Raw genomic sequence first — 72,089 nt, 5'->3', positions numbered from 1 at the left:
TTCCTGGAAAAAAAATAAACCAAAAAGGTTGTAAAAGATAAAAATTACAGTATCCCTCCCACTTCCAAATATTTTAAAAAATATTCCCAGTGCTAGGCATCTATATTATTAGTGTCTTGAGTATTTTTGACTTGTTGTCCATCTGTATATACTTAGTTTCACGCTACGATATTTCATTCAATAATTTGTAAATCTGGGGATAATGCAATACTAATTTGGGAATCAATTATCTGTACTTTTATCAGCTGCAGGGGAGGAAAGGGAATAGAAGAAAAAGGAAAAAGGAAAATGGGAAAAGGAAATTTGGGGACAATCTAAACCTACACTTTTAAAGGCAAGAACCTCCCTTCTTTTTCACCTTCTGAATGTGACATTCACACTGGTGGTGAAGATGTATGGCTTTCAGGTCATACAGTGTATATGCGAGGAAGCAGCATGGAATGGGTGATGCAGAGGTATTAGTGCTGGGATGCACTCAAATTCTCTGTCATCATAAAAGTCTCCAGACCTGCCTTGTTGTCGTGGTTTAACCCCAGCCAGCAACTAAGCACCACGCAGCCGCTCACTCACTTCCCCCCCATCCAGTGGGATGGGGGAGAAAATCAGGAAAAGAAGTAAAACTCCTGGGTTGAGATAAGAACGGTTTAATAGAACAGAAAAGAAGAAACTAATAATGATAATGATAACACTAATAAAATGACAACAGTAAGTAATAAAAGGATTGAAATGTACAAATGATGCACAGGGCAATTGCTCACCACCCGCCGACCGACACCCAGCCAGTCCCCGAGCCGCCAAAAAAAAACTGCCTCCCCCCCCTTCCCAGTTCCTAAACTAGATGGGACGTCACATGGTATGGAATACACCGTTGGCCAGTTTGGGTCAGGTGCCCTGGCTGGGCATGAGAAGCTGAAAATCCTTGACTATAGTCTAAACACTACTGAGCAACAACTGAAAACATCAGTGTTATCAACATTCTTCACATACTGAACTCAAAACATAGCACTGTACCAGCTACTAGGAAGACAGTTAACTCCATCCCGGCTGAAACCAGGACACTTGTACAATCAGCATAAAAGCGTATGACATTATTTGCCCAATAAGATAGAGGAAAGCTTAACACTAGTGCTCAAAGTACTAATGGTTGAAAAGCTGCAATTCCTAAAACAGCATTTCTGAAGGGAAGAGGAAGTTAGAAATTGTCTCCATTCACTAGTGTTGAAAGACATATATTATTTCTTTAGAGATACCTTAAGAGAAATATACTATTTCCGAAGTCCTTCCACATTTCATCTACATAGAATCCTGTTACCAGTTTTTTCCTTCTAATGTAATACCCTTGTGGGTACTGGTGTCTTCTACCAAGTAACTAATGATAGGACAAGAGGAAATGGTCTCAAGTTGCACTGGGGAGGTTTAGATTAGATATTAGAAAAAATTTCTTTACTGAAAGGGTTGTCAGGCATTGGAACAGGCTGCCCAGGGAAGTGGTGGAGTCACCATCCCTGGAGGTGTTAAAAAAATGCATAGATGTGGCACTTCAGGACGTGATTTAGTAGACATGGTGGTGTTGGGTTGACAGTTGGACTCAATAATCTTAAAGATCTTTTCCAACCTAAACGATACTATGATTCTATATTTTCAGTTCATTCTTGCATTTAAGGTACATGCCTGAACACATTCGCAGAGTATCATTTGAACATTGGCATACCACTAGCAAAGCTTCATATTCAGTCTACACATTCAGCAGTTGCTCAGTGTTATGAAGCTAGCAGGAAAGGCACATATTTCACTGGAGATAGAATTTGGGATCATATTAATTAATTCATCACTATAAATCACTGGAAGAGAGTATATCTTGTTAGCTTCAATCACTCAGATATTAATCAGTGGCTCATTAGCTTTAAAAATATCAACCTGGTTGAGCTATCATTGCTCTGCACAGTAGACTGATGAGTTGCATTAGAGAGAATGCTACATGGCACATAGAAAAAATTGCTTTTATTCATTATTCAAGGTACATGCACAGAATCTTATGGGAAAATCAGTGGTAAAGACACTTACTTAGACAATAACCAAAAAAACACTGTAAATGACCTGGTTTTGTGCCTTATTTTGCTGATAAGTGCTACTTAGCCCCAGTCCAACATGCCTTGTATATGCAATGCTCTGATTTGTCCTAAACAAGGGAGTTCAGATTACCTCAGAAGAAAATAATTGGGCCCCATCGATCTTTGGTGTTACCAGGAGAAATTATTCACCCATTCCCAAAGGTTAGTTTTATGTTATAAGATATAGACAAATAGAATTAACCACAAATCCAATAGTAATACATCTTTATAATGCAACAATTTAAAAGTCTATGATACGTCAAAGAACATTTTTGAAGTGTGAATAATAATACTTTCAATATTAAATGCGTCTCCTGTTATTAATACAGTTACATTAGTGTAAATGTTAACTGGTTCAAGCTGCTTTTTGTGGTCCAAAAAGACTGCAATTTTACAGCGAAACAATGTTTATTCACAATCATTTCTGCAGAGCTTTCCAAGTACCTAAATGAATTAAATCAGAAGAGCACAAGCAGAGTTAAGTAGGGCCTCAGCATTCATAAAAAGTAGTCTGAAGCATCAGTATACTCAGCCAAATGCAATAGGTGTAGTTTTCTGAAAGACACAGTTATGCCAAGACTGTAAGTGTAGGTGTAAGAGCAACGAGCGTTCACTAGTTTCTCAGCACTGAACATCAAGTTGATTTTAACAGAGCAAACATGTAAAAGAAGCATACACTTCTAAATTCAGGGGGATTTGCAGAGTGGAAGAGGTAGTTAAACATCTATCTCTGTTCACACAATTTGCAGACTTGTCAAGTCACAGACTGAGGATGTTTGCTGGTCCTCTACCTCATGTTCCCTCACCTGGTACCTGAAATGAAATGCAGCCTGGAGGATGGCATTTGCAACAGCAGAAAAGGAGAGCAATCAGCAAAAAGAAAATCTCTGGCAGCAACCTAGTACTTTGTATGTGTATGCATGACCTGGGCTCATCCATCAGAAAGCTCTGTGTACAGTCCCATCCACCAATACTGATCTGCATAATGTCATTCAAGGCATGAATTTCTCACGTTAAGTTTCTGATAACTTAAAGGTCTGTATCTAATAATCAGTGTAATTTATACTGCTATCATTAAGCAGCTATAGAGAAATGTTTAATGTTCAAACAACTTTACCTGAGCTATTAAAAGTTTGAAAACATGCAGTGATTTAAGTACACACCATTGCAGTGAGGATCTTGGTGCCTTACCAGTGCTTCTGGTCTTAGCGAAACATTGCAGTTTTTCAAGGTAGTTATGGCATATTTTCTGATAGCTTAAACTACTTTTCAAATTGAATGTAAAGCCACCATCATCAAAATAGACATATCTGCTAACCTTTCTTGGTTAAGAAAAATTACAATAGTCAAGGAAATTAATGCATAGGTTAGTTGCCATGTCTTTGATTGTATTTAGAAATTTCTAAATGTGTTTTTTTCTTTGATGAGCTCAATTTGGTGGAGTGTTTCTTTGATCCCGAATGTTCAGCACTGAACTGTGAAACTGAATATAAAAAAATATCTGGGTTAACCTTCTCCAAGGCCAGAGTGCAGGCTGAGTGAAGAGTGCCAGACCTTCGGTTCAATGCTTCATGCAAAGGTTAACCTTTCCCTTTTGTAAATCTTTGCTTTTCTATTTCACTATCAGGCTACCAGGACTGGTCATTTTTCTCCTAGACTGTAATCTATATCTACCTGGAGTTAGATGAAGACACTTGCACGACATTCAGGCTCTTACTTCAGAAGATATGTCAACCTGTAATCCTGGCTTTGGATGTCACACGACTCTCAGTGATGCTGCTTCTACTGTTGTTAAATATTGCCCGTTTTGTAGTTCATAAAATGTCCTTCATCTGTGCTTAATACTATAATTTTTATGCAATGCAAACCCAGCCCTTGCAGGAAATGAGGTGAACGCAGTAATCATGCAAAGGGTCCCACACTGTTGCAACCATGTGAATCACAATGAGTGGTGGCACCTATCTCCTTAAGTACTTATGCCACCTTTCTTTGGGTGGCTGGAGTATCTTATATTTTGTTGTCATTTATACTTTGAAATGTTGCTCTTGACTTTTGTGTCCTTGCTATATCTGCCAACCACAGAAGAGATGATGAACAGAATAGAAGGAGAAATATAGATTAATCCTACACTGGCAGCTCTGGAATGTAGTTTCTATCTGAATTCATTTCAAAGATTCTGTATCTTACCCTGAGTTTAAAGGAAATATGAATAATGTTGTTAGGGCATGTAAAGCTCATCTTCCATGTACACAGAGGAGCGCAGAGGCAGAGGGCAGTGAGGGAGCCACAGTGCCCCAGTCAGAGACACAAGCCCCTGTGATGGTAAGCTCCCCACCCTCCTACCCCCCCAGACCTATATTTCCCATAACCCTGCTCAAGTGATAACCACCAGTGGCGGTTGTAATGGATGTGTCAGGTTGGGATGGCTGTATCCAGCTCAAAGTGGATTTGGGGGAGACAGGTAAAAACACAGTAGGCGAGTACTAGTTGCGCATGCACCAAACAAAATAAGGTTGGGATGCAAATATGACTATAAGTCAATCATCTTACTCCATAAATAGTGGACAGCCCAGGGCCTGTTGAGCTCTCCTGCACAGCAGTGGGCTGCACGCCAGGATCTCCCCTTCAGTAGGGACGCCTCTCAAGGTTACTCCTCGAGGTTGAGAGAATCCTTATCGCATCCGATACTCAGTAAGTGAATTGGCAATAAGTGCACTGAAACTTTTAAATCTTAGCTAAGTGGTATAAAGGATTGATTGTGCATATATAATCTGTTAGATATAAACCATTGACTAAGTCTGGATCCAGCTGCACCTACACTGCCCTCTGAGAAGGAGTTTAGAAGGTAAAAGTGTCCTTTCTGAACTTCATGACTCAACAGGAGGGTCTCCCTTACGGTTTTGTCTAACCCTGTCCTCTATGCAGTAAATACTCAAGTGTACCTCGCTGTCAAATCGTGTTAAACCACTGTTGCATTTACCATTGAACTTTGTTAACTCACTGTCTTATATCAATAAAATATATTGTTGCTTCTCTCTTGCTAGTGAAGTGCATCACTCTTTCAGCAACAGCCCCTGCCCTGGTCCTCTCCAGGGCTGTCCTGGAGAGCATCAGCTTCACAGGCCCTGCGGGATGGGGCTCATTATAAGATGCAGGTGAAGAGCATTGTGGGATTGTGCAAGACTTATTATGGGATGCCTAAGGGAGAAACCAAAGGTGGGGAAAGGGAGGGGTTAAAATAAAATGGTGGCAGAGAAAGAATGAGAGAACAGAGCAATAAGGGGATAAAAGGTATCAGCTGCCTGTAAACAGCTTGCTGGTCAGCATGCTGGCCTCGCCATGCCCTGTGCCTGGTCAGCATGAACTGTCCTGTCCTGTCTTCTCATTAAACTCCATTTCTAACTCTTCTCCTGGGTGAGGTACTCTCTATTCTGCGTGCATGTGTGTGTTTGGGGTCTGAGCACAGCAAACTGGAGTCTGTATGTGAATATCAAGCAGGACTAGCCAGTGAGTAGAGTAAGAGCTTTGGAGCCAGATGTCAAAGCTGGATCCTGGAGAAATCAGAGGGTCTGTGAGCTGGCTACTGGGGGGGGGCAGGAGGTCTCAACCAGCTCCCAGAGAGCCTGTGGGGTCTGGGGATTGATTGAGAGACTGTTTGTGCGTGTGTGTGTTTGTGCATGAGGGGGGGGTGGCTCGGGCATCCCTGCTGGGGAAGCACCAGTGTCTGAGCCTAGCTGCTCGGGGGATCCGTGTGTGTCTGTGCCTGTGCTGCTCTGTGCAAAGGGGTCTGGTCTCTACAAGCAACCAGAGTGGGGCTGCAGCCTCGGGGGCTTCTATGGGCAGGTGTCAGCAACTGGGGAGACTGGGATCCAGGGACTGATGCCGGGCAGCCTGGGCGTCTAAGTCCAGCTCCTGGAGGCATCCATCTTGTACATGTGTATACATATTTTCCCAGTAATGGACCTCCATCTTACTCAGCCAGAGAGGGAAGCAGGATCAGTCCATTGGCACTGTAGGTGTTCATGTGAGAGCTGCATTTTCTGTCTATGTTGGTCTCTGCTGCCAGCTGTGTCTATATGTATGTATGTACTGTGTACATGTGTGCCTATTGGGAACACATGCTCAGCCCTGCTGCTGGGTGGACCTGGGGACAAGGAACAGATGCCTCACCTCTGACAGGCTATGGGATTTTGCAGCTATTAACAAACATTAAATAAATCTGACATATGCGGTGAAAAAAGATGAATGTGTCAGTGGGAAAATTTCAGGCTCTTCTCCTTCCTGTACCAATGGTTTAGATACATGCAATAAATGTGACATCCTCCACCTCGAAGACTAAGAGTATCACCTTTGTGAAATCTCTAGGTCTTAATCAGTGGATATGACTCATGATTGCTTGCCACAGCACAGGGTACACCTCTAGCAAGCCCAGTGACAGAGTCTGGATCTGTATGTGTCCTGGTTTCAGCTGGGATAGAATTAACTGTCTTCCTAGTAGCTGGTGCAGTGCTATGTTTTGAGTTCAGTATGTGAAGAATGTTGATAACACTGATGTTTTCAGTTGTTGCTCAGTAGTGTTTAGACTATAGTCAAGGATATTTCAGCTTCTCATGCCCAGCCAGGGCACCTGACCCAAACTGGCCAACGGTGTATTCCATACCATGTGACGTCCCATCTAGTTCAGGAACTGGGAAGGGGTGGGGGGGCAGGGATTCGCCGCTCGGGGACTGGCTGGGTGTCGGTCGGCGGGTGGTGAGCAATTGTACTGCGCATCATTTGTACATTCCAATCCTTTTATTACTACTGTTGTCATTTTATTAGTGTTATCATTATCATTATTAGTTTCTTCTTTTCTGTTCTATTAAACCGTTCTTATCTCAACCCAGGAGTTTTACTTCTTTTCCCGATTTTCTCCCCCATCCCACTGGGTGGGGGGGGAGTGAGTGAACGGCTGCGTGGTGCTTAGTTGCTGGCTGGGGTTAAACCATGACAGTATGCCATCAGGCAATAGTACCAGAGGCTCACAGGAACCCACATCTTGGCCTCTTCACCACTGTTAAAATGTGCAAACTCATAAGAGAGAGTGTCATCCTCTGGACTTACTGCCACACTGAGAGTAAATGAAAAAAAACTACTGTAGTATCAGGTTCTATTGCTACCCTTTGGTTGTGTAAGTTGTTCTGTTTTGCAGTGGAATTATTTGAAATTATAACGATGCAGGAGGTATACATTTGTCAATAGGATTATGCACAATCATGCTCAGGTGAATGTGTTTAGCCAGGGTGTTAGAAAGATGGTCTCCTAATGAGATGTTCATGTATCTGCTGCTTTTTCTGTCTGTTCACATGTATTATACTACAGAATCATGATCAGTGTTGTAGGTTTTTTATTCCTTCATATAAGATACAGAATTTGTTTCCTGCCTACATAAACACACTCAGTCTACAGGAATCTGGCAGGTTGAAAGAAGAGGATTCAGGGGCTTGTATATTCAGGTAAATGAAGATTGCTGTAAAATATATCTGTTAGTCCTAGGAGATCAAAAGTGCAGTGACACATTATTGTGCCATAAACTTATGCTGTATCGTGCAAAAAGTTTTAAGAGATGCAGGTTCTAACTGCAGTCACATCCCTTTCTCCAAGCTACATTTGGCAAAGAGAAGCAAAAAAGACCTACGTGAACATTATCTCAAATATTTTATTACAAGAATGATACTCCCTGGGCCAGTTATACCCTCCACATATTTACACAATTCTCATGGAGATTTTGTGCAAATTATGCTCATCATATTAGAATTTCTGTAATGCTGCGGCATGTTCTGTAATTTATAAAGAAATATCAAAAATAAAAATAAACCTAAATATGTAAAAGATGAGTAAATCAAAGACAACCACTGAAAGCAAAACCAAAATTTAAAAAATGCAGTACTGGGTAGACTTTTAAGTATATGCAATGTATTGCATTAATTAAGCTTTTTAAGTCAAAAAATATTTCAGCATGGTAGTTAAAAACAGAAAATAAATGCTGTAGCAGAAAGAGAACAGAACCATCTGCCTGCTTACTGCTGTGAAATGGGCACTTAGACAGTTAAGTGGAAGATAAGGGTTTAAAATTTTTACTGGAACTTTAGCACTTTGAAATGGGTTGTTTTCCTGAGTTCCAGTGGGATTTAGTGTTACTTTCTAGTACTCTTTTAGATAAACTGAAAATAATGCTTAGGCAGATGTTTATATAGGGATGTCTATCATTCTTTAGATAGTGAATTTCTATTTACAGGAAAAATACAGTAGGAAAATCAAAGTATTTTAGTAGTACACCAAAGACTTGTGCCCCAGTTCCAGCTTTACTGAAAAATACATGGGCTTGAATCATATGAGTCATGGCAAACCAGCTGGAAAAAGAGAAAATCAAACAACTAAATATTACTTCCCCCAGATTTGGTGTCCAATACCCAATTAACTATTATTCCTTCAGATAGTAAATCCTGTGATGCCTCATGCATTCCATGTAGGAGAAATAATTATCATTCCAAGACCAAATAGTGCTGTTTCTTTAATCACGAGTGTTTACAGTTAAACTTCTCTCAAAAAGTACCTGTGAGAGCTAAGTATTTTTAAGATCCATAATCATTACTCCATGCCATTGCTTCCAGGTTAGGGACTCCACACTAATACTGACACAATTCAGATCAGGATTAGATGTGTAACATTCTGCCACATCACCTAACTCTAGACTTCTGCAACAGCAGAAACTGTATGTAAGATAGCTGTCCAAACTCCCTTTATAGTCAGAGGAGAGTAAGAGCCCTTCTAGATGGTGATTCGTCTGGCCTGTTTTAGATATCAGCCTTGGGAGGAGATGAATCACATTTTGGAAGTGCCTATTTCTTTCCTCTGACTATAAAGGGAGTTTACATAATTAGCTCAGATGTGGATGTCTCCACTGTAACTGCACAAAGTTTGGAGCAATGAATCCCACCTCTAGTCGGGTAACGAGTAGTATCTTCCTTCCAGAATTATCCCATTGAAATCAACGGTAAATAGCAAAACAAAAATACTAATATGCAGATCCTTTATTTCTGCAGAAATTACAGGAGCTATATAAACTTTGATTAAATGTACCAAAGCTCCAGGAAGTAGGGGAAAAAAACCCTATGTACGGTTTCAGGGAAACTGCAGGGAAATCATGGTAAACAAACAAATAGTTCTATTGAAAATAGAATTAACGAAGCTTAGGTTCCTATGGATTTGTGTTTCGTGGTTGATTTAGTTTGTAAGTGAATTTTAATAAGGTTGCTGTTGAAACTCACTTCCTATTAGACGTCAGAGATTCTGCAGAGGCAAGAATCATTATGACTACCTCAACCAGAGGAAACGCTCCAGTGAGAAGACATGCATTATTGACGCCGGAGCAACCAAGTAGGAAAAAACTCTTGCCTGGAAAGTTGATTCTCTGGTGTCTGGCAAGACACACATGCTTTTCCCTGTGCTTTGGTTTTGTTCAGGTGTTGATGGGATCTCTCTTCCTTACCTAGACACCTACTAACATGAAATGTATGGGGATTTTGAGACCTCTCCTTCTCTGTCAAATTTAACTAAAATTTGCCAGCAGGTATTAGTCAGAATTTATTGCGGTAAAATAACAAACAGATCCAGGGGTTTGCACAGATGCATCTGTGCATTTACATAGGAAAGCAAGGGAAAATATCAGGAAGGAATTTGTTTAGGCCGTTCTTAAGATCTTTTCAGAAATCTAATTTCTGAGGACTTCAATTTTACATCTTATTTGAAAGAGAGCACCTCCAGTCATTTTATGTTCCCTAATACCGTGCTGAGGACATTAGTTCAGCACTAACAAAGCAAAGTGCCACCTGCTGCTCTTTAGAGGTCTCATATCAAAGTTGTGAAATGACCTGGACCAAGATGTTTATCTAGGAAAGTATTTAACCACTTGATTTCACACAGCTCTGTGGAAAAATATATTTCTCTCAATATCACTTTGTTCTCACACTAGTTTTCCAGCCCAACCTCCATTGCTTCGGTTCATGAACATTCAGATATGTATTTGGGGTTTGGGGTTTTTTTTTAATGTTTACCAGCTATTTTCACAGCATTTCATTTCTTTAACTGCTAGAATACAGAAATGGATCCATTTTGTCATGGTTTATTCAATGTTTCTAGGAAAACAGGCTGAATGTATTTTTCTCTTCTCTTCACAGCTCCTTGTTCTCCTGTTTCTTAGTCAGGAAAATGACATGTGGTAGCTATGATAGTCTAATTACTGGAATAAATTCAGGATGAAGCTGTTACTCTGTGCTGCAACTCTCAGCCTTTGTCAGACTCTGTGACAGCCTACATGGTAGACTCCAAACCACAGGAATTTTCAGGCATCAATCTGTGTACCTAAGTATTTTCACTAGATGCTTCACTAAGGTAGCAGAGCACTTAGACCAAAGTAGCAGTGCAAGGAACAGCTTAGAGGTTCGTGCATTAAGCAGGCTGCTTTCTCATGATGCATGGAGAGGAAAAAATTTTCGAACAAGGAAGAAGCATGAGACCTGCAAAAGCAGGAAAGCTACTGGCAAAGTAAACAATTGCTCTTGAAGATGTACCATCATAAAATGTTACGAATACTGTATCTGCAGGTACTATATAAAAGTGGTATGCAGGAGTGCCACATTGTGACCTTCCAGGCTTATTCTTTGATCTGATGTAAAATAAGAGGAAGATCTATAACATTACGAGGAAAAGTCACTTTACACATATTGCTGTGGATAGTTAAATATATGTCTCTGGTGACATGTTCAAGGACTAAAATCAATTTCAACAAATCAAACTTGGTACTTCACAGTCTAAACCCTCTTAGCAGTAATGATCCATACTTATTCCACATCAATCAAAACATAAAAATAACAAATATAAAAATGAAAAGCAAGTGCATATAAGCTGAAAAGATTAATACCTTCTCTAAGTGCAACCTACAAGCTACCATTTCCCCTGTCTTTTCCTTCATGGGGACAATATTATTTTTATATCAGGGTAAAAATACTAAAGAATGATTAATCTTTTTCCTAGCTTTGTTATGGAGTATTATGTTTGTTCTGGAATTTGTTTTGTGTTCTACCTTCAGAGTTCATTAGCTGCCGCCTTCTTTGACACCAGAACTCTGTGCTTTTAGTTTCCACTGAAACCCTTGCAACAGAATTTACTGAAATGCAATTACTAGACTCTTGCTTTTATGGACCAAGACTGGCACCTTCTGGTGAATGAACTTCAATTCACCACAGAAATATAATCTCCTCAACCATACTGTAACAAACTGTGCTTTTAACAAGTTACTATTTAGAGATATTCCAGTATCCTAGATATGTTCTCCCCACTGACTTTAAACTTATAAAGTCATAGTATTTTGCAATACATGTACATGAGTAGATTTATACATAGATACATGAGGATTTACCTAAAAGTTTATCACTTTATTAATTAATGGTCCTCAAAATAAACAAATTATTATGTATAAATGGATTTTTTACTCTGACACTAGCAAGCTGGCTAATGTGCTAGACTGGTAAAAGGTAATGAAAGTTACCTGAGCTTATGGAACAGAAATAGGAATTAAGCTTGAAAAATACAGTTAATGAAAACATATGCTTTTATTTCAGGTATTTTTACCATTAAGATCTATGACAGTACAGATATGTTTACCAAAGCTGGATTGCTGGTTATTTTTATAAGCAGGGAATGACATAACAAAGCATATTTTACATACATTTGGGATTTGTTTGTTTGAATTGGTGCCACAATTAGAGACGCTTCTATCACAGGTTCTCAGCTACCAGCAGATCCTGAGATAAACCTTGGCATTTTGCTGTCCACACCAGAATAGCCCATTAAATCTTCAACACAGTGAACAGAAACTCTTCTTTGGAGTTATTTTTCTGGATTTTTTAATATATAAGTTATAACTATCACAACGAGAGAGAGAATAAACTTTCCTTGGTTTTGGGTCAGACAGTCTAGCTTTTCATGTTCGGTAGCTGTTGAAAATAGGAACAAGGCACAGATCCAGTCTCCTTGAAAACTTGCACTTGTTTTCTGACAGAAGCAGCTTTCTAACATTTCAGGCAGAGATTGATTTTTGCCCTCTAATCCACCCCTACTTCACTATACTATAGGCAGAAGACAGCTTGCATTAAAAATGGAAATGGTCTGGGGAATGTTTAAAGGATCCTGAAGCATGCTTGATTCCTCCCCTGATGGTTTTTCTTTTTTTGTGGGATGGATATTCCCACATGACCTAGCATGCTGGAAAAGATGTGTAGCTTACGTCCATTCATTAATTTGCTAATCAAGATTAAGATTTTTTTCTAATAGAGACTTAATTTAGTACTAGTAAATTTATGAAAGTCTAAATAATTTGGCTGTGTAAGGTAGCATTCACCAGACCTGGCTTATTGAGTTCCTTCTAATCTGATATTCTTAAACTGGTAGAAATTTAAGTTTTGTCCTCCTCCCAAGCACCAGCATCAGCCACTCACCTTAAAAGTGATTTGGATTAATCCAGTTCTGAAAATTAGGTCACTCTCCAAAACTATTTTATTTTTATCGTACTTTAGTGCCAGTTCCACCATTGTTTGTAAAGCTTCAGGTAGTTACTTGTGCAATGGAAAATGTTACCAAGTCTACCAGATTCTTTCACATAAGTCAAGGAACAGTCATCTCTTTGCAATTATCTTTGATGACTACAGACCCAATGAATCAGTCTAAATGGTTCCATGTCCCATTTTCTTATCCCTTGTGTCACCCAGTCCCATCAGATTTCTGCTGAGTCGCATCCCATGCTCACTCAGATGCTCACTCCTAGCATCTCTCATTCCTGCTGTGCCTGCTCTCCACATCTCTTCCTAACCAGGTCAGAATAGAGAGATAAAGAAAACAGTACATCAATTTGTAGTTTTTCAGCCTCTTTCAGACAGTACCTGGCTGGATGCCATTCACATCAACAATAAGGCAACGTGCTGTCCTTGAAATAATAGCGTAAAAGCTACCAACCAATTCTGCTTGATGGGACATTATCACTGGATAAATTGTTTTCCTACAGCAGCACAATTCACTTTTAGGATTTACTGCAGATAACTGTAATGGGAAGGTTGTGATAGTAGAAAGGAAGAAGAGTCTCATAGTTTTTATGTGAAATATTTCAATTTTATTAACATAAAAATGCTTGATAGAGATCTTACCCTGGGGTATGCAATGTATTTCAATGTCAAGAACTCCAGGAAAATAAAACCATGTCTCTAGAAGTGATTAGCTGGGAGATACAGTTTTGTCCGCTCTCTTCTGTACCATTGTCTACATTTTCTACTACTACTGTTACGAAAACTTACAAGCAACAACACTTATACTGTGGAATAGTACACAAAAATTATCATAATGTACCATCTTGACAGTAGTCAGTATTTGTGTTTCCTTTTCAATGATTATAGACCCATTATTCTAAAGAAGGCATCACTTTATTCTGAAAATATGACTTTGCACATCTTTTTATCTCTTATTAAGGGAGCCTCTAGGACTTAAAAATAAATGTCTCCAGCAAGATTTCATGTTGTTAGAAGGTAAAATAACAGTGAGTGATAAGCTTTATTTGCTACCTAGACATTGCTTAAGAACCTCATGCCATAATTGCTTGCAGCAAGAAAAGCAGGTTTGTCTCTTTCTTCAAGCAACAGTCAAAACCAGTCACAGACAAGTTGCTAAGTATTTTTCATAACCAATTAACATCTGCCTTCCTACTTAACACAGGTTTTAACATTCATAACAGGGAAAGTAGGATGTTTTCAAGAGGAATATCTGTTTTGAAGGTTTCAGCCAGTTAACAGACATACCATACCATTCTGGCTGTTGTGTGGTTCCACAATTATTTTTTTAAATACTAAAAGAAATAGAAGTTGTTCCAGGTGTTTCCTCCTTAATTCTGCAGCCACACAGGATATGTCATTGACACTGTGTCCATGCAACCATTCCAGATATCTAGAACTCGCAAAAAAAAAAATAGAACTGCCCTTCCAAGTGAAGGAGTAGTGAGGAGTGAAATGGCAGAAGAGGGAGCAGGAGGGACTTGCTGGTGTGAATGTTGATCTTATATAAGCATTGGCAGTCCTGAAGACTACAGTTCTCTGTCCGCAAAACAAACATAGCACAGGCATCGCTAGCATATGTTTTTTAGATGCTTCCTTAGAGACTATGCATACGGGAGAGAGTAGGAAAGCTGTCATTAAGTGAGACAACATGTGCTAGTGAACGGGGCATGGGACTGCGAGACCTGAAGCTGATCCTGCCTTGACATAAATTATTGCAACTCCATTACACCTCTTCTGTCTCTGTGGCACTACACAAATTTACAGTGGTTGAAAACTGATCCAAGAGACCTAATTTTGTTCTTGGCAATACTTCTGAACTGCTGCATGTGAATTTGGATATTTCAGCTTTCCATCTAAAGTGAAGATACGGCAGAGCTTTGCAAAATATGAAATATATGAAAGGAACTGTGAGAGAAAGAGATTAGCATTGCTAGTTAAAGTAAACACATTCCAGTCCTAACTGTGGATATCTGTCATTTTTGTTATCGAGGAAAACTTAGACCTGCAAAGTTAACTTACTTGTACTCTTCTCACATGAGTTTAATGGGAGCTCAGTTACAGCACTGGCCATGCCCTGCTGCTCTCTTCTCCATTCCTGCCACTTTCTTTTCCTATTCAGGCCAGAAGTCTATCACAGAGTTTTGGGAAGTATTTTGTGAGTGGTAAGTAGGGAGTCTGGAGAAGATGTTTTGTGCATTTTCCTGAACAAACTATCTTTTTTATAGTTATTTGCAATTGTGGGAAGTGGACTGCATTTGATGGCTCAGCTAGTCATTCTCCAAAACCATGTTTTTATTTTGCAAAGTACATGTATATGACTCACAATCAGATGCCTTGCACATGACAGCTCCGTGACTGTTGTGGAAAAGTGATGAAGAAAATTTCATTTAAATAGTCACAGTAAAGATTTTTGTAAACCCCAAGTTGATTTTCTCACAGATCAGACATTCTAACTCAAAAAAAATTTGTAAGGAATATCTGCCACAGTGGAAAGGTGAGGATATTCCATGTGAAGAAACAGTGAAATTTAGTGTGTTTTTCCATGTTTTTGCTGCAAGAATTTAGAGGTGGTTTTATGACAAAAAGAACACAGAAGGTAAAAGATAGCCATCAAAACCTTAGCAAAACCTCTTTAGTTTAAACAATAGATTCTGCAAATAGATTCTGATCAGCTTGTTTTACAGAGGTAATTTTGCAGACTGACACAGAACAGTCACTTATTTATGCCAGTGTAGTTCAGAATATAAACATGAATTATGTAACTCTTAAGCCATTCAAACTATTTCTTTGCCAGACTGTTCTCCATTGTATATACACTAGCATTTTGTCCACTTTCATTTAAATTTTCCTAGCTATAAAGCTTCTATTGCTTCTTTCATGAGATCATTCACAAGGTAAATAAATCTCTCTGTCAAGAACTCTTCCTTGATTACTCAGTCTAAATTTTTCCTTTCATAATTTCATCCCTCTGCTTCTTTTTACATGTCGTTTTATTATGTTGTAAAATTTGACTGTGCTCCTGGTTGACTGCATCCTTCAGTACCAGCCTGCTAGCATGTTTCCTGCGAGCTACTCTTTGCCAAGCTATAGTACTTAGCCTTTCTCATAAACTAGTCCCTCACTGCTACTATTGCCCATCACTGAACATTCTTGTGTCCATCTCTATTTTACGTTAATTAGGTGCCTTGAGATATGTCCAGTAATACAGATTTTGCACTATGTGTATTTATTACAATACATACCAAAAGTCCCAAAGAAAGGAAATTTTTAACATGTTCTGGTAATATTTCTCTGCCTATAAAGATCACTGTTCTTTGGACCTATACCTAACCTGATGGCTTTAATTGCTTCAGGAATTTTCCTGACACTACAGTTCCTAAGTGCCTCCCCTCTGTATCTTGGATTATATTACTTACCAAAGCTACTAATTTGAGCCTCCTTGCTTTTAATGCTTACTGATCCTTTGCATTTTCTGTTGCTATTGATGCTTACATTGTCAAGCACTATGGCAACATCTCTATACTTTGTCTTATCTTTATTTGTTGTCTTTGTATCATTAATGAGACAACTTCTACCACTCCCTCAGTGGTCCCTATGTTCCCTATCTGGGAAATTCTGTAGCATGATATTGCAGTATTTATCCCATAGGAGCCCACCTATATGTAACCAAAACTGAATTTTGTCTAAAATGGCAAACTCTACTAAATACATTATTTTAAGTATTTATTGTATCTATTACTTTTATACAAGTTTTTTTAATTTGGCACATTAAAAAGCAAAGTATAATTTGTCTCCAGATCTTTTTTTTAAATCCCATATTGCTTATTCAATGCAGACATGTTACTTTCCAGGAGCTAGAAAGTGTGTGACTTCTGTTGAGAGAGGGGCAACACTCTTCCCAGGATGCCAACAAGCAACCACATGTGCTATATCCAGATTGTCTTGGTACAAGGAATTAGGTGAGAGTATTCAGGGAGCTGAGGTGAAGTAAGTCTTTATCATTACGTAGTCATTCACCCTTAGGAACAATGAAAAAACAAGGTATAATTGTTAGCCAAGTAAACGTAACTAGAATATTTATTGATAATATGCTAAGAATTATTGTTTTTCTATAATTGATATACCATGGAATAATAAAATCATAATCTATAATTGTCTAATACATTGCAGAAGGAACAGCTTCAAGGAAAAATTGAATTGCACAGCAATTCCTGTAGATTAGATCATCTGCTTACTAACACAGTTATTCTGAATTTATGGATACATTTGGGTATTTTTATACAATTTAGATTTTGAGGCCTGTTCTGATGTAAAGAGGTTGTGAAAAGAATGTTCGCAGCATCTGAAATCTGGAACAGTTGAGCCAGAGAAAAGACTGGGAGCGTTTTGAATCACTAAGTACCAACATGTGATCTCATAGTTAATATTGTCGATATGAGGCCACCTGCTTACTGTCAGCTGCAGAATCTGTCCCTCATTCAGTGCCTATGAAAGTCGATGGGCACGTCCTCTGCCAGATGAGTCATCCTGACTTCAGGGAAGTCAGTGGAGCCATGGTAGTCGATACCAGATATATATCACTCCAGTGAAAATACTCCACTTCCTACTGCAATGGGCTTTGGATCAATACCAGAGTTAATAAGTGAGAACATTACACTTGAAGCCAAAATTAGAAAGAAATCTTATAATTAAAATCATGTATTTGATCATAGGTGCGTTAGAATTCATTGTCAATAATGGTAATAGACCTAATGAGCACATGTCTTACTTCACTTCACATTAATGGAGATGTAGGTTACTAGCTGTTATTTGTAAGCTGTTGCTCTCTGATCTCCAGGTCAAAAATGCAGGGGGGGGAAAGTGATTACCTGATTTAAATACTGAAACATTAAGAAATGTTACTCATTCGAGCAATTTCAGCTAGATAAACTGCAGTATCAAATGTAGCTGAAATTCAGATGTGCTCCTTCAACTTGCTTAAGAAAGAATGGCCCAAGTACAAATGAAAATCTAGCCACTGCTTTGCCAGTGTAATCAATCTGCTGCTTTGCCATAGTAGTACTCTACCTCTCAGTCCTTTAGTAGGAAGTAGAAATGCAGCCTACAGCTATCTGCAACAGAGTCAGTCACTTCAATTTAACTTTAAAAAAATCTGGCTGGCAGACAGGGAGCTGGTCTCCACAATGGTGATTTTATAACAAAACACAAGTGTCGGGTAAAATTATATATGGCAACTAGACTTCTACCACCTTATTCATCCAGTCAGCCAAATAGAAGTATTACCTACAGTCCCTTCATTAGAGGTTATTCATCTGCAATACGCAGTATTTTTTCATCTGTTTCATATAGTTTACAGCATTCTGCCACACGCTGTAATATTTCTGTGCTTTTAATTTCAAAAAGCCCATTAAGAAATGTTTTTTCTATGTTGTTTTTACTTCTTTGTTAAAGGGAATCTATTAAGATTATCGTTGCAATAATTCCAAACTACAAAAAAGCCATCTGACAGAACTGAAACCCTTGATCAGTTCCCTCATACCCTTAAAAACCTGTGCCTGCATGGTCAAGCTGTGCCTTATAAGCTCAGTCATAAACAGGCCCACAGCAGCTTCTAACAAATGACATGGTTGCTTCCTTTGCAGAGCACCAAAGGATTCCACCAGAGACAACAGGATGTACAAAATTAATGAAAGCAAATGGGTTTAGCAGATAATATGTACATTCTCAACCCACAGTGGGTTTCATCTAACCAAATTTAGAAATCTGAAATTGTACATTGAAATCTAAGATGGTGGTCTAGAGTCCCTTTATAGTCAATAAAGAGAAACAGGCTTCTCACTAAAGAGAAATAAGCATGTCTATCTCTAGTCATCTCATCCTAAGAGATTTCTGAAAATGCCAGATAATTGCCCACAATAGATGCTTTCTTATGGTTGGAGTAGAGAAACATTTGGTGTCTTTAGCAAGCGGAAGTCTGCAGTGACAGCTTAAGAGTAATCTGTTATTCAGGAATATGTTTGAGAAGAAATTATGAGGAGGGGTTTATAAAGTGTTACGGGAGGAAAAGCTAAGATACAGGAAATATCACTAGCAGGAACATCTAATGCTGGGGTAGAAATATAGAGCAAAAAAAGTCTATAAAGTACAGGATTGCATTAGTTCTGCTGCTCAGGGAACAACAAACATCAAAATGGTCTCAGCATAGATTCCCCCTACACTTTTGAATATTCAGCAGCATAATAGGTCCTATACAGACTTCACAGAATCAAATTCTTTCAGTAGTACAATATAATACATGAACCTTTCAATACTTGGCACTGACTTTTGCAAAAACGAGCTGTCTGAAGCCTTGCAGCAGAGCTGAATCAATGGCTTAGTGAACAAAACCGACACAGCTGCCCCTACTGACACTCTTAGCTTTTTCCACCACTATTTCAGTTCTCATTGTCCTCACAACATGCATGTTGGGTCATCTGCTGCTGGGTCACCTTCGCTGGGTTAACAAGCTCTCTTTACCTCTCTCTTGTCCGTATACACTCTCAAAAGAATGTGTCAGAGGAACTGACAGACCAGTGACTTGGTCAACAACTGAAAGAACCACAGTTTTCCCAACAGGAACTTTCTGAAGCAGCAATAAAGAAGAAACAGCAAAAAGATCTGTCACGGCCTAAATCCATATATGCTAGCAAGCACAGCTCAAATTAAAAATAAAAACTAAACGCCATCTATGTCTGGGGAACAGGAACTTGATCACAACCCCCATTACCCATCCCCCTGTGCTGCTCACGGGGGCAAGATAGAGAAGTTGAGAGTAAAGTTGAGCCCAGGAAGAAGGGAGGGGAGAGGTGAAGGTGTTTTGAGATTTGTTCTTATTTCTCATTATCCTACTCTGATTTGATTGGCAATAAATTAAATTCATTTCCCCGAGTTGAGTCTGTTTTGCCCATGATGGCAATTGCTAAGTGATCTGTCCTTATCTCGACCCATGAGCCTGTTGTCGTATTTTCTCTCCCCTGTACAGCTGAGGAGGGGAGTGATAGAGCGGCTTGGTAGGCACCTGGCATCCAACCAAGGTCAACCCACCACATTTACCATCTACCCCAAAGTGCTATTCATGACATACCTTATGGAAGCCCTCTCAGGACAGGTATTCTGGACAGCATCCCTGGGAACATCCTACAATGGTCATCTTTTGGATTAAGATGTGGGCAAAACAGTACAAAATAACTGCTCTGTAAATGAAAAATGCCCATCCACTTGTCAGAGGAATACTTCAAAAGCAAGTATTTGAACTACTTGAACCACTAACTGCTCAGAACAGGCTACAACAGCAGGAAAATGTTCTTCCTTTCACTTGATCCCCTACCAGCATTAGTAAGTTCCCCATTCTCCTGCTTTTTATCTTAAAATTCTCTGCAGAAGTTGGTTACAGAGCTTTACCATCTCATCTAAGCTCTCTGCCATTTTCTAGAAGCTACTGTGTCATACTGTCAAGGGGCCTCTCCAAACAGTCCTCAATGTCTTCACCAAGGAAATGACATACCATAAATGTCCCCAGAAAGATGTACATACCCGGAAACTAAGTCTGGATCTTGCTGAGTGTATGATTGCACTAGACACTCCAAAGACTGGCACAGTCATGATCCTGGCCAATATTCAAGAAGAAAAGTAGTAAGACACAATCTGAATAAGACAAACACACATGCCCTCAACATTAGGATAAGAAAGAAGCCTTTGATTCTAAGGTGCACCTAGTACGTCATGGTGTCTTTAACCCATAGCAAGTGAACAATCCTGTGGCAGCTATCCATAGCCCAGTCTTCTCCCAAGCATTAACAGATGATGCAACCATACATGTACGCAAAGGCAAGGAAGGACAAGTGGCAGTGCTGGACCTTAACCCCTGCCTACATACATAGTGTTCTTACCTACTCTTATATATATACTTCTCTGTTTGGGCCATAAAGTGTGCAACAGGAGAATGAGTTAGGGCAAGGCATGTACTAGGGAGGCTTATGTTGTTGAGATGCTAAGGGCTGTGGGATAGCTCTCCTTCCATGGTGTGCATCTACTGTTTTTCAATATGGACGTAGCATAAATACCCTGCCACGTGATCAGTTTGAGCATGAGCTTGTGGGTCCACTCGATCTGACAACTGCAGAACACTCTTCAGGATAATTACCAAACACTATTATCACAGAAGTAGCATCTGAGTACCACGGGAGCATTCCTCTTCCTATCAGTAGTGCATCACTTTTTTTATAGTTTTTACATTAAAAGTTATGTCCCTTGTTTAATTCACTGCTACTTCCCAGTCTTTCCAGAAATCTCTATCATTAACTTGTCAGATTAGCTTTATTTTTTTATTTATTGCCTTCTCTCCCATATTTCATGGTCAGTCTCTTCCTTCCTCTTTTTCTCCATCTAAAATATTTTCCTCTTATTTCCTCTTTTCACCCTTCCCTCAGCTAAATGCCTTGAGAAGCTAATATGATGTAGGTAAGATATTACTCAGTTTACAGCTTTGTTATGTTTTATATCTCTCTCCACCTTTGTATTTATTTCATTGTTTAGATCATAGAATCATAGATTCATGTAGGCTGGAAAAGGCTTTTCAGATTATTGAGTCCAACCATAAACCTAATACTGCCAAGTCCACCAACATTGTACACTCTTGGGACAGGGATTCCCCTAATTTTATCTGTGCTTACCTTATTGGAGCCCTGTTCTCTATTTGCCCTACATGGTAAAAGTTTATGAACACTAAATAACTTTATTGGGAAGTTTAGGTCTAAAGAAAACATAGAAAAGCCTACCAGCCAATGAAAAATATAGGCTTTGTTCTCTAATCTACCATGGACTGTGTGACCAAGCTACAAAGGCTGGATAAATACCCATTTCTAAACTGCGGCTGGCCACACACTGAGAAAACTGTTATTCTTAACACTGACAGCAGTGTCATTACAGAAAGCCAAAGGAGAACAGTGTCCCACAGTATGGCAGTTATTTGAATAACTTAGAAGAGTCAAGTGTGAGACTTTGAAAATGAGGAAAACAGGGTTTAAATTTACCCACTATTTAACAAGTTACTAGTGGAAGAAATAGATGCATTTTTTTTGTGGGGCTTTAGAAGGGCAGGTAGGCTGGTGAGTTCAGAAAAAAAGGGGAAGCATGTTGGTTGAATTAACATCAGCAGAGGTTTACTGACACACAGGAAATTACTTTGATCAAGACAGAAGTTACAAATACCAGTTAAAGGACAGATCTGACATGAGTTCATTAAGTCATTTGATTTCAAAAATGGTCTGCTTTGGTTTTGTCTCTTCCCCACTAGGTAATAAGAAGTGGCAAGGAATCAACAGTGCTGCTAGGGTTGCAGACTGTATTAATGATTTGTAGCCACATGTCTTCAGTGGAAGTAAGGAGGAAAATGACAAGTTCTCCCCTCATCACTTATGTTTAATCTAAAATTTTCATACAGCTACTGGTTGCATGCCAAAGAGATTTTTTTAGCCAGTAGATGCTACAAGGATCAAAACCCAGCCTACATAGTTCACTATAAATGTCAATAAACTACAGAATTTCATCCTCACAGTGTTACAGTGATTTTTTTTCCAAAGTTATGAACACAGCCCATTCAAAATCTAGAGCAAAATTATCATGCAAAGCTAGATTGTTCTGTCTGAACAAATGTCCTGGTTTCAGCTGGGATAGAGTTAACTGTCTTCCTGGTAGCTGGTACAGTGCTATGTTTTTGAGTTCAGTATGAGAAGAATGTTGATAACACACTGATGTTTTCAGTTGTTGCTAAGTAGTGTTAAGTCTAAAGTCAAGGATTTTTCAGCTTCTCATGCCCAGCCAGCAAGAAAGCTGGAGGGGCACAAGAAGTTGGCACAGGACACAGCCAGGGCAGCTGACCCAAACTGGCCAACAGCGTATTCCATACCATGGGATGTCACATCTAGTACATAAACTGGGGGGAGTGGGAGCGGGGGAATCGCTGCTCAGGGACTAACTGGGTGTTGATCGGCGGGTGGTGAGCAGTTGCACTGTGCATCATTTGTATATTCCAATCCTTTTCTTGTTACTGTTGTCATTTTATTAGTGTTATCTTTATCATTATTAGTTTCTTCTTTTCTGTTCTATTAAACCGTTCTTATCTCAACCCAGGAGTTTTACTTCTTTTTCCTGATTTTCTCCCCCATCCCACTGGATGGGGGAGGAGTGAGTGAGCGGCTGCGTGGTGCTTAGTTGCCGGCTGGGGTTAAACCACCACACACTGCTGGCTCATGTCCAGTTTTTCATCCACCAGTACACCCAAGTCCTTCTCCGCAGGGCTCCTCTCAATCCTTTCATCCACCAGCCTGTATTTATACTGGGGGATATGATTTCATATTTGAAATAACATAGCAGCACTGTGGATATGAGGACATGAGTAAATCCAAAATATCCCTCTGATTTAGCCCAGGAGATAGTTCAACAGAAGATGTTCTTGAAAGCTTTCTGATTTAACATGAGAGCAATGCCAGAATATGTTTTGTTTCTGTTGATGTGTATAAGCCATGGTCGGTAGTGTTGAAAGGAGTATGTGGAGTCAAAAAGTAGCACAGTTGTAATCACTGATGAATGCAAGATGCCTGAGGCGAGTAAGGGCTTTGGTGTGTGTTCTTTAGGTATACGCCAAGGCGGAGGTGTTAGAATGCCTGAAGGTGGACCTGAAGGAGGTGGGAAGCAGAAGAGGATGCTGAATATGTGGACTTGTAATGGAATACACGAAGAGTACCATCTATGAGGAAAAATGAACTAGTAAGTTATTTTTTGATGGCACTTAACAGTGAAATGTCTTTCTACACTAATTCAAACATGGGAAGGCTTGATTTATCAGTATCCTAACTAGACACAACGATACAGCCATTGAAATGCTACATGTGCCTACTTACAAAAGAAGAAAAAAAATCAGGCCTGCTAATGCCATTATAATTAGCACGTGTGAGAGCATGATTAAAGCGTGTGAGAGGAAGGCACCAATCAAAAATGAAAACCTGAGAGGCATACATTAGTAATGTCTGGTAAGGGTTTCAGACATCTGAAGATACCTGATAAAATCTCCTTATTTGAGTATCATACAATCTCAGTGCAATAGCCCTTCTCTGTATGAGATATACATCATATTCAGATTCTTCCAGTGGATCTGGAAAGAAAAATGGATAAGAAAATTTACAGTCATCAAAATGCTTACACAGATGCATGCTTTTCTTCGTCTTTATTTAGCAGCAAATCCTCATCTATGTGTGATTTCATGTTTGTTCTTCAGTAGGCCTGACCTAGAACAAGCATGACAAAAGACACAGAGGTTCTCTTTCAAGTCTGTGAGTTACAATCTTCTTGGCTCAAAATTATTGACCTGAAATGCAGCTTGCCCTTATGTGTACAAAAATAAAAGTGTTCTGCTATTATTTTTTCTACCCCTACTGTCACACAATCCCCAAAGTGGCACTGGCATCAATCATCTCCTTCTCTTCAATTCTCTAGAGGTCAAGACTTTTCTCTGCTATAAAATGTAATTATTTGAAAGGAAGTCCAAGTAAGAATATATTCACACTCATACAAATAATTTTCTCACCACAATTTTTGATCCATTCCTTGGCCACAAGAATCTTTAGTCTCCCCTCCAAGGAAAGTGTCATGGTTTAACTCCAGCCAGCAACTAAGCACTACACAGCCACTCACTCACTTCCCCCAAACACCCAGTGGGATGGGGAAGAAAATTGGGAAAAGAAATAAAACTCATGAGTTGAGATAAGATCGGTTTAATAGAACAGAAAAGAAGAAACTGATGATAAAGATAACACTAATAAAATGACAACAGTAACAAGAAAAGGATTGGAATATACAAATGATGCACAGTGCAACTGCTCACCACCTGCTGACCAACACCCAGTTAGTCCCTGAGCAGCGATTCCCCCGCTCCCACTCCCCCCGTTTATGTACTAGATGTGACGTCCCATGGTATGGAATACGCTGTTGGCCAGTTTGGGTCAGCTGCCCTGGCTGTGTCCTGTGCCAACTTCTTGTGCCCCTCCAGCTTTCTTGCTGGCTGGGCATGAGAAGCTGAAAAATCCTTGACTTTAGACTTAACACTACTTAGCAACAACTGAAAACATCAGTGTGTTATCAACATTCTTCTCATACTGAACTCAAAAACATAGCACTGTACCAACTACCAGGAAGACAATTAACTCTATCGCACCTGAAACCAGGACAGAAAGAAAGACGAATAAAACGAAAAAAAATGTAAGGCAAATTTAAAATTACATTTGAGTTAAGAAATTTTAAATTTCATCTCGGAGGATGAGAAACTGGACATGAGCAGGCAATGTGCACTTGCAGCCCAGAAAGCCAACCGTATCCTGGGCTGCATAAAAAAAAGTGTGGCCAGCAGGTCAAAGGAGGGGATTGTCCCCCTCTACTCCATTCTCATGAGACCCCACCTGGAGTACTGCCTCCAGCTCTGGGGCTCACAGTACAAGAAGGACATGGACCCGTTGGAGCAGGTCCAGAGGAGGGCCACAGAAAAGACCAGAAGGATGGAACACCTCTCCTATGAGGAAGGGCTGAGAGAGTTGGGACTGTTCAGCATGGAGAAGAGAAGGTTCCAGGGAGACCTTACTGCAGCCTTTCAATATATAAGTGAGACTTATAAGAAAGATGGAAAATGACTTTTTACCACAGCCTGTAGTGACAGGACAAGGTGTAAAGGTTTTAAACTGAAAGAGGGTAGATTTAGACTGGATATGAGGAAGAAATTTTTTACAATGAGGGTGGTGAGGCACTGGAACAGGTTGTCCAGAGAGGTTGTGGGTGCCCCATCCCTGGAAGTGTTCAAGGTCAGGTTGGATGAGGCTTTGAGTAACATGGTCTACTGAAAGATGTTCCTGCCCATGGCAGAGGTCTTGAACTAGATGATCTTAAAAGGTCCCTTCCAACCCATACTCTTCTACGATTCTATAATATTTGAAGTCACTTGGTCCAGCTGAAGATTATTTGTTTGCTTTTTTTTTCATCCCATGTAGTAAGTCATACTTTTATTTAGACAACAAAAAAACTGTAAATGGCATTCCACAACTCCACAGCAAATAAACATTTCAGCAAGAACCTAATCATGGTGTGTACGAAAGGGTTAAAAGATGGAATTTTGGTCCGTGGATGAACACTGAGTAAGAAGTAGATAACTAAAAAACGTAGTCAGCACAGGGAACAGATAGTCTATTGTCTATTGTTTGAAATGCTGACCATAGGGATAAGAAAGTAGAGCAATGTTAGGGGAGGTAGTATGTGCAATAATGGAGGAATACAAGGCACCACACATAATTTTTCTTACCTTGCAAAAGTCCTGCTATTGGTTAGAGCATAGTGAACGTGACTGATGGATTATGGTAATTTGCCGCGTGCACAGAGCCCATGAACCAACAGAAGGGATGGTTATGGCACGTGCAGCACGCCTGGCCAGCCGGCGCATGTGCCATAGGGTTCCTATGTTGCAATCGAGGCGTGTTTCCGCGCTCATTGGCCGTAAGTGTTGACACCCGTTCCTCCACAAATGTATCAAATACCGGGGTTTTCCAAAGAGCAGTGGGCTAGTGTACGGCAAGGTCACCGTTGCCTCCGTGGGGACACCCACATAAAGCTGGCACCTGCCGACTGCTGGACTGTGCTTGCGGTGCAAGACAGCACAAGGATGTACGGAATGTACGGATGGTGCATCTTCTTCACAGTCCTTGGGTCAGTATGTTAATAGAGGGGGTTTTTTGCTTTGTAAAATACCCTTACTATAACGCATGTGTGTAGTTAATAAAATGCTTGCTTTTTCCCTTATAGTCAGTGTGTGTGTGTTTACCTTCTCGGGAATCCTCGAAACCACCCTAAAACACATGGTGAGAAGGATTTTTTTTTCTGTTTAGAGTTACAGGAAAATGACAGTGTCAAATAATGATTAATAAACCTCACAGAAATGCAAAGAGATTTTGGTCAGCCTACAGAAGCAAATTAAAAATAAAAGGGGGGGGAGAAATCAAAAGGCTATGTGACAAATAATCCTTTCTTGGTTGTTTTTTTTTTTAATAAAAAAACATTTGTTCTTAAAGTTCTTATCTTCAAAGATTTACTAGGGCTAAAACTGCTTTCAATTTCAGGATTCTTACTGAGGGTCCATAAAAGCCTTTGTAGTGCTGATTTAAATGAAAAACTGTTTTAGAAAATATGTAAGCTGTATTTTATTAAAAGAAAACACCTATAAACTGACTATAGATATCATGACTGAATACAAGATGCAGTATTTTAACAGCAATAGTGATTAACCCTTGGAACAAACTGCTAAAAGATTGACAAATACTTGTAATCCAGATATTTTAATTATCCATTAAACGTGTGTTTAAATATACAGTCTCCAGCTCCCAGGCTTAGTAGTGTTGCTGCGCATGGTAGGGCAGAAGACTCTGCAAAGCATGAACACTGGTAGAATTCTCTGGTGTGTTTTGCCAAACTTTACTTTTTTGCTTTCACTCAGTGATTCCTGTTTGAGAACAGTGTATTCTGTTTGGAAAGAAGTCTTCAAATGTATTAGACATTTTCAAAGCATATTCCGTCTTAGTATGATAAATAAAAGGATTATGGTGATAAAAAAGCAACCAACCAACCAACCACCACCACCAACAACAACCAAACAAAAAAACCTACATTATTTTATTGCTTAATAAATCATAAATATAAAACTAAATAATTTACAAAAGTAAAGTGGCTTGGAATGGGCATATCCTGATTAAATTTGCCCAATAAAAGGGACAATAGAAAACATAGTCAATATAGATCAGGTTTAATGAGACACTAAAAATTAGATCATCTTAAAGAATGAAAAATAGAAATAAGATTAAATAAATCATTAGAAATTACAATATCACAAATGTAAACAGTGTTAAAAAGAGCTTTTGCTGTCACATAGAGATCATCACCTTAAAGCATGAGAGAAACACCTCATATATGCTAATCAGTCATACAATGACTGTGATCCACCAGTTTGATAGCCAGAGGAGGGAAAATTCAATCCAAAAAATGCATTAAGTGCAAAATCAAAGTATAAATAGGCATTTGTAAAAGAAAGACCATATCTGAAAATCTATGTACAGCTGTGGCTACCATCTTTCAAGAAAGATGAATTCCATTAAAACAGCAAAGAGCAGGACCACCAGGTTGATCAGAAGAGACTTCGTTGATGTTGCTAAGATGTTCCAGGCTACATGGGATTATTAAACACTAATTGAGCAATGAGTCTGGCTGCTCATTAGTAGTTAGGGTGGTCAGAGGTGCACTGGTTTTGACTGATTCATAGCAGCTAGTATAGGGCTATGTTTTGGATTTGTGCTGAAAACAGTGTTGATAACACAGGGATGTTTCGGTTACTGCTGAGCAGTGCTTGCACAGAGCCAAGGGCTTTTCTGCTCCTCACCCCACCCCACCAGCGAGGAGGCTGGGGGGGCACAAGGAATTGGGAGGGGACACAGCTGGGACAGCTGACCCCAACTGACCCAAGGGATATTCCAGACCATAAGACGTCATGCTCAGCATGTAAAGCTGGGGGAAGAAGGAGGAAGGGGGGATGTTCGGAGTGATGGCGTTTGTCTTCCCAAGTCACCGTTAGGTGTGATGGAGCCCTGCTTTCCTGGAGATGGCTGAACACCTGCCTGCCCATGGGAAGTGCTGAATGAATTCCTTGTTTTGCTTTGCTTGCACACTCAACTTTTGCTTTACCTATTAAACTGTCTTTATTCAAACCCATAAGTTTTCTTACTTTTACCCTTCTGATTCTCTCCCCCATCCTGCAGTGAGGGGAGTGAGTGATCAGCTGCGTGGGGCTGAGCTGCCTACCGGGGTTAAACTGCAACAAGATGGAAGGAGAGATAATCTAGAATTATGTCTGCACTCACAAGACTGCCTGCACATTTTATTTTGGAAAAAAAAAATAGACCAGAGAAAAGGAAAACAAAACAAAGAAATCAGAATAACTCAGGGAGCCTGTGACCTGCTTCCCTTTTAAGATGAGTGTTCTGATCATTGGATAACAAAATCAGTCCCCTGCTTGCCTGCTTTTCCTCTGGCTTAGGTTGATAGGGAAAGTCCTCTACTCTAATCCACTCCCAGTCTGTCCTCCCTCTACAATATTGTATGGTCTTTTGAGTAGGACATTGCAGGTTTGAATTGCCTGAGACTTAAGGAGAGAAATTAAGCAAGACCTCCAGATTCCTAGAGGGATACCATAACTTCTTTAAATAAATACAATTCAGATAAAACAGTGTTTTATCTAGAAAGAGAGAAGCAGAAGCAGCAGCTAGTGGACAGGCACATCTTAAATGTCCCTCTGCCTCCGCCGGCAATCTTACCATAGCTTAGGAGGGAAGCTGGCACTAGCTATTCAGGCTGAAATACTTCCTTTATGCATGCAGGTATCAAGGGAAATTTCACTCTGAAAGGAGAGTATTTAGTGCATAAGAGGTAGCTTTTCTCATCAGTTTCTTCAACATGGAAACATATCACATCAAGTCCCATTTTAAGTAATACAACGGACACCCTGAATCTCATCATGTGTCTTGTAAGGAGATACTGCATTATATTTTGTGAAAAGAAGTTCCAATTAGCCTTCATTCACAGCATAATTATGATTCAGTGATTTGGTATTTGTTTTCAACCTTTTGCCCATGGGAAAAAAAAAAAAAAGTTTAAATTAAGGGAAAAAGGAATCCAAATTCACAAATTCATAATGATATAATGCCATAGCTAACTGAAGACATGATTAATTTATTAATTTAGCAACTATTCCTAGGCAATGAGACTTCCCTGAAAGATATGAATGCCAGAATAGTACAATACCATGGATTACTAATTTCACATACAAAAGCTCAGATTATAATTGAAGTAGGTGGCTTGGAGCACAATCTCTTCTAACTCAAGCACAAAGCCATTTTCTTTAGTGCAAGCTGAAAGAAATTCCTGACTGTGAATATTAAGGGAAAGGATCTCTAATGCTAAATTATGATCTGCACTGAGCATGCTCTATGGCTTGGGTAGAAAAAAACAACTCTAAAATTGACCTAAATGGCTACTATGTGAATTCACTACTTGAAAGAGTTCAGCACTTCTAGAGTTCCTGCAGAGCAGCTGTGTTAATTACTCTGCTTTCCACTGTCCTCTAGATGCTAGAAGAGCTCCTGTAGGCCTGACAGGCACAAATTACAATAGCATTTAGACCACTCCATATTATACCAGGTACTAACAAGCCAGAATTGTATTGGAAAGCAGCATTATTCCCATTTTCATGAGCTCCATTAGCATTACAACAGTTGTGAGCTGTGGACCAAGAGGATTTCAAGCAGTTTGCCCCAAATAAGCATGTACTGAGTTAAAAATTTTACTGAAATTTCTATATGAGAGGGCAGCAAATAAATTCAGAAAATTAAGTACTATACATAAGAAATGTACTCTCTACGGTATGTGTAAAGTAACAGAAAATAATGCATATGCATACATCCTATGATTTTTTTTTAATCTTGCAGATTTTGAGAGATAAATCTAACCTGAACTTCTCACTAAACAGCACCTGAGAGTAGCAACCTCAGCATGAAGAGAATTTGAGCACCAGGGAAATAGCTTTCTCGGGAAAAGTGCTTTTACCATCTAATTGCTGATCTACAGCTGCATTAATACAAACATGGCAAGTTAATAACCATAATTATGTCACCTGTCTTTGGGCTGACTTGATTAAACTCAGGCTTTATTTTTCTCAGCTTCAGGTTGCCCAAATGAGGTTGAATTTGTAGCTAATGGTTAAAAAACAGAATCAAGCAGTGCAGGTGAAAACTTCATTGATTTTACACTAATTCTCTTCTATGAACACTTGCCTTGATTCTTCTTGTTTTGGATGCCTCTTTTCAGCATCTATATGCTAAAAGAATTCAACTTTTAAACCATAAACCTTCTAAAGCTTAAAACTTCCTCCTACAAGGCATGCAGGCAGCTATTACAATGACAATAGACATTCATAAGCATTGCAACATATACACTTGCAAGACTGTATATCATAGGAGCACCTCTTGCTCTTACTGTGCAGCAAACAGCACTGTCAATGCCAATGTCTATCACTAGGGCTCACAGGTGCTGCAACAGTGCAGATACGCAGAGAGCAGAATTGTTGGATCACACTGAACAGGAGATGGCTTGCTTATTAATATAAGAAGACTCAAGAAAGTAACGCAGACTAAGTTAACTTTACAGCAATTTAAGTCACCTTTTTTTTTAATCTCAGTCTATTCACAATAGATTAATGTCCATACATCTATTCCTATATATTTGGCTGTATTAATAACTTGAAGTTATTTGGTAAATGTCAGCCTGGGAGCTACTCTTGCACAGTGGTCTCTGGTGATAACATCTGTTCACTATCCTTCCTTTTAGCTGACAAATTCCGTTTGGGTAATTTATTACAAAAGACAGAAACTTTAGTCAAAACCAAACCCCCTTAATGTGAGAGGTTAGTCCTGCTCCTCCAAAGGTGAACAATTTTAATTCTAGCACTCCAAATTAGATGATGTGCAATAAAAAGGTATTTGGAGGGCATGATCAAGGAAACAAAGATAGATATTACTTGCTCATAATAGCTGTAGAAAGTCAGTTTTAGACTGGAAGTAATAATTAAAGTAAATGTAGAATACAAAATTATTAATCATGACTCTCTGCTACAAATATCTTATTTTCCCACTGAAAATAAATGTATTTATAATAAAAAATTGAGAGGATGACTAAGGTGTTAGATTTTTTATTCCCTTAACAAGAAGGCACTGAGCAGAGCTATGGCAGCATGGATAGAGAATGTTTATTGCCTATAAAGAGAATAAAGTTTTAAACTTCTCCTTTCCTACCAAACTGCATGGCCTTAGTCTGAGTGGTTAGTGTTAATGTTAGCACATAAATAAATAGAGCAATAATATCACAGACAGGGATCAGGTTTCAAATCCTTGTAAATATATCAGTGTCATATGGCAGTGCTAGCATCAGGACCTGAAGCTTCAGTTCTTACACTGAGTAAACTTTTAGCAAAGAATATAGTTATTTGTCATGTTCTGTGTTGCACCTTCATAGTTACAGGCGACTAACTGCAGTGAGATGCCCTTGTGAAGTTGTACTATGGAGAGCTGTGCTATCACCCCCACCCTAACCTCCACAAGAACCCTGAATCATTGTATCTTCTTACTTTTCACTCAGTGGCTTCTGGTCTTTATATGAAAGAAATTTCAAGTGATGCTACTACTGGTCTCTGTTCTTGTGTTTCAGTCCATTTCTAGTTGGTTTTCTGTTCAAATTGCCTGGTCCTAGCAAAATACTGGAGTTAGTCTAGGAGGACACTTACGTGTCTAAGCAGATTATTAAAAAAAAAAAACAAAGAACTCCCTACCAGTCACAGGCATCGTAGATACTTACCAGCAGTACAGAAACCTACTTTTTCAGTTGAACTCAATCCGATAATGTCTTCCTTAAGCTTCTCTGTAATTGCTTGTAGAAAGACATTATTTTCACCTCGATTACACCTGTGAAGACATCATTTTTATGTCCTGCAGCATGGATATTTACACAGGACAACAGTATACATTGTTATTCTTCAAAATATCACCATATACTTTATTTTATAACTTGAAGAATTAATCAGAAAATTATATTCTTATTACATAAAACAGTAGCAAATATTCAATTATCCTTTTTCTGAAAAATACTATACATTATTTTTCCACATAGTATTCTTATTATCCAAAATGACAATAAAACCAATGTTTCAAGAATCCTATTAATTCAATTCCACTTTGCTACTTAATAGAAACATGACAAGTAAATACTTCACCTGATAATGTTTATTAAACAGGAGAAAGAAAATAGTTTAACAAAGCCTAATAGGATATGTCTGGTCTCTTATATTAAACCATGTCAGGGAATGTTTCCAGGCACTGGAATCTGATCTGTACTCTTAAACTGCTGGAATGATTCCTGACACAGTTTGACCCAACTTAACCAGCAATCTTGCAAAGCACGATCTCAGGCAGGGCTTGGGAGTCAACATGAAGCAGGAACTGTTCTCAGTGGGCACGTTGTAGAAATTAGTATTAGGGAATTTAACACCACGTACTCAGCTGCTCCACACCACTTGGCCTCAGTGCCAGAGAACAGTTCCAGATACACTGGAACTACAACTTCAGTAGTAATTAAACACAGCTGGGACTTTTTCTAACCATATTGGACATAATATTCAAATAATTTTCTCAGTGAAATATTATGTGGTGCTTGTGTATGGACCTCATGGGGCAACTCTCACCTTCACTTGCTCTGTCTACTACAGGTCTACTTCAGACTTTAAATGAGAATTGGGAAGCCAGTGGGCAAGGTGCAGGTTACCTTTTTGTAGCTTGCAGGAGGGTCAGCAGAATAGGTGTCCCTGAGCTGAGGTGAATAACACTTTAAGGCATTAAAAGGGTAGGAGAGAGGAATGAAGATATTACTTCCCCTCTTCCAAAGACACATAAGTCAAAGACCGTAAAATCATATCCTTCCCTTTCTTTATTGTGTATAACATGGAACACTGTAGAAGTCAGTCAAGAAGAGTTAACTGAAAAACTTCTTACTTATATATATATTTAATTTAATATGGCTAATAAATAATACATATATACTTTTCTTTTTAAACCCAAGATTCTTTTTAAAAAGTGTAGGTTTTTTCCTTTTATCAGAAACTTTCAGCTTTTTTATTTCACTATTTTGAGGGAGAGAAAAAAAAATCCCCTAAATTCAATTCTTTAAGTCCCTTAGAAAATAATTGGCAGTCTTCTACCAAGTGAAGACTCAAGCTCTATTACTAAAGCAGCATTAGCACAACTAGAAAATTAGTATCCACGTTGACAGAGACTCCAATAGGTTAATAATTTTACCATATCACAGACAGAAGTGTCCTACTTCAAAGACTGGGGAAACTAGGGCTTGTTTTTTTCTCCTTTCACCAGTTCTGAACACCCATTAACCCTTAGGGGACACTCAGATAGATCCTTGCTTTAGCTGTACCCTTTTGTTTCCACGACATTTTTTAAATAGTTAAGCTATTTTTCAAGTGATTGCTTGTACAGGTAAGAGCTTGATTCAGATCTCTGTGAAACTCCTTGTAGAGAACACCTCCGAAGCTGAATTTTGAAATGAAGCAAAGAGCCTGCAATCACTCTCAGCAGACTTGAAATTGGACAAGGTTGAGAGCTATGGGAGGGAAAGACCTAATGGAAAGATCCTAGATGGTAATGAAACATTTTATCTGAATCAATTTTCTTAAGTGACTTCATTGTCTGCAATATTTTTTGGTTTTACAATTTACTATTCATGTGTTATTTAATGAAATTTTTGGTACAGCATGTTTATAATATTTTGCAGTAATTGCTCACACCTCACCGAAAAGAATCCAGGTTTAAGGCTGCTGGCATTTCAGGGTGGACCGTCTACAGAAGATCAGCTTCCTCCCATTAGCACCTTGATGTCACAGCAAGGATGAAATTTCCATGAAAATTTTATTAGAATTAAGTTCTTAGGGTGCTGTTTTCTGATTTCAGTGAGATATGAAATGTTCATACCAATTTATGGCTTGCTCCGCAAAGATACATTAGTGCCTAAATTTCTCCAACACCAATGTGAGTGGGACATCTACACGGTTTTGTGGGGATGGGCCTAAGTTTTCTGAGGACTAGGATGCAAAGATTTACCATTCCATGCAGAATCTTAGGAAAACAAGTAATTACAATCCCCAGGAGCCCAGACTGATGCACTATCTTGTCTTGAACAGCAGCTAGAACAAGGTAGTTCAGGAGGATAAAGGGATAATGGCAAGTACAGTTCTTGGGTGCCCAAACTGCACAGTATTTAGCATGGCACACTGAAATTATGGAGTCTGTGTGGTACCCCAAATAAAATGTGGCAAGCTTCAGACATTTGAGCAGGGGCATTGTCCCAGGGTCCAAAAAAAGTGTAGAAGGGTTGTCCTGGTTTCAGCTGGGATAGATAGACTTAACTGTCTTCCTAGTAGCTGGTACAGTGCTATGTTTCGAGTTCAGTATGCAAAGAATGTTGATAACACACTGATGTTTTCAGTTGTTGCGCAGTAGTGTTAAGTCTAAAGTCAAGGATTTTTCAGCTTCTCATGCCCAGCCAGCGAGAAAGCTGGAGGGGCACAAGAAGTTGGCACAGGACACAGCCAGGGCAGCTGACCCAAACTGGCCAACAGGGTATTCCATACCATGGGACATCACATCTAGTATAGGAACTGGGGGGTGTGGGGGCAGGGGATCGCCGCTCAGGGACTAACTGGGTGTCAATCAGTGGATGGCGAGCAATTGTACTGCGCATCATTTGTACATTCCAATCCTTTTATTACTACTGTTGTCATTTTATTAGTGTTATCATTATCATTATTAGTTTCTTCTTTTCTGTTCTATTAAACCGTTCTTATCTCAACCCATGAGTTTTACTTCTTTTCCCGATTTTCTCCCCCATCCAACTGGATTGGGGGGGGGAGGTGAGTGAGCGGCTGCATGGTGCTTAGTTGCTGGCTGGGGTTAAACCACAACAAGGAGCAAAATACACTTGTAGTTGGACTGAAATCCATTACCGGTGGTGCTTTACCACTATGAGTTCTGGCTGATGTGAGGGAAGAGGCAGTTGACATACGGGTCAGGAGCAGAGAGAGACATTCTATGCCTTACACACTTCGGCCAGATCACACCTCTTCTCTGGCCTGATCACTCACACTTCAATCCAGGACGCCATGGAGCATAACCTCCTCTTTAGATGCATAGGGCACAATCCTAACTGGTGGGCTGCCATCAGCACCCAACAGCCTTCTTACTTGGAAGGCAGCAGTCAGCAGCTCTGGAGCTGACCAAATATCCCTTGAAGTAAGTGCAACTCTTTCCACTGATTTCACTGAGTTTTGGATCAATGTCAGTCAACAAAAGTGTTGAGCGAGTCAAATCTGTGTACTGCTTGTGTGCCTGAAGTGCATGTTAGCATTTGCACTGCAGTGAAAATGAATGATGATTGGAAGGGAGGCCACAGTGCAGGTCAGATTATATTTGTTCGGAGCTTTGTAGTGAAGTTTCCTTATAGTTCTACACATTGAAACCTATAAAACTATGCACCTGGCCCCATAATTTCACAAACATTATACTCTCACACAAAAAAATTAAAATAAAATAAAGAACAAGTAGTATGAAAATGAAAAATAGATTTTGCTCTTACAATTTTGTTTTTATTATTGAGTAGCAAGGTGGCTTTGTAATGAAGAATACTTGCAAATTGAAAAATCCCATACAGCCTTCTTGTACCCCATTTATCTACAGGTTACTGCTTCACTAATCAAATGATTTCATTTAAAAATATCCATTTTCTTCATTACACACTGTATGTGATGGTAGGTCACTAACCTACCTCTGTGCTATTGAATTTCAGCATAATGCTTCATTACCTTAGACAACCCACGCACATACTCAAAAAGCTAGCTTATGCCCACTTTGTAGCACTACCCTTTGTTCACCAGGCTTTTATCCAGGAAGCAAACTAGTGCTACAAACTTTAATTTATCATTTCTTATGGTTCCTGGTGAGATAGAGTCCTTTGAGCAGATAACAATAGTTGAAGGTAATGATCTGGGGAGATGGAATTTCCTAGGGAGAATCAAAACACATGAGTATGAAACAAAGATGTGTCCATATTTTTTTATTTAGAAGCTTTCTTTTTCACATATTTTGCACAATTCCCCCAGCCCCACAGTTAAAGATGTAATAAACTTAAGGCCACCATATATTCACTTTAATTTGAATTTTTTTAAAGATAATATTTCAGCTCAGTCTTTTTAAAGCCTAAACTTTCTGTCCTTATTAACCCTCTTTGTAATAGAAGTGAGGGATAGAATTCTGGCCCTGGTGAAGCGACTGAAAGTCAGAAGGGCCAAATTTCACATCCCCAGATTTTCATTGAGGGTGATGCTAGAAAAATGGGACTTGAGAAAGATTATATAAAGTGCTCATGACTAACCATGAAAAAAATGTAATGCACTATAACTACCATAAATACCAATTTGTTCATAAATACCAATTTGTACATATATCCTGGCATTATGTTGGTATATTATTTGTAACCAATGTCCAAATTGTGCTTAAAAAATTGCAATAAAATGTCAAATAAATATTATAAGAATGAGTAATTCACAACAGTGGAAAGATGTATGCTATTCACAGCTATAAAAAGTGGGTTTAAGGAAGTCATTAAATGGCAATATTCAAAATCCTTTATCTGGTTCTAAATATACATCTCAAATTATTCTATACATTGGCAAAGATCCAAAGTGGAGTAGATGGCTGACCATCAAGAAATAATTAGTGACTCTTTCTCAGTTTGAACATAATTAATCTGGTTTTCTGATTCTTCCTCTCCCATGTCCTCAGATGCATGAAGTGATAGAACAACTTAACACTACGGTAAATGCTCTACCAAATCAAATAAATTTTATTTCTCCATCTTATTTATGTGAATTACCCATCTTTCATTTAGAATTTTTTGTTGATGGTAGAGCAGTCCTCATACAACTTTATTTCTTTCCTTTATTCATCACACATTATTTGCCACATAAAGCACCATTTTCTGCTTCAATTCACAGAGCAGGTTGTTTGGTGGTTTTTCTTCATAAAAAAGACTAGTCAAATCTCTTGATTTGCAAATCATAAGACCACATCTTTCTAACGGCACGTTTTTAATAGACTTCTGTATTGGGTGTCCATGACAATGTTTTGGTAATGGGGGGCTGCAGGGGTCACCTCTGTGAGAAGAAACCAGGGGCTGCCCCATGCCAGACACAGCCAGTTCCAGCTGGCTCTGCAATAGAGCCACCACAGGACACAGCTGTGCCTATCAGAAAAGCTGGTGGTGCCTCTGGGAAAACATATTTAAGAAATGGAGGAAAACACCATGGTGGGAGGAGGAGAGAGCAATAAGAGTGAGAAGCAACAGAGGGAACACCAAGGTCAGAGGAGAAAGAGGTGCTCCATGGTGGAGCAGGCACCCCTGGAGGAACTGCAGCCTGTGTAGAAGTTGATACTGGAGGAGATACTTCCCAGCAGCGACTGTGGCCCATGCTAAAGCATAGGAAAAGAGTGAGAAGTAAGGAGCAGCAGATAGAAACTGCTGGCCCCAACCTTCTGCACCACTGTTGCCTCTCTGAAGGGACTGAGTGTAACCTGCAACGATAACAAGGGAGGAGGAGAGGTGTCTGGAGTGAAGTTGAGGCCAGGAAAGGGGGAGGAAAGGTGTTTTTCCTTAAGTGTTTGTCCTGGTTTCAGCTGGGATAGAGTTAATTGTCTTCCTAGTAGCTGGTACAGTGCTATGTTTTTGAGTTAAGTATGAGAAGAAAGTTGATAACACTGATGTTTTCAATTGTTGCTAAGTAGCGTTTAGTCTAAAGTCAAGGATTTTTCAGCTTCTCATGCCCAGCCAGTGAGAAAGCTGGAGGGGCACAAGAAGTTGGGAGGGGACACAGCCAGGGCAGCTGACCCAAACTGGCCAATGGGGTATTCCATACCATGTGATGTCATGTCTAGTATATAAACTGGGGGAGTGGTGGCAGGGGGGATCGCCACTTGGGGACTAACTGGGTGTTGGTCGGTGGGTGGTGAGCAATTGCATTGTGCATCACTTGTATATTCTAATCATTTTATTATTACTAGTGTCATTTTATTAGTGTTATCATTGTCATTATTAGTTTCTTCTTTTCTGTTCTATTAAACTGTTCTTATCTCAACCCACGAGTTTTACTCCTTTTCCTGATTTACTCCCTCATCCCACTGGGTGCGGGGGGAAGTGAGTGAGTGGCTGCGTGGTGCTTAGTTGCTGGCTGGGGTTAAATCACAACAATGTTTTTAATGTTTTTCTTTTTAGTTAGTTTGTTTGTTTCCCAATACCCAAATCAGTAATTAAATATTTGTGCTAAATGGCAATGAATTAATTTGAATTCCCTAAGTCAAGTCTGGTTTACCCATGACAGTATAGTACTTGGTAAGTGATTTCCCGGTCTTTTATCTTGACCCATGAGTTTTCTCATCCTCATTCTTCCTATTCTCTCCCCCATCCTATTGGGGGGGCATCAGTAAGTGTGTGGCTGGGTGGGTGCTCGGCTGCCAGCTGCGGCTAACCCACTACAACTTCCGGTAAGCAAGAATTTTACTTCTTCCTCACTTCCTCCTATTGGTGCACATGAATTTATCAGTCTCTGAGCTCTTCCTCATGAGTTCTTTTTTCTCCTTCAATGCATAAAGTGCACATGAGATCTTACGACAACTGCCTGCAGTTGTCTTAATAATAGAACGATATCCCCACTAGGTCAAGCCCTACCTGCCATTGCTCTGAATAATAGTTCATTGTCTTAAAGAAGAGTATAGAGATAAAATATATTGGACATACTATAAACTTTCTCTTCATTGGCAAGGAGAACCTCTTCCACTGTTGATCTACCAGACTCAGAGGATCTGTTTATGCCTTGAAACACAGCTATCAGGAAAGCCACAATGCACCAGGCATTGTTCCCATTAAAGTGAGTAGGAGCTTGTCATTAAACAACTATTCCTCAGGTTTTATATTTGCAGGAAAAGCAGAAGATGGGGTGGTGAGAGAGCAAGAGCGAGCAAGAGAAATAGCAAATATAGTTTTGTTTGCCTACAAAACTAAATGTATATAGTACATACATATTAAATAAACAACTGTGAAAAACCGTTTTAATTTCAGAATTATTCTTCCAAAGAGTAATTTTTGCTGTTTTAATAGAAAAGAGAGAAAACTGTCATCTTGCCTCTAGTTCTCTGATTTTTCCCCTCACATACTGGAGGCAAATTTTAATGTTATCAAATTAACTATGAACAAATCCACAAAATGCTAGAAATTAGTTTCTAATATTAGGACATAAGAAAAAAAGCTTTTTGATTAATTAGCAGCTTTATATTTTAATGTGAATTATATCTTAAACAAAATCAGCTATGATAGCCAAGGGAAAACATATTTGCATTTCTAGTAGTATTTGCCTTTTTTATATTAGTATTTACTCTGTGCACTGGTCTATAATTGATTAAAATACATATTTATTCTTCTGGGATCTGAATACCCCAGGAACACAATTATACACTACAGCTGGGTAGCCTGCAACCCCCTGTGAACAGAATGAACTTTTAAAAAGGATATAAATCTTATATTTATATTAAGTGTGGAATAAATTTTCAATTTGTATTAAAACTTGTCATTATTGAGGTCATGATTTTAAATTGATATAAATCTAGACAGTTTAATGAGATTGGTGCATTTATTAGATCTTGTTCAGTGGTGTAACAGGAATGTTCTACACACTTTGGAAATTTGCTTTTTCAGTATTTGGTGATTTAAATTTTACTACAGTGTTGTTATTAATCTGAATAGCATTTTAGATTCTCATATCACCTTCTTGTTATACCTTCCTCGTGGAAGACACTTGCTGTGTTAAAAAGAGTTAAATGAAAATGTTTTCTCCAGGAGAAACTGGATCTGGTTTGGAGTATGTCTATAGCCATAGATGTTCACCAAAATCAGTGTGTGAGTACTTGCCCTAACTAATACACTGAAAATATTTTATTGAAATGCCTAAAGAAGGTTCCTTAATCATTGTCTGTTCCATGTTTCAGTGCACAAACATATTTTTCAAGACCTGTTCTTGACAAACAGGCTTTCTAGGGCTCTAATATGATTGAAAGCAGTTCTCTTGAATCCAGCTAAAGTCTTTCTACCAAATTCAGGTCTGTTGTTTACTGATGTTTCTCTACAACTGTGTAACAATAAGGTGTTTATGGAATTTCAAGAATAATGCAGCGTAGAAAATATTCACGGAACATAAGGAGAAAAACAATCTTAAAGATTCAGACAGGAGAAAATATGACAGTGTATAGCCAAGTAGCAATTGTGTTTCTTTAAAAAGAGCTGGAGAATTGCATCATGATTTTTAGTTCTACAGGAAGATCCATTTTATCTCATATCCTGCTTATAGGAGTGGCACAACACACACTGAGTGACCATCTTAGAGAACAGACCCATCAGAGGTTTATCTTTTGCTAAGTAAACCTCACTAGTTTCTGGCAGCCAGGTTAAAGGGCTCCAAATACAAAGTGGATGAACTCCATTGTACTGGGCATAAATGGCAGGGTTTAAGTCAAAGGGGGCTGCAGTGTTGACCTGTGTGGGGAAGGCCATGAATTGCTGGGTGCCAGTCACAGCCAATTCCAGCTCACAGGTGACCCACAGACAGGGACAACCCTAAGGCCCTGCAGCCATGGGTGACCCACGCTGGGGCAGGGACGCTAAGATGCTAGGATGCATGGATCAATTGAGGAAAAGAAGAGAGAGTCAGTGGCAGAAGGAAGCCAACATGCCTGTGACTCCAACCTCCTATGCTTCCCCAAGGAACTGGGATGAAGTGACTGAAAACAAGGGAAGCTGAGACTGAGATAAGTGGCTGAAGATGAGCACTGGGAATGGAAAGGAAAGATGTTTACTTAGATGTTTAACTTTTTATGTTTTATTTTTCTCAATATCTTAATTAGTGATCAGAATTTTCTGTTAATTAGCAATAAAATAAATTAAGTAAAACTTCCTGCTACTCAAGACTGTTTCCACACTACATTGTCTATGCAAGCACACTTTTCTTTAGCTCACCAAAGAGTCTGACAAGTATATTGGAGACTACATCCAGTTTGCACACTCCCCCGTCCTTTTCTACTTGCATAGGCAAATACCAGTTTTAGAAGTCTTATGGAAGGCCCATTCTGCACTGATAACCATTATATTAATAGTTGACAGAGGAGATTAAAGAAATCAGGAAGATCACTTAGGGAAGTGTATGTCTTAAAGACAGTATTACACTTTTGCTGATACTAAATAAAAAAATTATAAATAACAGAAATGTTGTATTTGAGTAAATAGATATTAATATGTAAGATTTATTTTAAAATAATCATCTATTTCTTTACAGGAGAGGTGGTTATAAAAATGTGTAAGCTTGTAAACATCAATAACTCAGCAAAGTATCAAGATCTTGTAAATATGCAGCGCTACCATGGCATGAGAGGCATTTGCATGATAAACTGACTCTAAGAAATAGCCTGTTTACCAACAGCCTGTAAGCTCTGAGGCTCTGTGCTCTAAGACACATAAAAACACGCATGCACCTTAGGTATGTTTCTCATGATATGAACCTCTCAATCAACCTAAAAAAAAAAGTCCTTAATACAAGAATCCACAGGAAGAATAGCAATGGTGGTTCTTAGTCATTCTGAAGGGTTATACTTGAACCATCCTGCTCTGAAATTATATAAAGTCATCAGAAATTCTGGTTTTATATCCTGCCTTTAGAAAGGAGTTAATTTCTTGTAGCACAGATTGAACAGCTGTATGTATGATTTAGCTGCTATCTGTCTCTCAGTCACAGAAATCACTGCCTGGTCACTTTGCAAGTAGCCCTTTCCAGACACCACCCTGGAAAAAATGCTCACATACCTACTCATCATATGCACTCAACTCTAGTATGGTCTGTACTAAGGTGTAATCGGTTTAGCCTTTAGGCTTGGTAATTTAATTTCACTTAGTACCATATCCAATGCTATACAATTCTTTAACTCAGTCAAGCTATGCTGATTTATACCACCTGACTCCTGGACAGAAAGGCATATTGTAACATGGCATCAGTCACATACCTATTTAGGGTATTCTGCTCTGCAGGCGCAGTAGTGACACACAGACATAAACCAGGACAGCTTTAAGGTAGCCAGCAGCAGAGTACTGATGACACAAGGCCCTATGGTCATTTTACCTGTTTCTCCCTTAGCTATTGAAAGTATCTGTTAAGTAGGGAGTCAGTAGAATGTAATAGAGTAAAGATCTCCAACTGCAGCTGCATTTTACCCATCCTAACAACTTCCTTTCCTCTCTGAGGTATTATTATGACCTCATTCTCGCATGTAGATAATGACATTGACTACAGCCACTTATTTCAGTAATTCCCTTCTTAAAGTGATGATTAAAAATAGTAGATCTGGGTATTTTTACCCCTCAGAAAAGCCCCTCTGAATATTATTGACATGAAATGGCAAAACAAATCTTCCAAATTCATCCACTTAACCCCTTTGTTTAGCTCACAGCATTCTCTTTCACACAGTAATTTTTTTTTTTTTCAAAAATGCTAATATGACAATAAAATATTCTTCAAATGGATGCCTGACTGTGTTTTGAGATGGAGAAGATGTAAGTTTAAAGTCTCTCACCAGTCTCAATGTCAGTGGCTCTACTGAGAGGTTACAAAGGACACGAAACACCTGCCTCAGCAGGGCAGAATTCTCATTATCAATCAGTTGCTAATGTGCATGCAGGGAGGATAACATTTCCTTCTGCTTTCATTTGTTATTAATCTTGTTCATTTAGATTACAAACCCATAAGGGTAAGACTGTCCCTCTGTTCATACATTATCATGGAGTGGGATTCTTCTTGGGACAAGGGGCCTTGCAGAGGGACCTAAATAGATAGGAGCACTGGGAATCATCAATGGCATGAAAATTAACAAGAACAAATGCTGGATTCTGCATCTGGGACAGAGTAACACCAGGCACAAGTATAAACTGGGAGAGGAGTGGCTGGAGAGCAGCCCTGCAGAAAGGGACCTGGGGTGACAGCAGGCGCAGTATGAGTCAGCAGTGTGTCCTGGCAGCCCAGAGGGCAAACCGCGTCCTGGGGTGCATCAAAATCAGCACAACCAGCCCCTCAAAAGAGAGGATTATCCCACTGTATTCAGTGTTGGTGCAGCCTTACCTTCAGTACTGTGTTCAGTTCTGGGCCCCACAATTTAAGAGGGATGTGAAGGTCTTTGAACGTGTCCAGAGGAGGACAACACAGCTGGTGAAGGGGCTGGAAGGAATGTCCTGTGAGGAGCGGCTAAGGACTTTGGGGCTTGTCTAGTTTGGAGAATAGCAGGCTGCGGGGCGACCGCATTGCTCTCTACAGCTTCCTGAGGAAGGGAAATGGAGAGGGAGGTGCTGGTCTCTTCTCCCTGGTATCCAGCGATAGAATGCATGGGAATGGTTCAAAGCTGCATCAGGGGAGGTTTAGACTGGACATTAGGAAGCATTTCTTTGCTGAGAGGGTGCTCAAAGACTGGAACAGGCTTCCTAGAGAGGTGGTTGATGCCCCAAGCCTGTCAGTGTTTAAGAGGCAATTGGACAATGCCCTTACTGACATGCTTTAACTTTTGGTCAGCCCTGAATTGGTCAGGCAGTTGGACTAGATGACCATTGTATGTCCCTTCCAACTGAAATATTCTATTCTATTCTATTCTATTCTATTCTATTCTATTCTATTCTATTCTATTCTCCTCTTTCTTAATTCTATCTGCCTAAAATATAAGCATCTATTCTAAGCTCACCACCTTCAGCTCATTCTTAGTTTCCATTTGAAGACAAGTAGAGGGAATCAACCTCTGGAGATCGTTGTGTCTGTCCGTTGGTTTATGGGATTGAGGGAAAGTGTCTACACCTATAGCTAGCCTTAGATTAGATGGAGAACATTAGGAGAGGAGAATATCATCGTCAGTAACTAGATTGGCTGAAGTTTCTAGATTCCTCTGTAATAATGGTACAATAATTTCTAATTTAGGATCATGCTATTATATATGGTAATTTGGCTTCTGTAAGCATGGCATTTTTTAAATCTTTTAGGGTTATCTTGAGTTTTTCTTAAGCTTTTGTCTATGTTTTTATCTCTCTAATCTATCCAAGTTTTTTTGCTCTGTCTTCTTGGCATGCCTATGTTCTTAAAGTAATCTGAATGATTCCTCATAAACAGAACTGCCTTGCATAGTAATTACCATTACTTTATAACCTTTGCCATCTGCACACTTCAGTCTCAGCAGGTAATTAGATCAAAGTAGCTCGGCAAACTGTCACATTTATATATATGTTACAATCATTACTTTTTCTGAGAGGAGAAACCCAGTAACTATTGCTTATAGTTTCCCTTCTCTGTTTTGACATGAAAATACAGAAACTGTTGAAGAACTTTTAAAGAGAAAAATTCAACTGTACCTCTGTTCAGCTGCTCCACAGAATTCAAACCTGTGGAGTTAAGCTAGCTCAGATATCTGTCTCCGATTACAGCAAAAAATGTTATTGGATATAGTTTTTAATAAAAAACATTTGTAGTTTCTTATTGTTCTGTTCTTGTGTTTATGCAATATGCTACTTAAAATCATTATGGAAGTTCTAGTCATCAATCTGTAGGTAATGTAAAATAGGATGAAATGTCTAAGTGTCTCTGCAGTGAACTGGTCTTTTCAAATGAAATTGTGAAAAAAATTAAGGGGGATGTAAGGGTTGGCTTTTGTGTTGTGTGTGGTTTGGGGAGGCTTTGTTGTTGTTATTTGGGGTTTTTTTGCCTGTGTTTTCTCTTAATTTCATAGCAATTCATGATTTGAATGTGTGCTCTCAGACCCCAATAGAGTGCTTTTGCCAGTGTCATTTTATCTGTTCTGATCTTTCTCTGCTTTGTATTCCTCCCTAACAATTTCAGATGACCTACCCAAAAAGGCATGTGAGAAACATGAGGAATACTGGCAATTTCTGTGAGACAGAAGAATCATTCCCACCTTTCTCTCGTTAAGCTTTGATCTTGCAAATCAAATGCGTGGGCTGCACATGCTATCTGCCCAGTCGTAACTCATTACAGGATCAGAATGGAAATACAGACTGGAAAGGACTGCCTGAGACCTGGCAGTCAGTAAAAGAACTCAAGTATTTTCCACAGACAGCAGGTGAAATATATTCTGCTTGATAAAATCAGAGAGCTGTCCATTCATTTAGACATTTAATAGGACAGAAAATGAGGCACATGTAATTTTTTATTACAGGGCTAGAAGCGAAACATTAATAATTACCTACTCCAGAAAATGAATTACATTTTAAGGAGAAGTAATTTCATTATTTTGGGACCTTCTGTGGTTATCTTTATATTAAAATATAAACCATTATGTACTATAAATGTCAAATTCCATAAGACATCAGTTTAGTAAATGCAGAACTTAAATTTGTTGAAGTTAATTAAATCAAAGTAATGTAAAAATGCCCATGGAAAAGAGCCTGAGGTCTGACATCCTTCTCTGAAAATATGCAAAAATATTTTTTATTGCCTTACTAGATGCATTTCCAAGATCTATTTATTTGTTGTAACATATGATGCAGAATGCACATCTTTCAAACTCCTTGAGAGAAAGGAGCAAATCAGTCATTCTTACTTACATCTTGCATTGCACGGCACCTGGAAATCAAGTCACATTCCAAAATGTCTTGGTGTTACTGCTATATGAAGATGGAAGAAAAAGATAACCTGTGACTCAAGAGTGACCTAACCATAAAACAAAAGAATGGTGATTGGAAGCTTCCAGACAGTTGAAGGCAAGCAAGCAAATAAGAGATGATAGCACTTAGTAGAAACAGAGATAACCTCAGTCTCAGTAGAAACAGGCATAACCTGTCACATCGAAGAATAAATATCCAAAAGTTTGGGGCTTCTTGCACAAATTTGTCTTTAAAACAGACATCAAAGTGTTGTTATGGTGCTAAGCTGCTTGCTAAAGTGTTTATTGTCATTAACAGGTCAAGATTCTGTCATCCTTATTTATAGCAACCACACTTATGGAACAGTCCCACTGAGTTTATTTTCATGTCTAACAAAAGCAAAACAGAAAAGTCCACCTGGAATGAAAAGAATAGTTTGTTTTCAGTGACAGTGCCTAAGCAGTAAAATCTGATTCAGTGTTAACAGGCCTGGAAATTTACAGAATAAGGAGGAAGTTGTTTGAAAGATCCTGTTAAGAAGCACATGATACTGGGTGAGGAAGGAGTCCATCTTGTTCAGTGAGAGTCAGTCCTATACAGTGCTTTTGTTGGACACAGAGATGTGAAATACAGGACTGCTAATTAGGGCAGGATGATACTCAAAAAGGGAGCATGAGAAGAAAATGGTAATGTATTTTATGGACTGTATTTTAGCAAATCTTACCTGGGAGAAGAGTAAAGAAGGGGAAGTTACATTTGTAGGACAGAAAAAAACCCAAAAGTGAAAGAAAAAAGGAAAAATAAAATATGTCTGCTGAAAATAAGAAACAGTCAGAAGAAGAGATACGTAACAGCTCCCTATTAGATGAAAATCAGGAATAAAGATTATAATAAGCTACACAATGCAGTTGACACTTCAGAAAGTGTCAATGTCAGTTGGCAAGCTAATTAGGAAATGGATGAATAAAACAATTAATTATGTACTTATTAAATTAAAAGTCAACAAATAATGCAATCCATTGTTAGGACAAAAAAAAATTGATTAAGCAAGGAGAAATCTAGAGTTTGGAACTCATCAGCCAGAGTCCTCAGGACTCCCCATGCCATGGTGCTTAGGACTGAGGCATGAAGAATACTTGCACTATATCTTCCCAGCCAAGTGACTTCCTTGCCCTGAAGTTGCCTCTTCTATGTTCTAGTCTTTCGGGCACCAAAGTCTACTATTTATGGAGCTTTGAACCAGAAGAGGATTCTGAGAGGGTGCCTGTAATGGTCAATGGTAGATAGAGTGGTTGATTATGTCCCCTTTCTAAATAATATTAATGAGACATAATCAGCCCCTCCTTACTGAATAATATTAATGAATGACTGTGGGAGAAAATTCTGCTAAAAGATCCTCTTTATCCGGGTAGCTAAACATTAGCAGAGGGAAGAACAAGATCAAGGTAGAAATGGAGCAGTGTGCCCTTCAGCCAAAAGAAGATCAACCACATCCTGGTTTGTCTTAGCAAGAGAGCAACCTGCTGTGCGTGCCAAGTGATTATTCCCCTCCCTGCAGCATTTTGGCACCACATCTGGAGGGCTGTGCCCAGCTTGGGGCACCCCACTTACAAGAAAGACTTTGACATACAGGGTGATGGTCACCGGCATGATCAGATGACAGAAGCATGTGGCATATGATGAGAGGCTGAAAGAGTTGGGCCTGTTCAGCCTGGACAACAGGAGGGGCAGAGGAGACCATATTGCTATCTGCAGCTACCTCATGGGATAGTGTAGAAAAGATGGAGTCAGACTCTTCTCAGAGGTGTACAACAAGGTGAGAGGCAAGGGAAACATCTTGCAGTATGGGAAACTGCATCAAATTTTAGGAAAAAAATTGGAGATAATCAAAACTCAACTGGACAAGGCCATGAACAAGATCCAAATAATTTGGAACTGCCCTGAGTGGAGATTTGGACAGGAAGACTTCTGGAGGCCACTTCCAGTCTAAATTATATGGAGTCTATGTTTCTGTGCAAGTGAAAGTTGGCTTTGCAGCTTTCAACTGAAAGTACTAAAGAAGCTAGCCAGAATAATATTTTAAACACTAATGCCAATTTTTTGCAAACACATGGAAAGTAGAATTGAGAGAAGAAAACTTGCAGCATCTTCCTTTTAAAAATCATGTAATGGGACAGGAGGAGAACCTGAGCAATCCAAGAAAATATGTGGGAATGTATTGGAAAACATTTAAATGCAATAAGTTTGCAAATAGCTTGAAGAAAAATGTGCTATATAAAACAGACAACCTGGACTTGTCAAAACCATATCCTGTAAATAAGTCTGTTTTCTTCCTTGGACCAAGATAACTGCCATGGTAGATAAAGGGAAAAGCTATAGGTATAGTAAATTTAGAACTTTGATGACTGCTGTGCAATAGTCTCATTAGAAAACTAAGAAATTTGATTTAGATGTAGTAGGTGTACATCTGAAAAATACAGTCAAAGAACGTTTTTTAATTATTCATCACCACCAAACTGTGAGTTCACTGAACATGGCATCCCATAGAGGTCTGTCTTTGTCCCATCAGTATTTCCATTAATGACTTGCATCATGAAAGTGTAAGAGAGCTATAAAATCTGCAGGGGCGCAGTGCAAGGAACCTGGAGAATACAATCAAAATTAAAATTATCTTAATAAGCTGGAGAGATAGTTTGAACCCTGTTAGATGAAATTCAGTAAAGACAAATGTAAGAAAAACTACACTGATGTGTCATTCACAAATACAGATGAAGGATGAACAAAAAGGGACAAAAAAAGTGAAATAAATGGCTAGGCAGCAGTATAGTATATTCAGGGGATTATATTGGATCACAAACCAGACATAGTAGTATGATGCATTTTTCAAAAAGGATAACTTTCACTCTGAAATTACTCGTTCTAGTTTGTTTAGCATTGGTGAGGCCTTGGTTGAAATAACGAAGTTTATAGAACAAAGGTTGGGAATGATAATAGCAAGCTGGAAAGAATGCACAGGAAATAAGAAAGAATGCAAAAAAGATTAGAAATTATGGCCTGTCTGCTAAGAAAGATTAAAGCCTCTGGGTTCCTTTAGTCTTAGAAAAGAGACAGTTGAGTGTAGATATGATAAGCAGTATACCATGTAAAATGCCAGTAGAAAGAGGATGATAATAATTTTTTCTCTACTGACAATGCTGAAAAAACAAGTTGTTAACATAATCTGCAGAAAACTTAGGTTGGATATTAAGGAAAAATGTCAAAATGCTGCACTCCTGAAATACAGAGACAGACTTTGAAGGAATGTTATGGAGTTTTCTTCCTTTGTGGTTTTAATAATAAACTGGATCTCTCAGCATTTAACTACAAAAACTTGATCCTACCTCCATATTGAGGATAAACTAGACCAGCAGTGGTGCAACTAAAGCCTCAGACCTGGATAGGGCTTGTGACTTCAGTTCATACAGTCCACATCTGCTGGGCAGCACACGTTAGACAGTGATAGGAAGTGTGTTTGTGCAGAGCCTACCAAACATGTTTGGTTGTCAGCAAAGAAAAAGGTTCTTCACCCCCCAAGGTTTCTTTACTGTCCTATTTTTCTCTATTTCTAAATTCTGCAAAGTGTGCCTAGAGCTATAAATAGATGGTCTTTAATTTTTTTTTACATTCCAGTGAGTTTAAAGTTCAGTTTGGTGGGAGAAAACTCAGGGAAGCAAGGAAATCATTTAGGAATGAATTACACAGATTACATGGTTAAGAAATGAATTAAGAATATTTTCAATAGAGGAAAATTAGAACAGTAGGTAAAGTGACTCAAAATTAGCCCAGCAATTAATCTGATCAGTAGACAAGCCATTGAAGAACGGATTAATTAAGCTAGCAGAAAATTAATTAAGTTATGAAATGAGTCAGATAGGAATTATTAATGAATTAATTAAGTAGTCAGTCCTCTGACTTGTGTAGGAGAGACCAAGGATGATCTGCTGTGAACAGGATATATAGTTACCAGGATAGAAAGTTAAGATATCATGTTATGAAAGGAAAACAGATTTATTACTAGCCATTGGAGCCACAGAGATCAAAATGTAGGAAGAACTGTTTTTTTTATTGCACTGTCAAATAAAAAAAAAAAACAAAACAAACCACAAAACTTCCAATATCTGGGGAAACCAAAATGCTTTGCCGTTATTAAAGTTTCTGTTATTATACCACATAAAAATAGCTAGTTAAAATTTTTCAAAATAAGGCATTTTGAGTTTAAAAAGTGTTGTTTTCTTCACTAAAAAGGATATTTACAAACAGAGAGGAAAGACAAGGGAAACTAATGGCTGTGCATCGGTTAGAGCACTCTCTTGTGGTATCAAATCTCTATTGTTCAGGATTTGTTTTGGTTTTTGGTTTTGTTTATTTTGTTTTTATTTTGAAGGAAAAGATTTAGGAACTAAAGGCTCCAAATCCCAGAATAAAACTCTATCCTTAGAATCCAGGATATTTATGCAGGGTCTCTGTCAGTCACACCTTCTGGAGCCATTCTAGTTTCTGTAAATTATACAAATGTTTCTTATGGCCAGAGGGATAATGTACAAACATTTCTACAGCCTGATGCTTAGGGTACTCTCTGTTAATGTAAAACACCTGGTCCTTGTTCCTTATCGAAAGTATTCTGCTTCTTGAGTGTAGAGGAGGTATTTCTTCCAATTTGGCAGAAGTTCTTCCTCTTTTGAGATATCATTTACAATGGATAATCATCCAGACAGTCTGCAGATTTCTTCAGAAGACAATCCAGATGAGGAGCAGGTACTCAGCTCTGCCTGCAGCTTCTAGTACTTCTCTTGCATGCATAGACTTGCCTTCTCTGAACTAAGTCTAAAGAAATTTCATCCAGCTGAGGTACCTTTCACTTGCTCCGACCCCTGGCCCCACTGGAGCCTAGTCAGCTGGTACAGGTTGCAGAGCAACCTGGGAAAACGGGAGAGCTGCAAGAGCCAGGAGGCATGGAAGCTGACTAACACAGCAAGAAAATTAAGACAGCCTAGAAACAATATAACTACTGAAGTGCCACAAAATTCCACATCCAGCCTGGGACTAGGTGGTGAAATCAGTTAGCTGTGTTCAGCTATGACAGCTGATTTTCAGCTTTCACAGACACTCGTATTCAGTGGACAGGGGAGTCAAAAGAGTAAGGAGACCAAGCATGTTGAAGAATGACTTCTGTAATGATCTGGAAATCCTCTAGGACATATTGCAAAGTCTTAGCATTAGAAGTATTTTGATTCTTTGACTTTTCCACTCTATCACGCTATTTATTTAAATTTAATGTCAGTAAGAAATGCCCAGAACTAATAAGAGAACATTACTGGTTTAAGACAGATACATTTAAAATGTTTGCCTTGGAGAGCAAAAGGTCCTGTCAAAGACAACTTGTTTGGTATGGAAGAATTCTTGTATCAATCAGGTGTATATCTCTTTCCTAATAAGCATGTCAACCACTTGTTGCTTGGACTGTGACAGATCTGGGACTTGTCTCAACGTTTACTCCAACTTAGCAGCTCCTCAGGGACTGAGCTGACGCCTTTCCACCAGCTAGACTGTGTTTCTGGAGTTCATGCTGGATGTTCACAAGACACTCAGTAGTAACTTTGTTCCAACTGCATTTTGCCAACTTAAAATGAATTTGATTTTTTTAACATCTGAAAAAAGTCTTATTGCATGGGGCCAATACTGTTCTTACAGTGTTCAAGGCTTCTGAGTACACGTTTTAAAGACATGCCTTAAAGACTTTTGCAAACCTACAGTTTTGAATTTAGTATTAGAATAAAACTGACATAAAAAAGAATTTATTAAAATATTAAGCTTTTGTTCTAAATTTGTATTCAGTTCAGCTGTTAGACCATCTATAATGGCTCTTGGTATGCATAAGTAGCCTAACTGGTTCAATACCATATGGGAAAAGTTCTGCTATTCTATAGGGATACTTCTTCAGATGTATTACAAAGGCATCAGTGGCAGATTTCTTCTCTCCACATAATAGAAAAGTATGGAGAAAAGGTGTTCAGATGTCACAATGGTGCCTACAGAGTAGTGTCTGTTTAAACCCAGGCTGTATCAGTCATTCTATTCTGTTCAGTTGTGATTTTGAAACTGTTGCAAAATTTCAACAAACCAGTCAGGGATGGAACAGACATTTCTCATGAAAGGAAGAACCAAGACATTTTCTGCTAACTGTTGGCAATGGTAATCTAAGCTCTAGTGAGCAAACACATTCTGTGTTAATCTGAATTGCTGCCTCCACCCTTAAAGCCAAAAATTTTTGCTTTTGTAGTTCTAGAAAGTTATTTTTTCAGCTTCTAGTTGCTGTGTTTCAGTCCTGTCTTAAAGTTTACAAAACATTTACAATGCTCTACAATATTTACCTGTGAGTGATTTGACAGCTACTTTTTTAATCCTACCTCAGATGCTCTGTTGCTACCAAGAATTTTTTTTCATTTTTACTCTTATTTTTCTCGGCACGTTTTACATAATTGTTCCGATTTTTCTCTGATTATGGAATTTGATTATGCAGACATAACACACAGATAACAGCTGTAGAAATTCATTCATATTTTTATATGATTACTTGCAATACAAATACATTGAAATCCAGATCACCTTTCATGAATTATTCATGTCTCCCCTGATGTGCTTTATTTAGGAACGCACATGTAAACAAAAGCAGAGAAAAACAGTGGAAGGGGATAAGAAGCTACTGCTCCATTTCTTTCAACTTCTGCTTATTTGTTCGGGTCCTTTTATATGGCCGCTTGACAGTTCCTAACCATTGCACCTCAATTAAGCACAGCGCCTTGGTGCCTTGGACTACCTTAGATTCAGAGTTGCCTTACCTTTCATTTAATAATTTGCTTTAATTTGAGCATTGTTTTCCTCTCCTGGAAGAACAGTATAATTAAACTGGAAAAATTTACTTTATATATATATATACATGTGTGTATATATATATATATATTATTATAGCCTATCTAGTCAGGATTACAAGGAACAGGTGTATTAAAAATATATACAAACAAAATACCATGTTATTGATAATATTCTGTAAATCAAATATGATCAATATTAATACTCTTGACATTTGTAAACTCAGCTTAAGCACAAATCTTACGGATTTTTGTTTTATTAGGTCAACACTATCCATTTTATTTCTGAAATGTAACTTGCAACATTTTTGATTTTAAAAGATCATAGAATTGATGAAAAACTTTACAAATTTAGATCTTCAATAGTATACCTGACTTGTTCATTACTTTGGTTTTCTTCATGTAGTGTTACATAACAAGCAAAATTATGAATTTTAGAAACATATAGATTCCAATGTTATTATCTTCTTATCTATGTTCAATTACTCCATTCTTTCAAGTATTCACTATATTGAATGAAAACACTTGAATCATTTCGATGTCTGAAAAATTAGGAATGTGTGCTAGCAGTAAAAATTGCTTTCCTATCTCTAACCTTTTTTTTATGTCCATGCATTTAAAATCTAATCCTTTAAGCACTTGCACAGGTTTGTAGTATCATCAAATAGAGCACAGGCATAGTTAGTTGCAGGATTCCTACAGGCTCCAAAAGCCATTGAAAATAATTGAAATGTTCCTTTTCATTTCAGTGGCCATTAGATTATGCTTACAATAATTTTTAAAATATTTATCTTCTGTAGAATTAAGCTACAAAGCAACAACAACCAGAATTGTTGCTCAGAGCTTAATACATATTGTTAATTCCAATTTAATATATGCAATGTTTATAATTTATAAACAGAATTATACATGTTGAAATTGCTATTACAGGCATGCCACAAGGATATTTTTTGTATATTTAAATATTAATGTTGATATATGTTTGATACCCACAGAAAAATTTGCTGCCTTATGTTGTTAACATATTTGCTAAGTTTCAGCTCCAGCAAATTCTTTCAAATTTCATTAGAATAAGAAGAATGTACCAATTCTTATGTGGATATCAAGATACATTCCTTCAGCAGTCCTACCTCTCACAAAAACAAGCAACAATAAGAATTTCTGTTTGTGTTCCCCGGCACTTATGACTTTGCCTCATCAGTGACAACTCAGAGAGGAGTTTGGAAAGATGTGACCCCAAGGTGGTACTACGCTGTTGCCCTGCATTTCATGGACAGCCACATGAAAGTTGGTAAGCACAGCTTTCCCAGACTTAACAAAAAAAACACTTCCAGATTAGAAAAATTCAGCCCAGATGGCTGAACACTTCTAGTTTGTCAGATAAAGCAAGAGTACCATGTACACACAAAGTAACACAAGATCAGCTTTCATTGAACGGAAAACTTCTGTGTCAAATCTATGTTGGATGTCAGAAAGGTAGTTGTGTCTGTCAGCTTGCATGAAGCCTGTGAATTTAGAGTATCAAAAATCCTTATATCAAAAGAAGAGCTTTTTTGTATCCTCCCAACAGCTTTCTGCCTTTCTCATAACATTGCCTGACAGCTGATTAAGTAGGTTTTGTAAGTAAAACACAATCTCTGAAGTTAATAATTTCAAGCACCTTTTTACAAAGAACTATTGAAATGTTTCTCTTCTCTTTTGGCAGGTAAATAATAACACTATAAAGGTATTGAGAAGTAGGGATAGTATGCCTGTCATAAATAATATGAATTCATCTACCTCTATGATTAATATTTGATGTGAGCAATTTCAGACTACTGATTAGCTCTATTAATAATTAATACAATGTTATTGTGGATGATTAAGGCTATTTCTTTTAATGGGATTCTCAGATCACTTCTAACACCTCAGTATAAATTCTTTATGATATCTATCCATGCATGTGTTCCAGCAAGCCTGCTATGGAAAGCTTTGTAATTACAATTCAACCAACCCTGCAATATCAACAAACAGAAGTTGTATTCCAACTGCTGTATAAGAAACAGTTGCAGAAGAACGCTTTAGGCAGTTGAATATTGTTGGTTGGGTTTTTTTTAGCTGGCAGCATTAACTTTCTTTCATGAACTTTCTATTGCCTACTTTGCTGGATTTCTACTTAAGAGTAGTAAAATCTTGGCTAAAATAGTAAGCAACAAAGGAAAAAAAATTCAATTCAGTAGGCAAGGTATGTAAAAATGTGAAAATGACAGCAAAAAATCAAACCTGTCATATACTCCACGGTAAAGATATCAGAAAAGTAAATTTAACCTGAAAACTGCTTTTATCTCAGCTCAATTTGGGAAATAAGCGCTTTGTCTCGCAGTTATAATTGTCATTGCAGGTTATCTCTGTCAGTAGGTGGTGATGTAGTTTTATGTTAGTTTTAAGTAATTTTATTTTATTTATTTGGTCAGGGAAGCCAGAAGGTAAGTTCTGCCTGGGCATGACGGAGTTGCTATTTATAGCATTCTATTAAATCATCTGATTTAGTATCTGTATATGGGCATTACAGCTTCATTCATTAAAATGTATTAGGTTATGGTGGTGGGCTGGCACCAGCTGGCAGCTGAGCCCCCACCAAGCCATTTGTTCTCTCCCCTCAGTGGGATCAGTGAGAGAACGGAAAGGCAAAAGCAAGAAAACTCATGGGCTGGGATAAAGGCAGTTTAACAGGTGAAGGACAGCTGTGTGCACAAGCAAAGCAAAACCAAGGAATTCATTGACTACTTCCCATCGTCAGACCAGATGCTTGGCCATCTCCAGGAAAGCAGGGCCTCAGCACTCTTAATCATTGCTTGGGAAATCAAAGACTACAACCCCTGAATGTCCCTGCTTCATCCTCCTTTCCCTGAACTTTTATTGCTGAGCACAACATCATATGGTATGAGATATCCCTTTGGTCCTTGGGGGTCAGCTGTCCTGGTGGTGTCCCCTCCCATCCTCTTGCCCACCACTGGCCCACTTGCTGTAGCAGCAGGGTGGGAAAAGAGAAAGCCTTAACACCGTGCAAGCACAACTCAGCAACAGCCACAACACTGATGTGTAATTAACACTGTTTTACTCAAAAATACAAAACACAGCATCATACAGCCTGCTATGAAGAAAATTAACTCCATCCCAGCCAGATCCAGTATACATATACTTGAAAACTGAAACATTAGCCTCATCTTTGTATGTTCTTAAGATTATGCACAATATTAGTTCAGAATTCCAAAAATATTTCTTTAGAATTTTGCATCTTTAACACAGTCTTGGTCATCCTTTTTGTTCTGGGTTTATAGAAAACCATGAGTGGGGGTCCAATCTGCTATCACAATGCAAATGTATGACATTAAAATTTATTTAAATCTCAGTATGCTTGTATTGATAGAGAAATAAAAATGTTTTTTGGTAGTGATCAGGAACCAAAAGATGCTCTGAACAGCATCAAGCTCTTCAAAAATCCTTTCCCTTTTATACCCTCAGACGTGTGCATAGACTCTGGGTTGTTGCCAATGATAATACAGAACTAGCCCAAATTCAAAAACCAATATCAGAAAAAGAACCAGAGAAATAAATCAACAGTTATTTCAACCCAGATCAGGCAGAAGGTTTGCAGGAAAAGGGAAGAAATAATTGAAGCAGGAAATATAAAGTACTGTTCTACTTATTCATACTCTTGACTATTGTTTCATGATTTCGTACTTTGGATTCTCAGTGTTAAAGGCAAGAGGAAACGTGACATCCTAACTGAAGGTAGGTAACCGATGATTCAAAGGAATTAAATCTCTAAAAACCTAATTATACCTGAAGTTCCTGAAACTCACATTGTTTATCAGTTAAAAATGTAGAAATAACGGTGGATTTATTAGTGAGTCTAATAACAGACCCAGCTTTCAAATGGTTTCCAGCTTCCCAACAGCTGAAGCCCATTCATACTCACTTTACCACTCCTGTTTTATAATACACAAGATTTTTTTAATTCATTCTTCCTCTTGCAAAAGAAATGTAGAATATATGATCATATGTCTTATATACATGTTCAACTGACTGAAATACACTTCTGAAGAGCTTTTACAGCTTTATCAGAGAGCCCCAAAATGGTCTGACTACTTATCAGTGGAACTGCTAAGCTGTTGTATGAAGTTTTACTATAGAGTGCAAGAGTTCTCAAGAAACATTAAAAATAAATAAATAACATAACATTGCCTGTTACATCAATGTCATATTTCCTTGCAACAACTCACCAAAAAAATTTACATTTCTTTTTGAAGGGAAAGGTTAAAAATCTGATAACCTGAAACGTTACAGTAAGCATTGATTATGTTAATCCTGAGCAAGTATACCTTGGTTTTATACTCATTTAGTGACTATTATTTTCATTACTGAATTTGATATTGTCAATAAGCTATTCTAATGTAATTCCAGAGATATAAGAACATAATGCACACCATAGATAAATTTAGATTGCAAATAATCAGGATAAAAGCAGAACAAAAATAGTCAGATAATGTATTTGCTTCAACTTACACAGGTTGTTTCCATAGTACATTATACATATTTGTCTCCCTTGAAAGAGTAAGAAAACAAAACCTAACAGGAAAGGAGACCAACAAACCAACAAGCAAGATATGGGCAGGGGATTTACAGGACACAATTAGATATATGTATTCATTACAAAAGGTTAATGCAGATTGTAAAAAGAAGTTGCAAAAGTTACAAGTGCCCCAAGGCAGCTGTAACTTCTGCACTGAACATTTAGATGGATTTTTATATGTCTATTAAATCTACTCTGAAGCGTGCAGATATTTTAGCAGCTTTTCCTTCATTTGAGCAATTAGTAGTCTCAAAGGCACAGAATTTCTTTTTACGTCTACTCGTACCACCAATGTTACTTCTCTTTTTCTATTTCTTCAATAATTGAAGGAGCTTCTCATATTAATTGCACATGACTGTTTTCTATGCTAATCTTGGTTAAGACGTTTTTATTTTCTGTTCTGAGACAAGGGACTAATGAACACTTGGGAAAAAAAAAAGAAGGAAGAACAGAAAAAAGAATTAAGGGAACATACAGATTTGTGTGTATTTGTGTGGAACAATATCTGTTCTGGTACTCACAAATCTTATACACAGCATTAGTTCAAATTGACACAGACATCAGCACTTAGTGAATTAAAACTGGATCAAAGACTGTGAGGAGGAGATGGTAATGAATCCAGTCAAATGGAGAATGTGCCTGGCAGGTTTGGAATTAAGTCATGTCTTACCTATTTAGTATTGATGGTCTGGAAAAGAATGAAAAGCATGTTAATATTAGTTAAAAATGTCTTTAAAATAGAAAAAAAATGCATTTGCTAGTGGGGGCAGAATTAATGTAAACAGAGAAATTTGACAAAATAACAAAATGACAACTAGCATACTGGCTGGAAAATAACCTGAATCGATGATACCAAATTAGAGTTCTGGCAAGCAACCATATGGAAAGATTCTAATGTGCTCTAAGAGCTCCATGATCAAATACAATCTGCAGGAGATACAGCAGCAGAGACAGCTGAGATGCGGGCTGTTCAAGAATATTATACCTTGGCAGATCACAGATATATAATCATTTAGTATGTACATATCTTTACCAAATACATTGGAAAGATGTCAAAGAGCACTACAAAGGACCCCTATTTGATTAATTAATTAATCACTAGGTCAGCATTCTTTGGAGCCTTACTGCAGTGCTGGTGGTCACCTGAACACAAGGACAGCAGGTGTCCCACATATTCGTCTGTCGTGGTTTAACCCCAGCCAGCAACTAAGCACCACACAGCCGCTCACTCACTCCCCCCACACCCAGTGGGATGGGGGAGGGAATCAGGAAATAAAAAGTAAAACTCGTGGGTTGAGATAAGAACAGTTTGATAGGACAGAAAGGAAGAAACTAATAATGATAATAATAACAATAATAAAATGACAATAATAATAAAAGGATTGGAACATACAAAACAAGTGATGCACAATGCAATTGCTCACCACGTGCTGACTGATGCCCAGTTAGTTCCCAAGCAGTGATCCCCCAGCCCCACTCCCCCCAGTTCATATACTGGGCATGACATCACATGGTATGGAATATTCCTTTGGCCAGTTTAGGTCAGCCACCCTGGCTGCGTCCTCTCCCAACTTCTTGTGCCCCTCCAGCCTTCTTGCTGGCTGGGCATCAGAAGCTGAAAAATCCTTGACTCAGTCTAAACACTACTTACCAACAACTGAAAACATCAGTGTGTTATCAACATTCTTCTCATACTGAACCTATACAATACATATAGATTCTCTATTTAGGCAGCTCTTCAAATTGCTACCCAAAGTCCAACAGATCAGCAGACAGCTCTAGAGAGAATATATCTGAGAAGAAAAGAGTTTTCTCCATGCACGAGACTTGTTTAAAGGTCAGAGACTCAGTCAGACAAATACAAACCAGCTCAGATATAAGTTCTATTTTTCTAAAAAAAGAATAGGTACCTTTGAAAAGGGAACAATAATAATACAAATTCAGTGAGGGCATCATTTCAAGAAAAAATCAGAAAGAAATCAGTTCATCTTAGATGGTGGTAAGAAGGCTATTATTTTAAAGGGAGGAAAATGACAGATAGTACTAAAATTAAAAACAATTTCCCATTTTTCTTTTATAGACTGTCTCCAGAAGATGAATGTTCCAAATAAATTAATGACTATGAGAGCTAAGTCCTTATGTTCTTCTCGAGAGCACAGGTCCTTTTGAATTCACATGCTGCAAATTGCTAAACAATATTTATTAAATATGGTCCTGATTAAACCACTGTAGTAATATAAGCATTCCATCAAATTAGCTTCAGCCTGCTTCTGTAAACTGAAAATAAACACAATTATATATAGTAGAAAAAGATTTTTTTTTGACAACTACATTTAAATTATTAGACTATGTTTTCATCCTCCACACTGCTCCAAGCCTGTATAAAGCTGCTTCTGATGACCTTCATATAAAGAAAAGTTTTTTGTGTCTCTGTTTATTAACCTGTGGTTTTAAATAAAAATATTTCTAACATATTTAGATAAAGCTCATCATGATTTAGAACATTGGTTTTTGCATTAGTAAATGCTTTGTTACATCTAATTGTATTTAAATGTCTTACTCAAGAACATAAGAGTTATAAAATTTTCCTGGTACTTGTACAGTGGTTATTTAAGAGGTTTAAAGGTCATGAGACATACTGAGTGTTTTTAAAACTTTCCCTTCCTTTAAAAATGAAGGTGCCATATAGGTGACATTTATCATGAAAGTCAAAGCAGTCTAGTCTCCTATCAAATATACAAATCAGGCATGATCAGTGAAAGCTTCTTTTTGTTGTTTGACCAAAATGCTGCCTTGTCATCATGAAGGACCACATTTCAGAGCAAGAGAGGAAACTTACATCCATGACACATTCTTAAGATATGTGATGAGAAAAACAGCAAGAGTGCTTTTTAACTGGCATTGTCATATGTTGAATCAAGTATCTGCTGTCCAAATAAATCTTCTGAAACCCTGCAAATGAGAGAAGTTCAGAAGAGTAGCTTGCAGCCTGTAACAAGATCTTTGTTATTGTACAGCAGTGTAGTAGCAGTGCATCACCTCTGAGACATATTGCAGCCATGTCAGGAACTGAAAAAATCAAGGTGAGAAATTAGGTGTGCTACCAAGCCAACTTATCCTACTTTTTGCTGTCTGCTTTTGATGATTGAATTAAGTAAGATTACATTCACTGCTGTTACCTGAAAACAGTGGTTTTGATGCCTTTGCTGTTGGCATAATCTCAAGCCTCTACTCCAACCTTCTTCGTCTGAATACGGCAGTTTGCTTGAACGGTTGTGCATGAGTAGACATTTTGCCCCACCATTAACCTCTACAGTAAGACCTGTCAGATACAAGTGAACAGAATTGAAACATTTTATCATCCTTTTCTTTTTACAATATTTTTGTGGGGTCATTTTTCAGAAAAAAAGAAAAATGTATGTTTTTATCAGGTCCCATAAAGCTATGCTCCTGGGGGGTGGAGAAAAAAATTTTAAAAGACAGATTCCAAATAAAAGCAATGGGCTTTTGTGATCAGCCTCCTTTTAGGAGGGAGAGGGGAGACAAGTGGTTGTTTTCAGCAGTCATTACATATTAACACATAAAAGACTCATCTTAAGAAAGCTGCTTAGTATGGGATGTATTGGGTTTGTGTGGCAAGGATTTGGTAGTGGTGGGGCTACAGGGGTGGCTTCTGTGAGAAGATGCCAGAAGCTTCCCCTATGTCTGACAGAGCCAATGCCAGCCGGCTCCAAGACGGACCCGCTGCTGGCCAAGGCTGACCCCATCAGTGACGGTGCCTCTGGGAGAACATATTTAAGAAGGAGCAAAAACCAACTGGGCAACTGCAGCCAGAGAGAAGAGTGAGAATACATGAGGGAAACAACCCTGCAGAACCCCACATCAGTGCAGAAGGAGGGGGAGGAGGTGCTCCAGGCACCGGAGCAGAGATTCTCCTGCAGCCCATGGGGAAGACCCTGGTGAGGCAGGCTGTCCCCCTGCAGCCCATGGAGGTCCACGGGGGAGCAGATCTCCACCTGCAGCCCGGGGAGGACCCCACGCCGGAGCAGGTGGATGCCTGAAGGAGGCTGTGACCCCATGGGAAGCCCGTGCTGGAGCAGGCTCCTGGCAGGACCTGCAGACCAGTGGAGAGAGGAGCCCACGCTGGAGCAGGTTTTCTGGCAGGACTTGTGACCCCATGGGGGACCCACGCTGGAGTAGTCTGTGCCTGAAGGACTGCAGCCTGTGGAAGGGACCCACACTGGAGTAGATTGTGAAGAACTGCAGCCTGTGGGAAGGACCTATGTTGGAGAAGTTTGTGGAGGACTGTCTCCCGTGGGAGGGACCCCATGCTGGAGCAGGGGAAAAGTGAGGAGTCCTGCCCCTGAGAAGGAAGCAGCAGCAGAGGCAACGTGTGGAGAACTGACCCCAACCCCCATTCCCTGTCCCCCTGTGCTGCTGGGGGGGGGCAGGTAGGTAGAGAATCAGGGAGTGAAGTTGTGCCCGGGAAGAAGGGAGGGGTTGGGGGAAGGTGTTTTAAGATTTGTTTTCATTTCTTGTTACCCTACTCAGGTCGCTTGGAAATAAATTAAGTTAATTTTCCCTGAGTCGAGTCTGTTTTGTTTGTGATGGTAATTGGTGAGTGATCTCTCCCTGTCCTTACCTCGACCCACGAGTCTTTCATTATATTTTCTCTCCCCTGTCCACCTGAGGAGGGGACTGATAGAGCGGCTTTGGTGAGCACCTGGTGTTCAGCCAGGGTCAACCCACCACAGGGATAACATTTTATTGTTTTCTACCAACTATGTCATACCATGTTCTGCAGGAGAGATACTTGAAGCATATCCCTTTGGGGCAATACCTTTATATCATAAGTAAGTGTACTGTGTCCTCCCTGCAGAAAAACAATCATGTTCCTGTATGTTGGTAATGGATCTCATTTTGCAGCTAGATACAGTCAGTGACTAAACATGTATTTTCTTCAAAATGATCTTTGTAATAATGCTGTACACAGACTGGATGGTCTTACATTGTGCTGTAGGGTAATTATTTCAATCTGGTACATTAACAAGATTTAATAGTTTGTGGTTAATATATTTTTTTGGTCTAGACTTTTATTCCTTCATTGTAGTTCAGCTTTCTAAAAATGAATTGAAGACCAATGATTGTGTATAGCTTACCATAATAATAAATATTGAACCTTGTCTCTCAATTTATTTTCAACATTCTTTATCAGGTACCTTGCCAAATATGCCTTTTTCAGTGGTTTCATTTAAGTTACCTAAGCTTATTTCTTACAGCTATTGTTCATGTTAGTGCATAAGTTTTGAACCTTGTTATTAAAATACAGTCTCTACATATGTTGCTGACATGCAATAAAATATACAGGTATTGAAGAAGGAATAAACTTTATTCTGTTGCTCACTATCCTACAAACACCCAAATTGTTGTATATTCCACAGATCTATATTTTAGAATGTCCCCAGACTGGATAGTGGCTCAATTTAAAATTGTAAATTCAAACTCCTATAAAGATGGAGGAGTTTGGTACTGTACCATCATTTAAATTTGCTTTTCTACCAATATGATATCTAGTCAATTTTATTAACAGTTATCCTAGGAAAGACTTTTCTAGATGCCTCCAAAATAAATTTTGGTCTTCCTGTTCTAACTTTACCCAAATTTTATCATTTCAGTAGGCAGGAAATTGAATCAACAGAACCAACAGAAGTCATACATCTTTTCGATTAATATCATATGTTGAACTTTGAATTCATTATATTTTAGTTGTTGATAGAGGCATTTAATCATGTTACATTAGGTAGTTAGCTCCACTAGGCTTAGATGAGGCCCTGATAAAAATCAATGAGAAAGCTTAAATGTAAATGAAAACAGAATTTGGTCAAGAGTCTAGTAAATATAAGCCATGAAGTTTGAAACAATTAAAACATAGAATTGATACTTTGTTTAAAGCATACTGTGTATGAAAACAAATCTCACAGAATGAAATAAAACCAGATTATTTACAGGAATGATTAAGAAGCATTGCCTTTTTCCATTCTATATTTTATAAGGCTGTTTTGCAAACAGGAGATGGAAAGCAATTTTATTTTCAAAACTGAAATATTATACACATTAACCTTTGAAGAAAGCTAAACCATTGAGAATGTGATAATGGGGGAAAAACACTATATTTCAAATGGATAACTAGCTGCTTGTCCTGCATTTAGTGTATTGTTCTGTTTTCTATCTTCAGTAGTTTCATATGATTCACTATGTATTTTTAATGAATGTATTTTGTCTTGTCTTTAATCTCCTAAACTCTGAAACAACTTTAGTGTGAAATCAGCATTTATCAATATTGATCTCTTTAAACTAAGAATTGTCTTCCTGCTTTCCCCGAAAATAAAAGACTAATAATTCACTTGCCAATTCATCCCTTAAGGTAGTGCTAGCTAATATTGTCCGGCTTCTTTCAACAGCATCAGAGATGGTGAGCGATAGCAGCCAATGCTTTCTCTGCTTTGGGCAATAAACTTACCAGCCACAAGGAAAGGTTCATAATCAAAGATTTGGAAAGTATTAAAGATTTTTTAATTTGGTTCACTTGGTGATTCTTTGGTGTTACTTTTAAATAATTTCAGCAATTTCTTTTTCTCAGATAATAAAAGTCTAATATGTCATGCCTACTGAACCAAACATCAGTCAACAGAGGCAAAGTTTTACCTGAAAATGTACAGTCTGAGTGTGTGATACTGAGTGGCATCCCTTAAAGCATCACAGAAGATGAGATGTTGTCATGGATGGAGTGACGCACTTCACTCATAAGAGAGAAGTAGCAGTATGTTTATTGATATAAAACAATGATTTAACAAAGTTTGATAGTAAATGTGACAGTGGTTTAACAAGATTCGATGGCAAGATTCACTTGATATTTACTGCATAGAGGATAGGGTCAGACCAAACTGTCAGGGAGACCCTCCCATTGAGTCATGAGGTTCAGAAAGGACATCCTTGTGTTCTAAACTCCTTCTCAGAGGGCAGTTTAGGTGCGGCTGGATCCAATCCTAGTCCCACACTTGATCAACAGTTTATGTCTAAAGGATTGTATATGCGCAATCACAATCAATCCTTGATATCACTTAGCTAAGATTTGAGTTTAGCACGGTATTAATTACTTACCGAGAATCTGTTGCAGCAAGGATTCACTCAGCCTCGAGAAGTAACCTTGAGAGGTGTCCCTGCTCAAGGGGAGATCCTGGCGTGCAGCCCACTGCTGTGCAGAGAGCACAATGGGCCATGGGTTGTCCACTAGTGACGGAGTAAGATAATTGACTCATAGTCATATTGTCATACCGAGTACAAGTGTTAGTTTCTTCCAGTTTTGGCCTGAGTTGGACATTGACCAGCACTGTGGTTAGGTGGGCACATTGTTCAAATTGGCCCTTGGCTATTGTTTTGTTATCTGTCCACATGGGCCACTGTGCCTAGTGGGCCTCTAGCAGTCCTCTGGCATTTAAGTATCACTGAGAGTCAAAAGGATGCACTTCATTCAACCACTGATACCCAGCTGACTCTGCTGTGATACAGAGAGTAAAAGGTGTGCTCCTCTACCTCCAGGACTTGTCACCTTTGCAGGTCCCCTTATGGCTGACTCTACCCTGGAAGGTGTTCAAAGTTTGCCCTGAAGACAGCCCAGATCATATTTTCTCACAGTGTGGAAGGAGGTAAACTTTAAGGCAATGCAACCCCCTATCCTTTCCAAGAGATGCTTAGCTCTTCATTTAACCCCATCCTTGTTGTCCACTCAAACCTCTAAGGCCATGTTGCTTCACATTCAAGAGCACAAAGAGGTCACTTGTAAGGAAGACCAGCCTCTGGCCATGACTCTCCAAAGGGCAACAGTTGGACTGGCACTGGAAAGAAAACCCACAGCTGTGTGTGTAGATGCATATCTGATTTCAATATATCTCACATTAAAATCAAAGCAGTTTTAAACTTTCTCTTAGCTCAGATAAGATGCAAACCCAAAGCTTTGAGTGGTTTTGTTGATGACTAGAGGAAAAATAATTAATTTACAGTTCATTTGGTAAGCTGTCTCATAGCTCTGTGATTCCCATTGGTAGCCTCAGGTACACATTCCAAAGCCTTCCGCTGCCTTTCCCTTCACAGAGTCATTCTCTTTAGTAACTGCACTTACTTCTCTAATGACTGCGGATGGGCAGCCAAGCAGCAAGCAGATGTATCAGCATGTACAGATAAAGCATGTGAAATCACTCCCAGGGTTGATTAGAGTATCTCCAACAACCATCTCCATGGCAGAAAAAGAAGTAAAATTAAAAAGTTGCACATCATTTTTTCTAGCTTTTGAAAGCCAAAAAACTACCCACACTTTCAGTATTTGCCCCTCTCTGCCCCCTGAACTAACAACCCGCAAAGTATTTTCTTCAGAGGAAGCATTAAATGGATGTTTCAAATGATGAGACAAGAAGTAGTGTGATGAGATCCAGTGTTGTGCCTTCACATCCAAACTTGACCTTAGATGTCTGGTGTCCTGTATTGGGTCTGGCTGAGATGGAGTTAATCCTCCCCATAGCAGCCCTCATAGCGCTGTGCTCTGCATTGGTAGCCAGGAAGGCGTTGATAACACACCAGTGTTTTGGCTACTGCTGAGCAGTGCTGGCACAGCATCAAGGCTGTCTCTCCAACATTTTTGCCCCCCTCAACGGCAGGCTGGGGCTGGACAAGATCTTGGGAGGGGACATAACCAGGACAGCTGACCTGAACTGACCAAACAGATATTCCATACCATATGACGTCAGCTCAGATATAAAAGCTAAGTAAAGGGAGATGGAAGGGGGGCATTTTTGTCTTCCGGAGCAACCACTACGCGTACTGAATCTCTGCTTCCCAGGAAGTGCCTACACATCGTCTGCTGATGGGAAGTAGAGAATAACATCATTTGTTCTTTGCTTTCGTGTGCGACCTTTGCTATCACTTTATTAAACTGTCCTTATCTTGACCCACGAGCCTTTTGTTATATTTTCTTCCCCCTATCCAGCTGAGGAGGGGGAGTGACAGAGCAGCTTTGGTGGGCACCTGGCACCCAGCCAGGGTCAACCCACCATGTCCCTAATCCAGGAGCCTCAGATTGCACCCAGCAGTAAACATTTAGGGCTAAGGAAATGGTTCTGTAGAAGTTAAAATTTAGATTCTAGGTTTGCAGAAGCTGCTGGATTAAATATTTAAATATGAGAAAAGAAAAAAAAATACTGTGGTGGTTTAACCCCAGCCAGCAACTAAGCGCCATGCAGCCACTCACTCACTTCCCCCCTGCCCCAGTGGGATAGGAGTGAAAATCAGGAAAAGAAGTAAAACTCGAAGGTTGAGATAAGAATGGTTTAATAGAACAGAAAAGAAGAAACTAATAATGATAATGATAACACTAATAAAGTGAGAGCAATAATGATAAAAGGATTGGAATATACAAATGATGCACAGTGCAATTGCTCACCACCCGCCGATCAACACCCAGTTAGTCGCCACACGGCGATCACCCCGTCCCCACTCCCCCAGTTTATACACTAGGTGTGACCTCACACGGTATGGAATACCCCTTTGGCCAGTTTGGGTCAGCTGCCCTGGCTGTGTCCCCTCCCAACTTCTTGTGCCCCTCCAGCCTTCTTGCTGGCTGGGCATGAAAAGCTGAAAAATCCTTGACTTTAGACTAAATGCTACTTAGCAACAATTGAAAACATCAGTGTTGTCAACATTCTTCTCATACTTAACTCAAAAACATAGCACTATACAGCTACTAGGAAGACAATTAACTCTATCCCAGCTGAAACCAGGACAATACCAATGAGAGTATATTTTCTGAAGAAAGACAAAGGAATGCCAGTGAATCTCTGGACAGAAATAGAAGTGTTTTATTTTGAGTCATAACTAAATAGATACATAAGCTTAAGAAAAAGGATAGCCTATTGCTAAGGATGAGAAAAGAAAAGTCTGAAAAATATGACAAGTCAAATGCAAACAGGAAATTAAGAAAGCTAAAAAAAGAAATGGAAGAACATGTTGAAAAGGATCCTCAAACCAATAAATTCTTTAAATACATCAAAAGCAAAAAGCTTATTAAGGACAGTGCCCGATTACAAACTTTTTAAAGGTTTGCTCAGGTGTGATAAGGCTTTAGCACAAAAGCTCAAGGAAGTCTTTGTGCAGGTTTTTAACTGATCTGTTGGACAGATTCCTCCATGCAATGCATTTTTTTTGTAGCAGATAAGTAAGAGGCACTAGACAACTCAAAGAAGATATACAGGAATTATAAAACAAACAAACAAACAAGGTCATAAATCCCCATAACCAGACGGCATTTACTTAAGACCTGAGTAACTCAAGTATGAAATTGCAAATCTGCTGGCCAAAATGTGTAACCTGCCATCGCAAACTGTCACTGTGCCAGACTACTGGGAGATTCCTATGTAATTCCCATCTACACAGAGGGCTGAAGGGGGGACCCTGGGAACTACAGACTCTGGCTTCTGTCCCTGATAAGAGAGCTGAAAAATATAAGGAGTTATCAAGCAAGGTACTGAGAAAAAGACAGAGGTTGTAATTTTTCCACTATGGAAAACTTGGTGTTCCCACCACACCTTTGCTGTTGTGCACAATTCTTATCGCTGCACCTCATAACAAATGTAGTGGTGCTAGAGAAGGGACAAAAGGAAAAAAAAAAACAAAAAAACAAAAAAACACCCAGATATGATCAAAGGGTTAGAGCACTTACCTGAGAGGAGAGAACCAGAAAGGGCTGGGATGACTCAATTTGGAGAGGACACAGCTGTGGGGACACAGGGTCAAAACTTTAAAAGAAAAGCTGAAATAAACACTACTGTTATTTACCAAATCCCACAGTATGGGAACTGGCAGCACTTGAGAAAATGAGGAGGAGGTAATTTAAAAACAGATCAAACAGAGCACTTCCATACACTGTGAGTAGGGAACATCTGTAAGCTGCTGCCATCAGTGGCAAACAGCAGCAGCCATGCAGAAAATAAAGCAAAAATGCAATTCCTTATTTTTTGCCTTAATTTTGATGAGTTAACTTTTGGAAAGTGATTATTACTTCTCACTAGAAGATAGTTCACAAGTTAATAACACTGTAGTGTTAAGACAACAGTCTGTTCAGTTCTGTGAAATATTCTTAAATTCCACAATACTCCAAAATAATTTGTTCTGTCTCTTGGACAAATTAATCTTCTCTCATTCATAGTCTTTGAATGGAGAACATTTATAAAAGATATTCAATTGCATGTTATGCCATAAGTAGTCTTATTGTTGCTGTTAAGTTATTAAAAATGAAATAGTTGTCTGGTCTTTTTCCATTAATTTTTCATTTTTTAATTATAATTAATTTATTTTAGTTTTTGAAATTATCTTGATCCTTCAGAGACAGCAGTGCCATGTTCTTTAGCTGAGTGGTCCCATCCTGCTTCAGGAAAATAAAAGGTGATATTGTACTACAACACAGCTTCTCAATCCTTGAAGGAATGATCCTAAAATTGCTCTTTCTTCTCTTCCTAAAATAAAAGTGTGATCTATTTTATTTATTTCTATATTACTCCAAAAATTTAATGTATGGTTAAATTTCTGAATAACCTCATCAGAAATTAGAACTTTAGACCGTACAAAAATAAACAAATAAATACAAAAATAAAAAATAAATAAACCCCAAACTCCAATGCTTTTAGTGTTATTTAGGTGAAGGATTATTATTCTAAAATGAGCTATTTTTCTTTATTTATTTGTTTTTTAGCTACACAATAGTGTGAAGTGGCTTCAAGGTGAACTTTACAATCTATTTGGATGGTTAGATACTAACATCTCATTCTTTTTCAGTTTAGTTCTATACCCAGTCTGAAAAACAGCTTCTAATGCTGTCAAACAACTAAATTCAATAGTTTTAATGCTACCTTATTAGCATTGCTGCACCTGGGACTGAACAGTACTTTTTCTTCTTCTATAACATCACATTTATGACAACAGGTATTGTATGTCTGAGATCGGGACATCTTTTGTTGTAAAATAATCATAGGGTCCATAAAGAGAGCATTTCTGTTATTCAGCTTAACCATGTCTAAGCATATTAGTCCACAATATAGCACTCTGCACTTTAGGTAATTGCAGTGGTCTGAAGATTAATACCTTAAAGTCAGTTCCTGAAAACTTTTGACCTGGGGGTATTGGTCGACAGCCGGCTGAATATGAGCCAGCAGTGTGCCCAGGTGGCCAAGAAGGCCAACGGCATCCTGGCCTGTATCAGACATAGTGTGGCCAGCAGGAGCAGGGAAGTGATCGTCCCCCTGTACTCGGCACTGGTGTGGAATGATTGCTGGAGGTGACTTATTGATATGACCCCCACCCTCAAGGGAAGTTGAACCTCCAGGGTGGAATGCAGTGGACATATAAAGAATCGGTTCCATAGTAGTTCCCTGAGCAACATAACCTGCAACTTTAGATGTTAGCAACACCAGGGGAGCTTGGTGTGCTGACTCTAAAAAGTAACACAGAGAGTGGAGCGGAGTGGAGAGGCCGCGGCCACGCTCTGTGATTGCAGGGATAGGGAACTGGAACGATAGGAACAAGAACAATTAGTCCCTGCATTGAATCCACTGAAGCAAGGAGGTAAAATAATGGGGGTTCTGTCGACCTAATGCCCTACTTCTTATTTATATCACACGTGCCCAGTTCTGGAGTATTGACATGCAACACCATGGCCTTTGGGCAAATTTTGCTCATTTTAATATCATTATAACACCAAAACACACCTCCATCCCAAAAGTTACTAACCTCCAAGGTGCAACCATCCCCCTACAGAGCATGCATTCTGAAGTTTTCCTAGCTTATACCTTTAAAAGCAAAGCGAGAGAACTTTATACCAATCAAAGTAAAGGTATGTATGACTAGAATCACTCAAGCTCCACCTACAAGGAAAAATTGGATGAAAAGACCCAAAAAGAGGAAGACTATTAGGGAAGATACCATCATAGACAAGTCAGGAGGACATCACTGACTTCTGTAATCAGTTGACAGGCTGAACCTCTCTTTGTCCCCATAGGGACGCCTATTGGGTGAGATTCAAACCCTCAGCTGTACTGAGTGCTTCCCTGGGAAACTTAGAATTCTTTAGAGCTCTTTTCTTTCATAATTTAATGTGCTTGTAGTCTACTGTATTATCATTTGCACGTGCTTTGCAGACAGTGTATTTATCACTGGCAATCCAAAAGAACCTGTCCTGTTGCTTTAATAAACTGCACTGCTCATTAATCTAGTCGTGATATTTCATTAACGCAACCAAACTCCCTAAGTCTGGTAATTCTCATGCGTTGAACGTGGCTAAGCTGAGAGTGCAGTGTGCTATAAATGCATCTGTCATTGTGATAGTTACATGACTGGACTTAGAGCGCTGAATTGGACATTACTCAGAAACTAAACCTAGCCGCCCCCAGCCCCTCTGACATCTGAGGATAAGCTGGAATGCAACGGGGTTTATTTTCTGCTAAATTCCTTTACCCTTTAACACAACAACTGGTGAGGCTGCACCTTGAATATTATGTACAATTTTGGGCCCATCACTACCAGAAAGATATTGAGGTGCTGGAGCATGTCCAAAGAAGGGCAATGAAGCTGGTGAAGGGTCTAGAGCACAAGTCTGATGAGGAGCGGCTGAGGGCACTGGGGTTGTTAGTCTGGAGAAAAAGAGGCTGAGGGGAGACCTTATCACTCTCTACAACTACCTGAAAGGAGGTTGTAGTGGGGTGGGTGTCAGTCTCTTCTCCCAAGTAACAAGCGATAGGACAAGAGGAAATGGTCTCAAGTTGCACCAGGGGAAGTTTAGATTGGACATTAGGAAAAATTTCTTCACCCAAAGGGTTATCAAGCACTGGAACAGGCTGTCCAGGAAAGTGGTTGAATCACCATCCCTGGAGGTATTTAAAAGACATGTAGATGTGGTTCTTAGGGACATGGTTTAGTGGGGGACTTGGCAGTGTTAAGTTAATGGTTGGACTCGATGATATCAAAGGCCTTTTCCAACTTAAATGATTCTGTGATTCTGTGATTCTTATTTGTTAGAGCAGTGTTTGCTTAGAAAAATAATTCCTATAATCCTCAATATCATGGTTTACATTAGGAAGGTTTGGAAGGGTGGCTTTTCATGAACAGTTTGCACCCAATATTGCCCAAAGCCGTCATAAAAAGTTCCAGGGTATTGGTAATGTTTATTTTTTTTATCCCATTTATAAAAGTGTTATACATTCTTAAAGAGTTA

The sequence above is a fragment of the Buteo buteo genome, chromosome 3 (assembly GCF_964188355.1).
Source record: "Buteo buteo chromosome 3, bButBut1.hap1.1, whole genome shotgun sequence".
Classification (NCBI taxonomy): domain Eukaryota; kingdom Metazoa; phylum Chordata; class Aves; order Accipitriformes; family Accipitridae; genus Buteo; species Buteo buteo.
Note: the sequence above shows the minus strand (reverse complement) of the source record.